Raw genomic sequence first — 66,132 nt, 5'->3', positions numbered from 1 at the left:
CTGATCCAAATTAGGACCTGTGCACAATTATCCAAGAGCAAGCAAGCTATCACATATATAGCGACAGAATGTATGGTTAACAGAATATATAGTTTGGCCCTCTCTCTTCTTTCTTTCCTCAGAGGGACATTTCGTTGAGAGGCACAAGGAGGAATTGATTGAAAAAGTAACTGAAGCAAAGATGGTTGTACAATTACAATTCCACTATACAATCAGCAACTGCTTGTGTCGTCATATTTTGCGGAAAGCCACAGACAAGCAAAAAATGGAGGCCCTCTACGAGGTAGTCCCTGGCTGGAAAAGGACCTGGAAGGACCATCTCTATAAGGTGCTGCGAGAAACCAACGAAGACCTGATCAAGGAGCTCGAGGGTAAAGTTGGTGGACTCCAAAGTGACAGCTGTATCTGGAGTACTCAATTACTTCTTCACTTGCACAATAACCCCATCAAGTGTGCTCAGTGTGGTATTGTGGTCAGCGAATTAGATGTTGGGGTTTGTAGCAGAGATGTGGGAGGAATCAGAAGAAAGTGGACGTGGGGAAAAGGGCAGAATGATTGCAGAGTGACTGTTTCCAGTTTTAATGAAGGCTTTGAATGCAACACTCAGCTGCTTAAATGCCAAAACCTCAGTGTCACAGAGAAAATAATCTAAATCGCCAGTCCCCATAGCAAAGCTAGGGCCAAGGTATTCTTGACTTGAGTTGTGTGTCTTCAAAAATATGTGAGCCAAGTGCTTATCTCTTATCCTCTGTGCTATTTGGCGGGACTCGTGTTCTGCCAGCTCTTTGCTGAGTGGTTCTCTAGCACCTAAGCTATAATGTGCTATGACATCCATACTTGGTCTAGTTTAATGGACTAGGGGAGGGTGATCAGATGTTGATTAGCCCTAGTGCTCCCATTGGTGGGTTTTCAGATGAAGTGCAGAGTTTTTAAAAAAATTATAAATGTTTAATTCAGGGAAAACAGCTGTATTTTTTCACCGTTCCATTGCAAGGAACACTGTACTCAGCCCACATGTGTTCTTTCCTTCGTGCTAGCACCACCGTTGTCATTAAACTCTCGTGCTTAATGTTACGTGACAGCCAGATCACTGATGATTGGAGAAACAGCCTCCCCCCCCCCCACCCACAGTTAATGAGAAACTAAATTGAACCCGTGGATCTGATGCTGCCGCATAATGGAAAAATCTACCTAAATTTGGCATTCAAGCTTTCTGAAGAGTGAGACATTCTCTGTTGGACTTTTAAGAGGAAGTGTCTCTCTAACTTATTTCTCTGTGATGTAGGAAGGACAAACAGCAAAGCGGGCTTGATTCCTATCCCTCTCACAGAGGAGAAATGCTACCTATATGAAAAAGAGAAGGTAAGAACTGTTGCTCTTGGGCTGAGGGGAGAGCATCTGTTTGGAATCACTTAAGGTACATTTTACACAGACGTAGATCCTGTGTGATCAAACCCAAATAAGCAGCAGGATCAAGAAGTGTGCCAGTACCTATTTCATATGTAAAGATTAATTAAGGCTTGCTTAATTCACCCTACCATTGCAAAACGGCTCACCATTGTCTTTGAGATCCCACTGTGGAAGCTCTGAGAAAGAGATCCCCTGTATTTGCCACTAAAGCTCCATAAACTGGAGGAAGCATCCAAACGCCCTTGGAGTACCCCACTTGGAATTTCCCCTGAAAAAGATGGCTCATGGTGAGATTCCAGTGAGGAAGGTTAACATGTCAGAGCTTCATTCTTGCCCACCACCCATTCTTTTCTCATCCCTCTGTTGTATCCCTCCTTGTTAATGCAGTAGCTGGAGGCCTCTTGCTTGCATATGTGCGGCTGAGCAAATGATTGTGTTTATGGTGGGCAGAGATTCCTGAATTCTACTCTGCCTCAGACCTGTAGAGATTTCAGATCACAAAACATAACTGTACAAGTTCCACCTTGATAGAGCTTCTTATACCGATACCTTTTCTAGGTGCAACCAGAACTGATTCTAGATGTGGATGGGAAGCTGAAGATGTACAGGTGAGGATTTGGAGTAACTGCCATGGAACAGGTCTTCATTCACTTTGTTTTTGCCACCAAGCATAATCCCAGTAAAGCAGAATTCCCATCTCATTCTCTTCCAATTATATTGGCTGCAGACCCTTTTCATGTTGCTTATAAAAGACTGTCAGTGATGCGTGCTTTATAAAAGGCTCTTCTGCACGAGCAGCCATGGGCTTGAGGTCTGTGTAGTTAGCAGAGTAGTTGCTTTGTGACAGCTGGCAGTGAAAAAGGGGACCACTCATCAGCCCTTGCTCAGGTAAGGAAGGGAGGCTCCTGACATTATCCTAATGATTGAAGTTGCACGAAATTCAACAGGATCAGGCAATGCAGGATGTGAATCGGATTAGATGTGAACCATGCAGAGATAGGTCCAAATACATTCAGTGCTGTTTAATTAATTATTAATTAATTAAAAAGATATGCAGATACCCAGTTCCAAAGTGATTCCTTGCTGAGAATGGTCAGGAGATACCCCGGTGGTATCGGTGAAGAAACTGAAAAGGCAGAAAGGAGGTTTTACATCAAGAAACCATCTGCTGGACAGTTCCCATTCACAATGCCTCCTTTCTGCCCATTCAGTTCCTTCACTGGGGTAGCTTGAATAAGTATCACACTTCCATCTTTTGCTTACAGGCAGGAAGCGCAACTCTCAGCATTTAGGAGTTTCTCTGCCTGCACTGTGATTTGATCATGCAGGAGTGACCTCATATCTTTTGTTTAAATGGCATAAAATCTATTCATTGTGCCAGTTTTCTTGATGTGTTCCTGCCATCGTTTGATGAGCAGATTCTATCAGTTGTTGCCACAGAACTGTTGGGCACTCAGTTTGTCAGGACTTTGCTGCCCAAATTTCATCTGCTCAGTCTCGTTTTCCAGCTTATGTTTAGCCAAGACAGCATTGGCCTGGCTGATTTGTCCATGCCCTTTCATAAGCACTGCTTCATCACAGGTTTTTTTAAAGCACACGGATAGTGACAAAGACGTTCTCACTTGGTCAGCTTAGTTGAAGGCCTTTTCCACAGAAGCTCCACTTCTCTAAAATGGGTTTTTGTTGGGGGTCCACCAGACCTCATCGTTGCAGGTTTTCAGGAAGGTCCTGAAGACCTCTTTGCTGACTCTGGCCTTGCCCTGTGGAAAGGCAATTGCTCTTTCTCCCAGCAGTAAGAAGTCTGCCAGCACCCCTTACCTCCACCTCAGCCTGAGCAAGATGATTCTGTGACCTCGAAGGACACCCTCAAGGCTCAGGGAGCAGGAGTTTAGCCTACCACATGCTGTTCCGAAGTCCAAACTGTTAAACAGTATTGATGGACCAAGCAAAAGGCTTACTTGGAACAAATCACACACAGCTCTTCGGGATGCTCAGATAGGCATTGCTCAGGTATGCAGACAAGAGACGTTGGGTAAACTGGATTTTGATTACTAGCAGTACATTTAATCTGCAGAAATCCAGTCTCTGTCCCTGCTGTATTTGTAGATAAAACACTGACATTTGAAACACTAAAGGTGGCATTTCCTCCTCCTTCTTTTCCGGTGACATGCAGGCTCTGCTGCCCCGAGGCAGGAACCTACCTTTGCTCGGAAACAGAACTCAGGTTTGAAGTGAGAGGAGCAGTGACGCTCACTTATGCGTATGGCTCCTGGGATCAGCACCTGAGCAGGGCTGAGAAGCAGAAATGGATGGTGGCTGGCCCACTGTTCGATATTCAGGCCGATCCAGCAGAAGAGGTTGCAGCTGTCCACCTGCCACATTTTATATGCCTGGAAGGTATAGCAGTGTTGAGGGGGAGAGCAGACAAAAAGGTGGGATCCTGACGCTCTCAGTCCCATCCTCTTCAGCAGTTTGGGTTTCTCTGCTCCATAGTCCGTGACTGAATGCCTCTGTTCTCTTTCCCTCTTGGAATCCGCCCTCGGGCTTTCTTCTGCTTATCTCTCCACCTTCCAACAATCCTTTCTTACGGATGCCGCTTCCCTTAACTTCTCTCTTCTCAGGCCTTGAAGTCCTTCTTTCTTAGGCCTCTATTTCTTCAGCAAGGGGTGAGGGGCTGAATTATCCCCCTCAGCCCCCCCACAGGCTGCTTGACGTCAGTGGGCATGGCCAGGCCCAGTGCTAACACTGCCTCACCCCCACTCGTTTTGCTTTTCTCTGTGCTGAAACTCTCAGGGCACTTCTTAACATGGAGCAAGGGGCTTGGAGCTCCTGCCACTATGGTTGAGCTGCCAGATTCACATGGTGCATGTCATCCCGCGCGGGCAGCATGCTGTGCGCAAACCAACTTCCCCAGTGCCGGGATCGGAGTGGCCAAGGGAGCCAAGCCTGACTAAAGTCAGAGGCAGTAGCAGGGATTTCTCTGTGCGCGTAGGGCTGGCATCCCTGTCACTTGCATCATTACTAGCATCGCCACCACCAGTCTGCTTAGCACACTAACACAGAGGATTGCAGCCACTTACTTTGTAAGTCTGAAAAGCGTAATTGCAGAATAAAAAGGGGTTAAGAACCCAGGGCCTTGATGGTTTGCATACTGTCCTCTTCTCTTACTACCTGTCAGGAGTTGGGTTTCCTCTTACTTGCTTCAAGCTTCCAAAACAACAGACTGTCTCTTTGCAAAAATGTTCTTTAATGCCAATTCATTGCTAGAAAGCTACAGCCAATGGAAGACTAGTCTCTAAGCATGAACAGAGTGAATTGTTGAACCCAAACTAGAAACTACTTCCAAAAACCCTCCTCTGTAGTAATGCCGGTCTGCACTCCTCCAGGTAGTGCAGAAGGGCTAACCTCCAAGATGTACGCAGGCCCTCTAACTGGGTAACTCTTCTATCCCAAAGCTGTGTCATGGGGCCAGGGATTGGACACAGCAAAGTCTCATCTTCCTCCCCTCCTTTGTCCCCTCACTACTCTTTCAAATGCTGCCTGTTTCCAGGGTCTGTCTGAGCACCTGGGGGCAGCAGCCTTGAGACAACCACACCTTCCTCTGCTCTCAGGATTCCCGCACTCCCATTTCCCAGCCATCACTGTTCTCATCCAAAGAGTCAGTACAGTCCTGACCTTGGAAAGCACATCAAAAATAACTTCGCAGTCTGTTCCCAACACTACTGGACCAGACCTCACATACAATGGGTTGAATCCAGGATCAGTCCATCCTGAGACAGACCTTGCATATGCAAGATCCTTTCCTCCAAAGCATAGCTCATTCTGTGTAGCATGGTCTTCTGTCTTCCTGTTTAGGACTTTCTGGGGACTGTAAGGGCTATCATGGGAAGGAGGAAGTGGAGAAGTTGGCTGTAATGGAGGTCTTCGCCTGTCTCATTTGCCTACCTTACTTTTCCCAGACCACAGGAAATTTGTTCTTTTGAGATTTACTAACATGCATTTTTTAAGCTAATTGAAAAACTGATTGCTTTTTAACAATCTTTTCACAGGAGGAAAAGTAGACATCTCTCAGATGAAGGTTGGCCACTTGGTTGAAGAGGGGCTGCTTCTTGAGACACCATCTCAAGTGAACACATTTCATGTTGTCGTGGAGAATCCAACATTCTCTCTGATAGGCGTTCTCATCTGTGCGTTATTTCGTTTCTCTGTCAACTCTCTGGTGCTGTTGTATCGGACATTCAAGCCGATTGTAACGCTACGGCTCTATCTGATTCCCAATGATAATTCTGTGAAATATGTAAGTGAAAACTCTTGAGCTGATGGGGTCACAGAAAGAGCTCGCATCTACTATGAGTGTGAGGGGTAGGGTGGGGAGATTGTGAGCTAGGCCAGGTTGCTCTTGGAGCCTGAGAACTAGAATTCATAAGTCAGCAGCGTACTTCAATATCCATTTGTCTACAGCTTTGACATACACAGGGGAATATTGGTAGCCACCTAAAAATGACAGCTACCAATATTTCCTTGTAGTTTTGATCCAAGAACACTCCCTTCACCCAAATGCCCCTCTAAAAATAAAAGTGTGAGGTGTCTTTTTGTGCCTTCCTGATTGTCATTTTTGTCCTCTTGCCCAAGGCACAACTAGCTGAAATGCAGGTCCATTCAGCAGCACAGCGTGTTACCTTCAGTGGCCTTACAGCCCTACAACTAAATCACATTGACTCCAGTGGAGCTAGCGCTGCTTGCTTGGTTTACAGGGGAGGGAAAGGAGGTGCCAGTTCCTCAGGCTTGGGAGAACAGGAGCAAGCAGCACCCTCCCTCCTTTTCCATGATTTTGGTAGAGAGGGCAGGGAGAGGCACTGTCAACATTTCTTACTTTTTGTAAAATATCCCTGCTCCTTCACTCCTACACACCTGTGCATAGGTACCTGGGGGAAAGGCTGCACAGGGCACGCGTGGGCATGCGTGGCTCCACTTGCTTGCTTTTAGGTGGATGAAATGGGGGTCCTGCTGCTTGCAGTGGGGGCTGCGAGGATAGGAGCATAAGGAGATACCAGTTTTTCTCCACTTTCATTCCTTTGCACCTGCACATAGCTAACAGGGCTAAGAACAAATAGATATTAAAATGAGGGAAGCAGAAAGGGCCATTTCTCCCACAAACATCTCCTTTCCAACGGCTCCCGACGTGTTCTCAAAGACTGGCAAATGTTGTCAGGTTAGCAGCACCCACTGATAGCAGTGCGTTTGTGTATGTATGCCATGTGGGAAAACTTCAGATACCCGGCAACAAGTCTTGCCATGTGTGCCTGGGTAAAGAATGTGAGATGTGGGCAGAGCAACACCATGATGAGCCACTGCTTCAGAATGCCCTGGGACCACTGGAATGGGGGGTGCTGCTTTGAAGCACAGGGTGAAGGGAGAATTCCTGGATCAAAGCCTTCTGCCGGTGTCTCTCTGCTCGAGGTGGTCCAAGCTTCCTGATTTCACGGTTAGATGCAGAAAGAAGCAAAACAGTGTGGCTCATGTAGGATTTTCCCCTACATCCACCATGGTCAGAAATGCCCCTTTCGTTGCAAACAGGCTGTTGAAGCTATGGAGAAGGGCTATGGTTCCTCACCAATATGGAAGCCTGCTAAGACGAAACCGTTGTACTATGGCTACAGCTATGTTGTATCTGGCAGTATGCACAAGGAACACAAGGAATCCCTGAAGATTATCCCAGAGGTTAGTGGCAGCATGATCTGAAATAGGCAAGCTGTTACAGTGGGTGGTTTTGGTAAGCCTGCCGTCTCTTTCCTCACAGATGTGCAGATCTTACCAAAGGCTGATGCAGAGTTTGTGGGATTTGTGTATATGTGTGTGGTGATTGGTTGGCTGGTCGACCCGACTGTAGGTTGACAACATAACCTGGATTGTGCATATCTGTGATGGGATTCAATGAAGTTGCTCCTAAGTAACTAAATAATTTACTAACTAATTCCCAGAGGGTTGCTGTGTTAGTCTTTTGCAGTTTGCACAGCAAAGCTCCTTGGGCCACATTTAAGGCAAATATATTTAATAAGGTGTACACTTGTATGGAGTGAAGTATAACCTATGGGTCAACACCCAAGGCTGGTCCAATTTTTATGGTATTTAAATTTAAATTAAATTAATTTTTTTATTTTTATTTTTATTTCCACACCTGGTTTTACAAGGATGGGAACAGAATTAACTGCTTTGTGCTTGCATAAGTTATTTTCTTTAGGCTGCAGAGCTCATTAAACTCATGAAAATGCCCCAGTGCGCTAAGGACAGCCTGTGGATGGATGGACAGTTACCTTAAATCGTTTCCTTGTGCAGCATTGGCTGAGGTTCCTTCTCTGTAACATGGCATTCTGCCTCTTTGCCAGGAACTGGAGTTTTCCTATATGAGCCACACACAGGTGCAATCATTTACAGAAATTTACATCCGAGAAAAGAACTGTGTGGAACTCTTCCTGGAAAATAAGGAAAATCATGACCCTGTCTGGAAAACCTGGCTGGAACCAGGTAGGCATTTGTGGGACAGTGTATTTCTGAGGAGAAGAAGCACCAATGTAGGTAGAGGAGAAAAGAGTTCATTTCAGTTCATTTTCCTTCTGTTTCCATTCTAGAAGAAATAGAGTTTCAAGAAGAGCAGCCTGTCACTTCCTCCTGGAAAGAAGGGAAAGGTACTGTAAAGGAATTACTGCAACTTTTGAACAAAGAGTGAGGATACAAGTATTCCATTTGAATACTTAGAAAATTTCAATACCTGTGCCTATATCAGTCAAAATTAACCAAAAATTAACCACTGGAGTTGTGGGTGCTTTAAAAAGGCTCAACAGAATTAGAAATTCTACTAACAATGACCCGTTGGAGGTTTCCCAAAGGATCTTTTAATTATGGGAACAGTTGCTGCCTCATTTTCAGTAGGACTGCCAATCTGTGCAGTCCATCAACTGTTTCCACACAATTAAATCCACAATATACAGTGTTGCCTTTCATGGTTAGGATATCATACCAAGCTATTTTTGTGGTTCTTATGTGCCATCAAGTTGTCTCCAGCTTATGGCAGCCCTCTGAATGAATGCACTTTAAGTCCTGGCTGAGAGTCCTGCTCATCAGCTCTGGTGAGCTCATGGCTGTGGCTACCTTTCCGGAGTTGATCCATCTCATATTTGGTGGTCCTCTTCTTTGGACCTTCTCCAGCAAATCTAAACTTGCCATGATGTGCCTGTAGTACAACAACTTTAGTTTTGTCATTTTTGCATCCAGGGAAAGTTCTGGCTTGACTGGTTCTGAAAACCCACTTATTTGCCTTGTCGATCCAGACTATTCACAAACTCCTCCAGCACCATGTCTGGAACCCATCCATCCTCTTCCTGTCAGCTTTCCTCACTGTTGAGCTCTCACATTCCTACACAATGATGGGAAATGCAATGGTGTGGATGATTTGGCCTTGGTCTCCAGTGAAACATCCTTACATTTGATTATCTGTTCTAGTTCTTTCATTGCTGCTTTTCCAAGTCTCGGTCTTCGGTTTGCTTTGTAATTTCTTGCCTGCAGTTTTCATTTGAATTGATGATTGAACCAAGATATGCTAAATCTTTCACAATTTTAATTTCTACATTGTTGAAATTAAAGTTCTGTAATTCTTCTGTGAATATGATTTTTGTTTTTTAATGTTCAGGTAGAGTCTGGCTTTTGCACTTTCTTCTTTCATTTGATCAGGAATTGTTTCAATTCATTGCTGCTTTCTGCCAATAATATGGTATTATCTTAAATTATTGATGACTCTATCTTCTATTTTCACTCTTTCTTCCCTTATTCTACTCCAGCTTTCATATCCATATGATATGTTCTGTAGACAGATTGACCAGATAGGGAGATAAAATAGACCTTTGTCTGACACTTGTGCCTATAGGAAACCATTCTGTTCATTAATACAACAGTCAGGTATGTGATGTCCCTACACCCAGTTGTTCTGTTATTGAAGGGCTTTACTGATGGAAATATCCAAGAAATCCAGAAATAAAATCTTTTTTTTCCTTCTGCAGTGTCATTTAAGCTGGAAAAGAATACGACAGAGAATGATCGTATAGGGTTCACCTTGAAGAAGCTAGTTCATGGGCTGCAGGGCTCTCCCAGGCTGATCTCAAGCCATGTCTTCTCCCTCCCTTCTCTAGCTCCAGAAAAGACCATCAGTGATCACCTGAAGCGCACACTGCAGAATTTGAAAGAAAAAGACTTCAAGCAATTCAAGTGGAAACTCAATGAGTTTCCAGTTAAGGAGGAGTTTCCAGTTAAGGAGGAGTTCGAGAATATCCCCACTTGCGACTTGGAGAATGCTGATGCAGTAGAGGTCAGCAACCTGCTGATCAAATACTATACAAAGGATTACGCTGTGCAGGTGACCATTGGGGTGCTGAAAGCCATCAGCTGCAATCAACAGGCAGACGATCTCCTCTGTGCTACTAATGAAATCAGTAAGAACTGAGAAATGCCAGCCTTCAGAGTGGGAAGTCGGGAGATTTGCTGGTTGAGAGAGATAATCTCATTGCAGGGGTGGGACTGGATGGAAGAGAGCCTTCACTGGAGTCAGGTATATTAGAAATCTTCCTCACTATGTGAGGGTATCTTGGCAAAAATGACTATGGATCTTAAAATAATAATCTCATTATCCTAATATTTAATCCCTCCATTATACATATCAATTATTCTTATAATTCCATCAAAAGTTTTGTTTCTTTTTGGTTCTGTTTTGTTTACTCCCCCTACTTCTTAACTTTAGAAATAAAATGTACAGGAAAACAAGGAAGACCCAGAAATCTCAACAACATTGGGGGTCGAAGCACTTAGAAATCTAGGTTCATAATGCAAGATTCTAAAACAGGTCATGGTTTGCAATTCAGGAGAAGCCATGACTTCAGCACCTGACTAAAACAGAGATGTCTCAAAATCTTACTCCCCATCTTCAGGAGCTCTGGGCTGACTTGGGTTTAAGGCCAAGAACAGTTGCAGCCAGGCGGGTCTCTTCTCTTGGTGTAGTTTCTTTTACAAGATTGCAACATGACAGAGGTCCCAGCTAAACTAAGGGTAGACTTCATGGAATAACCAGGCTAGGAACTTCCTGGGCACATTCCCAGAGGCAGGGAGCCATTTAACTGACTTGGATTCAGGATACAAAACAGAAAGATGTCAGTTATTGCTGCAAGCATCACAGATGGAAATATTTGGTTAAAGGAGCCAGAAACAGCAGAAACATCTTTCTCCTGTCAGCTTTCATGTAAAGTCCCCCTGGCAGAACTTGCTTTGGGAAACCGTCCTAAAATCAGACAAGGTTAGAAAGACATGTGCAGTGGCAGAGACTAGAACAGACAACAGAATCTGTTGACCTGGGGAGGAGGCAGGTAAAGCAAAACTGAAGTCAAATTGACAAAATACCAGTTAATTCCCCTCCTAAAATATATTAGGACTTCCTTCAGAAATGGAGACAAAAGTCTTGCTGGCAGCCATGGCGGGGAGCATTTGCCCCCCTCTGCATCGAAGCATGAGGTGAAGATGCTTTACTGTGCCCCCAACTTCCCCAGTGCAGCTGGAGCACCAGTAGAACTGTTCTTCTGTATTCATTTTCTCAATTTCCAGCTGCAAAGCTTCAGAGAACAGGAAAGACACCTGGGCTGTCGCTGACAAGAGGAAGCTCTCATTCAGAAGAGGCGAAGGAGGACCTGTGGATCAAAACATCACCAAGAACTGCCCACAAAAGGTAACTTCTGGGCTTAAATAATGAGCACAGCTTCTTTGGGTCTCCTCCCTTACACCCAAATGCTGTGCTATGCTTTTTGTTACTGAGTTATTGGGTTCTTCTAAAATATGTTGTTTTGGGTGGTCTTGGGTGGTCTTTAGATACCTAAGAAGGGAAGCTGTAGCAATTTGGAAAAAATCAGTACTGGTTAAATAGTATGCTCAAAAGAATATTTGGATCCTACATTTTAAATAGCAACCAGAGGAAAAAATACACATGTATTCTGAGATGCCACGCATAGAGGACAGCATATAAAAGTTTTAAATAAATAAATGCATGGAGTGCCATTTTAGTACTGAACAGAAGCTGTTCCCCTCCATGGCTCTTTTTTGTGAGCTGAAAAAGTGGGAGAGTTCTTGGCAAGTGTGTGGTACACACAGATTCATATCACCTGCCCTACAGATGGGCCAGGCTGCAATACATATCTGCACTTTTAGCTGCCACTATTTCTCCATGTCTTCCGGGCTCTTGAATGACAAGAATTCCAAAGCTGATGGTTTATTTTAACCAGAAGGGGGGTATCAACCAGCTGAATCCTTCATCATGTGAAACGCTTTGCCTCTCTCTGATTTAGTGTGTAATGTGAAAGACAACCTCGAGCACAGGCACCAAATCTGTGGGCTACCCCCAGTTAGCAGTTTCTAATGAATAAGCTTTATTAAGGATAAGGGAGAAACCAGATAATTAGCATAAAATAAATTTAAAAATTATACATGCCAATTTCAAATGGCAAAATGATTACACAAAGTGAGTGACAAAATTCAAAAGGCATAAACCTATCAATTTTCAGTCCCTTATGGTGGATTGATCATTGCCTAGGGATTTTATTTTACAGAATTTATGTATTTAACTAGCTCCTGAATTACCTGGTAACATATCCCATGGTTTCAGCATAAGGCACAGCTGGGCAAAAGAGATGGGAGCCATAGGAAATGATAGCTTGTCTTCCCAAAAGAGCAAGTATAAAACAGAGGTAGGATCTGAGCCCCAACACTCTCAGCAGCCCCATCTTTGCCAGCTCTCTGTCCCCCAGAAATCCACAGTCTTTACATTTTGCAAGGAAACAACCTGTATCTTTCCTGGATAAGCAATGTGGTCTCTTGCTCAGGGTACAATCAGAACCGGGGTGCAAAATGGGCCTCCACGTTCATGAACTGACCTTTGAGAGCCATTGACAGGCAAAAGAGGGCAATACCAGGCTAGACAGATCAAGAGTTAGGTGCAGAATAAAGACGCTTCCAGTATCCTACCAAGCGATTAATTCCTCCTCCTCTGGGGTCTTAAATTATTCTCTTGCAGATTCTTGGATTCAGTGATAATGATCCGCAAGGGGAGGAAACGTATAACAGAAATCCTTAAGAAGGACCAAGAACTATTTTTAGATGAATTATTAACCCAATCCGTTATCACAAAGGAAGAACATGAAATGCTGGACAAAATGGAAGCAGATTCCAAGGAGAAAAGTCGCCAGTTGCTGATTCGGATACAGGAAAAGGAAGCCTATGTCCAATTCCTGGACTGTATGGAAATGGTTTATCCAGGTTCAGTTTGTTCTGTGCGGTCTTTACTTAATGGTGAGTCTTCGTGTCCTTCCTGAACTTCAAGTACAGGTGAGACAATTTCAAAGCAGCTGTTGACATAAGGAACTGGTGCTCTCATTTTACAGCTCAAGATGGAAATTCAGTAGAGACTGTTGGCCAGTTGGAGGAGCAGTCAGACTCCAGTCCAGGTAAATGTGGGGTTTAGCAACAAAGAATTACACCATTAATAGGAAAGATCAAAGAAAGAATGACAACCCCTATGGTTACTATAGGTTTCTATTTTAAAACTTCTACAAGTAAAAGCTCTCAATATTCATTAAAGTGCAAAGCATGCCTCCATCCAAATTTCCTGTGCTTAGTAAATAAGTGGAACTGAACTTACAGCTGATCGTGCATCGTGATGATGTGGCCAGTCGTTAACAATCCCGGGTTTTGCTCATGGAAATATTGCTAGATCACTGTCTAAGAATGCATGACCACTAAGGTTTCCGGGTCGGTCTGGAGAGGATTCAGGCTCAGAAAATGAAAGGAAATGACCGCATTCACACGATGCCAGCAAATTGCATTTCTGCCACCAAACTCTCCTGAATGTGTTGACCAAGCCTTCATAGCCACTCCTTTGACTGAACCTCTCCCATTCCGTGCTTCCATGCTGAGCACTTGATCTTTCTTTTGTGTGAAAGGCCCCTCATTCTGTTAAGACTTGGCCTGAGTTGGCTACCTCCTAATAATACAATGCAGCAGTTTACAAAATGTAAAACTTGTTTAACCAAAGAAGCAGAGGCATTCATAAGATACTAAAGGCTTTTCACCACTGGAAAAATATGAATAACCTTCTCCGTTTGACATATTTTGAACCATTTAAAATTTCAGAGCTTTTCATATTTAGCTGCATGTATAATACACTGTAGTAATCTAACCCGGGCACAAATGAGACATGGATAACTGTGACAAAATTGTGTTTTTCCAGGAGAGACTACAGATGGTGTACCACCTGCCGTTGATAGATGCTCTGCATTATAGATGGCACATGGATCTAAAAGCTTCCTCGAGCTAGGACCCCAGGCATCTAAGGGCATATCCAGAAGAGGCTGAATACTGTTTCCGTGGCCACCTGCATTCCACTGATAGGATCATCACTTTGCCTTGACTGAGCTTCATTAGATGGTCCAAATCCAGCCTTTGCCGACTGTGGGCACCTGTTAAGGGTGTTCACTCTCAGATTACATGAGGAGGAGAAACAGAGCTGGCTGTTAGCAGCATGCTAGTGGCCCCCTCCTCCAAGCCTCTGGATAAGCTCACACAGCCATTTTAGAGCAACATGTGACTGAAACGCCACTTTTGTAAGGGTACAAGAAATTGTGGTTATTTTGAAAACATATGTCTGTAAAATTTCATGCAAATGCTTGTATATGCGTGGAGACTCCAGGTTCTGTTGTGGAGTGGGAGGGTCTATACAGAAGGAGAAGGGTCAGCATCTTTAGCCTGGAGTGTGCCAAACTTGCCAAACAAGCTGCTCAGGGAAGCACAGACAAGTTCAAACCTGTACAATTGTCTGAGAGGTCGTGCAATGATTTCAAGTCTTATAAGACTGTGTTCCTTTAAATGTTGGTAAGTTTCGGAAGGGCGAGAGGGGGTAAAAGAGGGGGCAGGGGATTATGTGCACAATGGATCCAGAGGGTTTTACCTCTGGCCCCATGTGTAAGATTTTTGATCAGCCCAATATGCATGTATTAGGCCTAAATGTTTGCCAGGTAAACTGCCTAGATGACTGAGTATGTGGAGTCACCTGGAAAGGCAACTCACCTGCAGCCACATGGGTGAACAACCTTCCAACCCTCTGCCCTGCCCTGCCCTGCTCTGCGGCCTTTGCACATAGATGTTCCTTGTGTTCTGGGCCCCCGCATAACCAAGAGAGCAGGGAAGGTTACACACGCAGCCTTTCCCTTGCAAACATCCATGCCTAATAAGTGGATACACGAGTGGAGCTAGTACCTTATATAAGCCCTTGATTCTTTCTCTCCAAAGGAGCCGAAGTTCTAAAGCAGAGGTGGGCCGCAGGTGCTGGCCAGAGCCACGCATTTGCGCACACACCTGGATCTGCATTGCTGGGGTAGGGGAGGGTTTAATCTTCAAAGGATAAGCTCCCACTGCTGTATGTTCAGAATGTTCTTATGTACATTTTTGAGTCCAAAAATATGTTTAGCTTATTTTCTCATCAAGCAAAAAAAATGCTTATTTTCACTTTCTGTCTCACCAAGCAAACTTTTTAAGCACACATTGGTACATTTGAAAGCAACTCATGTTTAAAGAATATAACTTTTATTGAAATAAATGATTTTAACAATATACATATAAAAATTCCAGAATCCTATGACTTGTTCCGAACATATTTTTGACACAAGCTTTACAGGCTCTGCTCTGCACCTGCGTGTCAGGAAGATTTCATAACTGAGAGTGTTTTGGTGGGGAAGCCTCCCCAACTCTCATCCGGTGTCCACTAGATGTAAGAAGAGTTCCCTCTCTCTCAGACCTTCAGGCAGCTGCTCTGGCACGGTGGCACTACGGAGGCATGCCTGGCTGGCCTTGTCCAATCGCTTGCAGGAGCCCTTTGCCCTCACGAAAGAGCAGCTCTTTGTGGGGAAGAGGCTCCTCTGTGAAAGGGTGGACTCCATCCAGAAGCCGCCCTTCTACCAGCCATCAAGACCACGTACGTGGTTTGGAGCCGGCCAAGCCTCATTCCAGGTTTGACTCCAGTGGATCCACAGGCCTAACAAAACTGCCATTGCATTTGAGGGGCAGAGATGGCTCTAATAAATAATTACTAGGGCAGGAAGCGCTTGGATGCTGACAGAAAACAGTGGTGGCTGCTTCAGTGGGTTGGCCCCTTTTTTCATTCCTCGTTTCATCTGATGGATCTCTCTCTCTCCCTCCTCCCCCCACCCACATGCAAAACAGTAACTACAGCTGCCTTGGTTCTATCCATGGTGGAGAAGGGTTACAGGGTCGACTTCAATGCCCTCTGATCTCTGTACTGTGAGGAGTAGTGCTCCATCCCCAGTTTTAATTGGAGATTAAAGTAGATCAAAATCAGTACTTCTGAAGGAAGCAACAGAGTGGCTCCCTTAAGTCCACCACGGTTTCTTTTTTAGATATTTCATGATACCAAAGTGGGATGGAGGGCTGTAAAAAATCCTGGACCTTGAGAGACCTCAACTCCATTGTACCAAAGAAGTTTCTTACAAAAAATCCTTCCCTTTCTTCAAAAGGGAGATTGGTTTGTCTCTGTAGACTTATAAGATTGTGAGGAGACAGAGGGGCTCACCCCTTTTCCTGGGGCCTTCCACAGGGCCGGGCCGAAGACAACAGGGCAAGGCTGGGAATCCATGTGGGGAGAGCAATTTGCAAGGAAGCAGTGGCCAGGGGAGACGAGCGAGCACACAGGTGTACGGGATTGCAGACCGGGGCAGGAACAGCTGGGCTGGGTGGAGTGGTGCGTGAGGAGGGAACATAAAGAGGAGGCAGAGGAAGGAGAGGGGGGAGGGGGGAGAGACAGCGAGAGAGCAAAGAACATGGAAACACGTGTGTTTGAGGAAGAGCTGGTGCGGCTGCCACTGGCAGGCCAGGGCAAACCGCGAGCAGAGACTGGGGAGCACTACTGCCCCGACGGTGCAACTCATCGCCATAGTGACGGGGGGAAGGAGCTGGAGCAGGCAAGGGCAAGGCGCTGCGGGAAACATGTTTTGCAGCTTGTTGGTTCGTCTGTTATTCAGGCCCTCACTGGATATGCCCACGGCCCCAGCCACAACTCATGACAGCAGCCTGGCATCATGGCATCCTGGCACTTCCCTGGAGAGGCAAAACCTGCATTCACCAACCTGTGCAGCAGCTTTCTTTGGGGCTGGCTGGGTAGTTTCACCTTTGCTGACTCAGATTCTGAGTTTCTCTGGGGAGGGGAAAGACTGGCCATTCACCTTTGAGGAGCCCACCTCACTATTCACTGGCCGTGTGCCTTGCTCTTTTTTTATATAATAAATTTTATTCAAAACTTAACCCTAAAACAAAGAAAAACTAAAAACAACATCAATCATCAGAAACATCAGATCTGCTGAGTCAGCCCCCACATTTTTTCCATTTATGATAACTTTAAAAACAGATTTAAATCTATGCAAAGTCCCGTTTCTCTAGCCAATAATAAAAAGAGTCCCAAGTTTGATAGAAATCAGTATCTTCTTTCTCCTTCAATGACAAAGTCAATCTATCTGTTTCTTTGTCCCTTCCACTGAAGACTATAGGGGCATGTATGATTTCAGACCTAGGATTATGAAATCCTCTTACTGGGTATGTAGCTGGTGTGGTTTGGGAGATACGTGCATGTGGAATCTAGCTTTTAGGCCTTCAGGCTGCATCTAAAATCAGGGCAGGAAGCAGACACACAGTCTGTCCTATCGTGGGTGTGTCTTCTGTTACACGTTATGCCAGCCCCAGCAACTAAGGTATGATATTTGTTCATCTGAGGATGAGAACACACCACCAAGCCAAGGAGGGCAGGGGTTCAGATAAGCAAAGGGTAATAGACACCTGTTTCTGGTGGCTTGGTATCCTTTATTCAGACGTTTTGCATCTGAGCCCCATCTGGAGTTGTGTTGCTACCACCCACTTCAGCCCCTTATCCAAAAAAGGAAGGATTTGCAACTGGCCAAAATTTGGGAATGTTCTTTGGGGCTTAACAAGGACTTATATATGATCACCTCACAATTTGAAACCCCCATCCCACAAAGAAGCCTTGATCCAGAAATATCCATTCAAGATATACAAGTGAAGGTGCACAAGACAGCCATTAATGAGCAGAACAGTTGATAATACAACGGGGGGGGGGTCATTCTGCTGCTGCTGTTTTGATGCAAGATTTGTATGCAAAGACATCTGTGGGGCAGAGATGCTTGAGAAATTAGGGGTTCTCCAAAAGTTACTGTTTTCAGACGATACTGGGAGGCTAAAATGCAGAGCTTCTGAGTTGCTTTTAGCAGGTAACCACACTGTTTGAACTCTGACAGCCACTCCCAGTAGCTCAAAGAAAACAGGCAGAGGATGCAGGGAGAAAAAGAAGCAGAAGTCAAGATTGATCTGTAGGTTAGGGGGGACAGGAAAATGAGGACAACAGATAATGAAGGTGCAGTGAGTCCCCTGGCACTGCACAGACAACAAGATGCAGAAAAAGCAGAAAGAAGCCGCTATGAAATGAGTGAGGTACTTGTTGTGATGCAGGGAGGAAAGCGAGCACATGGTATGATGGATGCAAAGAGGATGAAGGAAAAAAGGAAGAATGGGACAAGAAAACACACCTGTTAATGGAACAAAACTGTGTTTACGCATCAAGGGAGCAACGTGGTCCCCCTGAGTTACTTAAAAACACACTGGCCACTCATCTGAGTTATGCACCTAAGCAAAGTCTAGAAGATGGTGTGTGGTGGGGAGGCTGCTGCGTTCGGGTTGCTGGGGCACTCAATTTCATGTAGATTAGAGATGAAGGATTAGGGTCTCTAGGTGGCATCTAGGTTCTTGCAACAGCAGCAATGATGATCCTCTCCCTTCTCTTTTATCTTCTGCCCCGAACACGTTACTATTCACTACAGTCTAATGGGGAGCTTTACACATCCGGAGACACCTTCAAAATTCTTTGATACAGGTAAGTGAAAATTTTTGTTGGGCACATGTCTTCACATGTAAGTGGTCACTGCCCGCCAAGGAAGGCAACAAAAACGATCCAGGGTTTGGAAACAGTGTCCTGTGAGGATAGACTGGGGGAACTGGGCATGTTCTGCCTTGAGAAGAGAAGCCTGAGGGGGGACATGATACCCTTCTGTAAGTACCTGAAAGGCTTTCACAAGGAGGAAGGTCAAGATCTCTTCTTGCTGATGCCAGAGTGTACGGCATGGAATAATCAATTCAAGCTGCACCAACCCGGATTCAGGCTGGACATCAGGAAAAGCTTCCTGTCAGAACAATATGGCAGTGGAACCAGCTGCCTGGAGAGGTGGTGGGCTCTCCCACACCAGAGGCTTTCAAAAAGAAACTGGACAGCCATCTGAGTGGGATGGTATGGATTGGTGTCCTGCAACGGCAAGGAGTTGGACTCAATGGCCTTCATGGCCCCTTCCAACTCTACTATTCTATAAAGTAAAGCATAAGCAGGGAGAAAATGGTCTTGGGCAGGATCTTTGGGAATATGACCACTTTGGTGGGAATTAGGGTAAATAAGCTAAAAGTCTTTTTAAAAGTAAGAGAGAGAGTGTGTGTGTGTGTGTGTGTGTGTGTGTGTGTGTAGAAACTGGTCAACTCCTGTGGACCCTGCTGTAGAGAGAGTGTCCATCTCGCAGTACAAGCTGCTCAGATAGATTCTGAGGATGAGGCAGAGGGACAAGGGGTGAGGCAGAGTGATCTGCCGCAGGGTTACCTGGTTAAGTTTCTTAGGAAAAGCATGAGGAACTCCTTGCCTTGGAAAGGAAGGTAGGTTTTCCAAGAGGGGAGGGGAGTAGTTGTATCAGGCACTCTTTGATCCAGTCGGTCAGTCAGTGGTGGGAGAAACAGGGTCACGATTATAGGCTGTCTGGCTATAATCTGCAGGTGGAATCAGAAGCTTTACTGGGAAGTTTGGGGTCAATCCTTTACATAGGCAGGTGCTTCTCTCTCAGCTTTAACAGAAGGTTTAAATAACTGTTCTGTGGTGAGTTAAGTTTCCTTAAGAGAATTGCACTTCAAAGGGCCCAACAGAAGGAAAAGAGGGAATGGGCAGCTTGTGACACCCAAATGAGTGTTGCTCCTCAGAGCTGCCAAAGTTTGCAAGAGGAATAGCAAGGCTTTCTGCCCCATAATGTTTCCTTATGGGGTTTTCTGATTTCACAATTGGATTGACCAAGGATCTTTTTTTTCACTTTGTAGACTTTATCCCATGTCAGCCTGGACCAGAAAAAAACCCTTTACTTTTAAACAGGCCATTAAAGATGAGGAGGAGAGCTACCACTCGCTGCTTGGGCGGAAGCCCCCTCAAACAAAGGAGCCCTTGTGTGTCGGCTCTCGCTATGCTGTATTCAGCTCAGCAAGCGTCAAGATACACCCAGAGGTCAGTAGTTGTTCCAACAAATGTTTTTTGTAAGGCTTTTCTCAAACGTTTTTCGCAGTGCTCCAGAGTAATGACGCAGAGATGAGGATGAGGGTGCATAGTTTTGGTAAGTGACCTATTGCACAACCCTATGACCAGGGTGGGGCAATTTCATCATGTCCAGACCATTCACTCGAAGGCACAGATTCTTGGATCTCGGCTTTAATTGCTTTTAGAGTAGTATTCTCCCATCTGCCCCCCTCCAGTCAAATGGATTTCCAACTGCAGCTAAGCTTTATGTGCTTACGTGGCAGCATGATTCACTCTGTAAGTTGACATAAACGACTTTTAAACAAATGAAGAAGGAAGGTGGGATGAGAGGCTCCCACAAGAATGGATGCGGCTACTGCCTTATATAGAAGTTACTGGGTTACAGAAAAACAGTTACAGTCTCTTTATCCATCTAGACTTGCCTGTTTGTTCTGAGAGATGGCAATTCTCTAGGACAGTGACGGTGAACCATTTAGAGACCGAGTGCCAAAACTGCAACCCAAAACCCACTTATTTATTGCAAAGTGCCAACACTAGAATAAAATGTGAAAAACTGAGGTTTTGGTTTAGAAAAAACAACTCACAGCCAGTCCAAGCAACTCTCCCTCCCTCCCTCCCTCCCTCCCTCCCTCCCTCTCTCTCTCTCTCCTTGGCAGTGCACTGACCAACCATGCGAAAGCTCAGACAAGTTGCGGAACATGATGTCATCGCCTGGCGCTACTACTCATATGGCCCCTATGTGCGCTATTATCTGATGCTTGGCTACTGGGGCGATGCTGGGGCGACTTGGCTCATGTGCTGACAGAGAGGGTTCTGTGTGCCCGCTGTGGCATTCATGCCAAAGGTTTGCCACCACTGCCCTAACCCTACCCTGGTGCACTCCTCTAAAACTAATATAGGGGTAAAATTCCATTGAAAGGGACGGTTTGGAAAAAGCCTTCCTTGAGTAGCTGTTTCTGCACAGCTCAACATTTCTACCCATTCTAAACACATTCCAACCATCGAAATCATATCAGGAGATCTTGTTTTTCTAACCCTAACCCTACCCTGGTGCACACCCCTAACCCTAATATAGGCCTATAGTTTGATTTAAAAGAGGACGATTTTTAAAAAGCCTTCCTTGAGTAGTTTCTTCTACACTGCTCATCATTTCTCCCCCTTCTGAACTCATTCCAACCAACAAAATCATACAGGACACGTTTTTCTACCCCTAACCCTACCCTGGTGGACACCCCTAACCCTAATACAGGGCTAAAGTTCCATTGAAAAGAGGGCAATTTTGAAAAAGCCTTCTTTGAATAGCTTTTTCTGTACATCTCAACATTTCTGCCTATTCTAAACACATTGCAACCATTGAAATCATGCCAGGACACCTCGTTTTTCTAACCCTAACCCTACCCTGGTGCAAACCCCTAACCCTAATATAGAGGTACAATACCTTTGAAAGGGGTAATTTTGAAAATGCCTTCCTTGAGTAGCTTTTTCTGCACAGCTCAACATTTCTGCCCATTCCAAACACATTCCACCCATCAAAATTGTGCCCGGACACCTCTTTTTTCTAACCCCAACCCTACCCTGCTGCACACCCCTAACCCTAACATAGGAGTAAAATACCATGGAATGGGACGATTTTGAAAAAGCCTTTGTTAAGTAGCTTTTTCTGCACAGCTCAACATTTCTGCCCATTCCAAACACATTCCACCCATCAAAATCATACCAGGACACCACGTTTTTGTAACCCTAACCTAGTGATGGTGAACCTTTTAGAGACTGAGTGCCCAAATTGCAATCCAAAACAGACTTATTTAGCACAAAGCGCTAACACTACAGTAAAACCTGAAAACTGAGGTTTTAGTTTAGAAAAAACAACTCACAGACAGGCCAAGCAAAAAATAAATATATTTGGCAGTGCACTGACCGGCCATGCGGAAGCTCGGACGACTCGCAGCTAATGAGTCGTGGCTCGTGACTTCATCGCCTGGCGCTGCTAATCCTTTCCGAGCACATACATGGCTCCTATGTGGGCTGTTATCCAATACTTGGCTGCTGGAGCGATGCTGGCGCGTCTTGGCTCGCCTGGCAACAGAGAGGCCTCTGTGTGCCCCTGGTGGCACATGTGCCATAGATTCACCATCACTGCTCTAGGATCTCCAGCAGGGAATTTTTCACTTCACCCTCTACTGTATCTATTGGCTATTGCAGGGACTGAACTGGGAATCTCCTGCATGCAAGTCTGTGCTCTCCCATTGAGCTGTTGCCCTTCTCATAGGACAGGGAGGCATGTTCTCAATGGAAGCAAAATGCAGGTCACTCGTTTGGCAGCCTCACATGTGAATGGGACGGACATATTGTATGTGGTCAGTGCCCAGTGAACTACCTGGGAGTTGAGCTTTCCCGAAACAAAGGCTGGATAGAGTTTTTGTCATTGTGACACACACGACTCTTCATATTACATGCATACAACTCTTGTCGAGTGTCATCAGCAAAAAGACAAGCCCAGCCACTGAGGACCTTACAGTCCAGTAAAGCAAATCTCAAAAGCAAGGAAGAAGCTGGTAGAGCATGGGAGGAATATGGACTATGTGGCTGTTACATATGCTTAACTTTCCCTTCTTTTAAAGAGGGCATAAGAAGTAAAAGAGAAAGCCAAAGATCCAAGGGGAGACTGAGGATTATTTGGGAGTGAATAGGGTATTTCTTTAAAAGTCTTTGATACATAGGGAGCAGAATTAATTATGCAAAATAAATACATTTAGACACATTTGCTTAATTTATATAAATTACATAATTTAGCTATTGTTGGTGCAGAACCTGGTCAAATCTTTTTCTCAAGTATATCACACATGCTATTTATCACATGTTCTAACAGATTTGAAAACTTTCCCCAGAACATTAAGGACAGCCTTTATGTTAAGGGTTACTCGTGATGTGTTTCAGTGCTCCATAGCTTATCCTAGCATCCTACATTTTTTTTAGCATTTCAGTCCTCTCTCTCATTTCCTGTTGCGGTGTCTGTCCATCTCTCCAGAAAAGCATTTCATTGAACTTCGCCGTGAAGAGCTGATCCAGCGGACCACCAGTGTTCATCAGATCCTGGATAAATTATATGACTCTGACATCCTCGACGGAGAGCAATACCAAAGGATCTCCCCAAAGGAAATCAGCCAGGAAAAAATGCGAGAGCTCTATCGGGTTCTACCAAGCTGGAACCGTTTTTGTAAGGATCAGCTTTATGAGGCACTGAAGAGGAAAAGCAAGTTCCTCACTGAAGATATTGAAGGGAGATAAGGCAGCAAAGAAGACAGAGCAAGAGATTTCTGGGGAGCACTCGGCTGTAATCTGCCCCACACACATACACAACACTTCACTTCGTTTCAAAACTATCGCTTTAGAGAGACAGTTCCTAAATCAGCACCAGGGGTCACTTCAATCAGAGTCTGTTTTTTCCTTGCTATCTCTTTGCCTCCCCTACTTCATCCATTTCTTCCGTATGCAAGATTGTGAGTGTGCTGCCATTTTGACTGAAGTAAGACACCCTTCCATCAATTAGACTTTGTGGTTGACTGTGTATCACAGGAAAATGCTTCTAACAGAGGCATGGTGTTTTTTATAGTGAAAAGGAACAGAACTTTCTGGAAAGGGAAATCTAAAGTGGAGAAGCGGAAGGGGTACTTAATTCTATTCCCTCCACTATTGATTTGAAAGCTTCTTCTAAGGCAGTGGTAAGCAACTTGGTATCCTTTGGATGCTTCAGACCATAATTCCCATGAGTCCCAGTCAACCAATTATCAGAGATTAAGGAAACTGTAGCCTGGAACATCTGGAAGACACCAAACTGCCTATTTCTGCTCTAATGCCCCCTTTTCAAAGTCCATATATTGGGGCGGCCAGCCTTATGCAACAGGACAGGCTCATACAGCAAATGTCAGATGTTTGAGAGCTGCATTATTCACTTTTGCAGAAGTAAGATTCTATGGGGCGATCTGTTTACCTAATGATCTATTAATGAACATTGCAAACACAATGTCACAAAACGAATCTCTTATTGACAACTATAAAACAGATAAAATGCGCAATTGTAACAACAAAATGCTAAAACATGTGCACTCAGGTCCTTGACAACAGCACTAATAGAGAAGTTGCTGACAGAATTGCAAAGTTCAAGTGTCCTTTTGAATTCAAATTCAAACAAGAAAATCCAAGAGATCTTAACTGGCTTGAGTATAACATAGAAGAATCAGCTCTACGTGCAGAATCTCCAAAACCCTGGAATAAAATACCAATTCAGTTGCACATGCATGAATTTACTAAGTGGATTCACCCCGCTAATACAAACATATAGGAATTATACCTAGACCAAGTCGGCAAGAGCCTTAGCAGTGACAACACCCCGCCCAGCCTCTTCGGTTTTCCCGCTCTTTTCGATTCCAATCTCTCGCTCTGAGCGCGCTCTTCCTTAATCCCACCCCTTGGGGCTGAACCAATATTTCTTAGGGGTTGCCCAGACAGATCCGCTTTCCATCAGTCACTAGTACTCTGTAGTCAAGCGGCGGAGACTGCCTTTTCAAAATGACCTGTGCTGACTTTCTTATAACGGGGCGCAGCGCACTAAACCGAGAGACACGCGCCGGGGGAAAACTGCAGAGCGCGCTCGGGGTGCCCAGAGTCGTCCGATCGGTCCTGCCATGTTCGCGTTCAAGCATCTCCACGACCACACGTTTCCCTCGCTCACTGGGCGTGCACGGGACCTCGCTTTCGCTTTCAGTTCCCTCGAACAAGGAGGCGGTGGCTCCCCTCTCGCCCGCTCCTCCCAGGCCCCACGGGAGTCCTAGCGCAAAGCGGAAACGGAGCTGCGAGGCTGCGGCTCTAGGCGAAGCCACCGGCGTTGCCCCTCCGCCAGGGCCCTTTGGGGCAGGCACGCTCCGCCCCGCCTCCGGCAAGCCCCGGTGCCACCTCCCGCCCTGGGCTTGCTCCTGCCTTGCGCTTCGGCGCATTTTTCCTGGGTGGCGCCCAGGCGCTGAAGAGGCGCGATGGAGAAGACGGTCCGCGACTGCCTCGTGGCCGCCTTGGAGGACCTGGCGGACGACGAGCTGAAGAAGTTCAAGGGCAAGCTCCACGAGCTGCCGGTCAGGGAGGGCTACGACAACATCCCCCGAGGGAGGCTGCAGAAGGCGGACGCCTTGGACCTGAGCGACCTCCTGGTGAGCTACTACACGGAGGGCTACGCCGTGGAGGTGGCGGCCGCGGCGCTGGGAGCCGTCAACTGCAAGCCCCAGGCGGAGAGGCTGCGCAGAGGCACCGGGAACGGTAAGGAGGAGAGCGGACTGGCTGCACACTTGCCCCGCTCCCAGCTCCGCGGCGGTGGGGCGATCGTCTTTTCTGCTGGTTGGGAAGAGCTGCGGCTGCGTTCGGCCTCCCCGGAAAAAGCACATCTCCCTTAAACGTCAGAAGTCTCTTTGCTCCACCGGCGCGCGAGGGACTGAAAGCAACCGATCTTGCTTTGCTGCTCCAGTCGCCCAATTCCAAGCTGAGAAGCCTACGCTGTCCCTCTCGATCAGGGCGGATCCCGCTGAACGCTTCCCGCTTCGGCTGGGCCGTCGATGAAGCGACTTAAAATGCACAGATAGCACCGTGGGGCGCGCGTGTGCCCGTGTGTGCACCCCTCAGTCTCCTCCAGGCATTCTCAGCCTCCCTTGTCCCGGGAACAAAAGCTGCTTGCTAAACTTCCTCTTTCAGTTCTTTGAACTGTTTAGAAGCCCTTACAGGAAATGGGAAGAGACATCATAAAATTAGAAAAGCAAACTTTTTCCCCTTCTTGTTTAGCATCACATTGTCTTTTCACTCTCCATTAAGTGTTGCGTTTTCTTTCCTTGACTCTCTTTATATTTTCTAAAACTTTTTAAAACTGCTTACCTGATGCTTAAAGATATGAATGTCTTATCTAGTCTTGCATCACTGGAGTTAATGAAATATAGGCCCTCTAGTGCTACAGCCACCTGTGTAAATTTGTCTAATTCTTCCTGCCTAATTTATCCCATCAAGATTAGGGTGGGTGCAAGAAGCCTTCCTCTCTGAGAATTTCTGCTTTTGTTTTTCTGTCACTGCCTTCCACAGGCTTCCCTGCCTCCCATATTCAGGATTCATACCTATCCATCAGCAGCAACATGCAATCTTCAAAGAGCTTCTGATGGGATGCTGGGACATCGCCCCTTCTGCTGCCCTCCTTTCCCTGAAAAGATCTGCCTGTTTCACACATCACCAAACTCCTCCTCCCTTTCCATTCCAGGTGACCACAGAGCTCTTCCGGGACCAGCACTTTCCACCAGGTCTGTTTTAGGAAGAGATGGTGAGTTCCTCCCCACTCATGGTCCCAGATAGGGTCTGCCCCTTCCCATGTCTGGGAGCCGGCCTAAGCAGCCTGCACCAGGGGTCATATTTGCCATGTGCACAGTGGCAAACGTATCTCTGTTTCATGCCACTTTAACTGTACTGGCCCCCCAGAAAGAATCTGGGAACCTGCAGGCTGATGGTGTCCCAGAGGCCTGGTCAGCTGCACTCAAGCCTATATAACAGGAGTGGTGAATTTGCCCTGGGTGTCTGCTGAGTTTTATAAATGCACACATTCTGCGTTGGAGGAAATGTGTTTCTTCCTGTCCCACTTTGCAAAAGGCCACGGTGCAAAGCGCTGGCTGATGGACCCCAGTGATTTCCCAAGGTCACTTCTGCTTTCTTCTGCTTCCCAAGGCACTGTGCAATCTCCACAAAGTGAATCATTTAATTAATTTTCAAAATCTAAAAACTATGCAGACATTTCCAGGAATGATTAGTCCAGCTTTGTTTAGGAAAAAGCAAAACAGAGGGGACCCTCTGCATAGTGAATGTGGATGAAAGTCAGGCTTGTCCGCACAGAAATGGTGCTGCGGCCGTTGAATTGATGCATGCTTGCACCATTCTTCCAACTGCCTGGTGAGGTCTCTGGTGCGGGCGGGTCGCTCAATTTCATCTCTTTGTTTGACAGCGATGCAGGAGGCGGTCCCAGCAGAGCAGCATTTCATTGAGCGGCACCGAGAGGCGCTGATCCAAAGGACTGGCACAGTGGAGGGCGTTCTGGATCAGCTCTATGGAACCGTCATGGATGAGGAGCAGTATGCCAGGATCTGCTCAAAGGGGACCAACCAGGAAAAAATGCGGGAGCTCTACAAGCTGGTGCCAAGCTGGAACCGCTATTGCAAGGATCAGCTGTACAAGGCCCTGAAGAGCAAAAACAAGTTCCTCATTGCTGACCTTGAAGGCCAGTGAGGCCCTCAAGGCACAGCAGCTTCCCAGGGCACCGAAATCCAACTCTCCGCACCGGAGCAGCAGAACCTCTGTCAGCCTGAGGGCCAAATGCCATTCCAGAGAAGTTCACCAGGGCCACAATTAAGTGGTGGTGGGCCAAAGACACAAGGGATGTGCAAAATGCCAGCATCTTTTAGCTTAAAGCCCTTACTGCTAGTAAATAAACCGTCAGTCTTCTAAAATGGCATGTCTTATCTTGCATGGAGTTCTAGCATGGAGCTGATTGCCCCAAGAGAAGAGAAAAGTTAAGTTCTTGCCTTCACAAAATAGTTTGCATTAAAAAAAAAATGAAAAAGGAAGGCCATGACACAGCTACCCTTATACGCCACTGAACGTTCTTTAAAAGTGAAGTGTGATTTCCTCGAAGCTGTTCTGCATGACTCTCTCTAGAAGAGTCAGCTTTGCCCCGGGGTTTCACATTACCTATGTTGACATATTACCCATGTTGTTCAAGACAGAAGCAGCCTTTGAACGCAGACTTTCCACAGACAGACCGATTCACTATGGATTTCAGGGCACTGGCTCTTTATGAGTGATGGGGAAAGCAAGCATTCTGGATATGCTCAGGAAAGTTCTTTTGTTCCCATGTCCTAATGCTGAGCCCTAGCTTCAGAAGCCCTTCAGAATCCATAATGATCTTTACTGTGCCCTTAAGGTGGTGGTGCAAAATGAGCGTGAATGCCCCTGCAGGTGCCATGTTTGCCATGCTGAGCTACAAAACTCAGTGGGCAGGTCAGACCCACCCAAGATGTTAAAAGGGAGGGAGAGTGGATGCAGGTTCATATGATCCTATGAGGTACGTCCAGTCTGCTAAATATGATAAGGCACAGAATGGAAGCTGCGTCCATTCTTACCAAGCTGAATTCTTGCCACCACCAATATTTCTCTGTGGCAAAGCTGAGATAAACAGGATGCATGTGGTCCAAGCAAGCCCTGCCAGCTACAACTCACAGCCACTACTAAAGCTGATCAGCTGTTCTTAAGCCCACAAAAGACTTGTGTGCCAGAAATGCCACTGGAAGCGAGCCATGCAGCTGATTCCTACATAAACCATCCTTTCCCCTGCCCTGGGGTTCCTGTCTTGCAGGTTTATCTACAACTGATGATATTTCAACTTTTTTTTACCCTGGCAGGTTTATCTACAAGGGAAGATGCCTTCTTCCTCATCTGAACTGCATTTAACGGAGGGGCGCCAGAAGCAGCTGCCCTGATGGGCAGAGGGGTTAGACATCCTCCTGGATGAAAAGACAGATCAAAAAATTTCTCCCAGAGGAAGCAATTATGACAGAACTGTAGCAGCTTTTCAGATGGCCTGGCTTCTGAGTCTACAACGTTTCAATCCCAATAGTTTCTGAAGCAATGCTCTGGAAGGGAGATGAGGCCAGAAAGAAAGCAGGGCAGAACTGCTCCACGTGGGGCTGGACTCCAACCCCGCGCCCTTCTCCCTCTGCCGTGGCGCTTTCCCTTCTGCCCTCTTTGCGCCCGCAAAGCACACGGGCTGGAGGAATCTTGAGGCAAAGCAGCATTTGCTGCTGCCACAGAAGGGATCCAGGATCCCGTTTGCAACTTTAACTGCTTATCCACCCAATGGAACTGAGGCTCATAGGCTGTGCTGCATCAAGCACACCCTTTCAGTTGTCTGCTTACAATGGCACAAGGTCTTTTTGCAGAAGTTCCATCCAGACTGGGGCTGCCATGTGGACAGAGGGAAGGTCTGTTCACTCCTTCCAGCCTGTGCCGTGTTTCCTACCAAAAGGCACTAGGCAGCAGATGCTGGGACTGGGGGGAGAGGCAGAGCGAGGGCTGTGACAGAGGGCAGGTCCCATGCCCTGCCCTGTGCTGTTTCCAGAAGGTGCAGTGGCAGGCAGGAGGATGCCGAAGGAAGAGCCGTCTGCCAGTCTGGTGGATTTTTGTGTGTGGTGTTAGATCTGGGTTTAGTCAGAGCAGACCCACTGAAAGGAATGGGGCTCACCTCGCTCCCATTGCTTTCAGTGGGACTACTCTAGCGACGGATCCAACCCATGCAATGGGAGGGGAAGGACGTTTGGACAGCAAGGTCTCTGGAGCAGGTCCTGTGTCCCAATTGATGCTCTTTCTGGCAACCCCATGCACGCTCTGGGTGTTGCCAGCCACAAAGAGACACCGCGTCCCTCCTGTTCTCGCACCTTCACTGTATTGGTATTTGTGGTCTCCTTTTTCCAGAACCTCATCTCACCTGCATCTCTGATTCAGAAAGCTCTTTATCAGTCTCTCTGACCTGATTCACATGACCAGCACAGCCCCCGGGACCAGGTTGCCAGTTCATGCCCTACCAAGTCTTGTACTGTCTGAACCTAGCAGTTTGGTCAGGCAGTTATCAAACCAGCCAACAACCCTACAGCTGGTTGTGGGTTCTGGATGGTTTGCTAATCACCTGGTAAGCCACCCTTCTTGAGTTCAGACATTGCAAAGACCAGCACCTCTTGGAGATAATTGGGGGCTTGAATTGGCATGTGGCTGGCACATGTAGACGTGATCAGCAAGCCCTGTGGCTCATTCACCACCCTCCTGCTGCACCAGGCCTCTTTCCCTGGCTGGGTTCAGAAAACACAACAACCCAAACTCAAGGGTTGAGCCTGGGCTAAGTTTGGATTGTTGCTGAATCTTGTATTGTTGATGCAAATAACCATGAATAACCCACGAAGGCCTATAGTTGTGAATGGTGGGTTGTTTGTGGTTAGCAAACCACATGGTTTTGCTCACATGGCTGGCTTCAGGAATAGCCCACATTTCCCCAGCAATGCAGTCAAGGGTTTGGGTGACCCTGCTGTCTGCAGCCAGTCTTTCTCTGCGCAGCCGCGTTGCAAGGACAGGCTGCCGGAGGATGCCGGCAGCAGCGCGCCTAGCCAGCCGTAGTCCTGGAGGGCACGAGGCTGTGGAAGGACCCTAAGTTCCACTGCCTTTTATGGGAAGAAAGGAAGCCGTGGCAGGGGCAGAAGAAAAGACGCGAGCGGGTTGAGGACAGCTCCGCGCCACGAGCTCCGCCTTCCCCAGCAGCGCGCTGCGAAGTTCAGGCGCGGCTGCGCGGCTGCCTTGGCGCCCTTTCCTGGAAGCGGTTCTTAGCTGAAGTGGAGGGAGATGGCGAACTTGTCGGTCCGCGACTGCCTCGTGGCCGCCTTGGAGGACCTGGCGAACGACGAGCTGAAGAGGTTCAAGGCCAAGCTCAGCGAGCTCCCGGTCAGGGAGGGCTACGACAACCTCCCCCGAGGGAGGCTGCAGAAGGCGGACGACTTGGACCTGAGCGACCTCCTGGTGAGCCACTACACGGAGGGCTACGCCGTGGAGGTGGCGGCCGCGGCGCTGGGAGCCATCAACTGCCAGCCCCAGGCGGAGAGGCTGCGCAGAGTCATCCGCAGGGACGCGTAAGGGGCAAGGTAAGAGGCGCCCGGCCTGCCCGCGAGGAGAGCCAGCGCCCCAGGCCGTGCGCAAGGCGGGAGGAGCTCTCCGGCTTGGCGGTCCTGGCAGCGCTCCATCAAGACGCCAGGGGAGGGATGGGGAGGAGCGCGCCGCACCCTGGGCTGGGGCCTCTAGTTGCGGAGGGATGCCTTGGAAGAACTGACAGGGAAGGGAACAGCGCCCGCCCCCGCACTGCTTTAATCTAATTGGAAAGGGTTTTAAAACCAATCCATGTATTATATCCTGTGAATCAACAGGTGTCTTCCCCAAAACTTTTTTTCTGTTCTGTTTAATTTCCTTTCTTGTCAGAAACCCTATTTATTAAATGTGTTCTTCTGCTTCTTCTTCCATTTCGTTTACTTTACCTGAAAAACTGCAATGCAAAAACAAGAAAGGAAACTGCTTTCTAAATTTCAGCTGTATAATATTGAGCAGGATCGATGACAGGAGAAATCAGAATACTAATTGTTTTGCATATTGTGAATTATTTAAAAAGTGCACCAACATTTCTGTGGGATTTGCATTTCTTATTCCTTCCAACTGGCCATAAAGATGTCACCTCCTCTGTTTCCCTTTTCCTTCTTCTGCATAAATTGGCTCCCTCCTAGCTGTTCAATCTTGTCTCATCTCTGCATCTTCCTTAAAGTTCCTCCTTTTGCCCTTAGAGACATTGCAGATGTGTCCAAGTCTCTTTCATGCCCGGTGTTTGCATGAGTGAGAAGTTTCTAACATGTCAGGGCCCCAACTTGCATTATATTGTCTGAGTGCTTCAGCCAAATATTCCAGAAATAGCTGACCTTCCTAGATCTAAAAACCGAACAAAACAAATGGGCAGAACTGAACAAAGACCACCCACGAGTGACTTCCCCACCAGTTCTGTCTGCGAGCAATTCCTCCCGCTTGTGCACCAGAGTTTTAGCACCCCTGAGGGCCCCCTGGAATCAGCACAAATGCTTGTTTCTGGAATGGGGCTTGCCTAAGGGAGCGCTAACAACAGGCTCTGTTCCAGAAACTCATGTTTCCCACCCACTGGGCGGCTTGCCCTCAGAAGTGCCAAATCCCTGTTGCAGAAGTGATGGGTGCCACTTGCAGAATGGGGGACTGACTGTTTGTGGATGGGTTTCTTTGAGGATGGGCAGTCTTGGAGACGACCCAAAATTCCTTACTAGCCAACATTGTTTCTTATTACATTTTTGTTGCTACGTTGCATTTATAGGCCTTACAGTCCCCTTCCAACTCTACTGTTCTATGATATCCTACCTCTTTTCTTTTTGCAAGGAACCCAGGGCAGCTTACACAGGCCTCTATGCCATCTATGCTCACAACAACCCTGTGAGGTAGGTTAGGCTACAAATGAACTGGCCCAAAGTCACCCAGTGAGCTTCATGGCCAAGTTGGGACTACGACTTGGATCATCCAGTCCAGCACGCTCACCACCACACCCTTGAGACAAATGTTCAACCTTGTATTTCTTCTCAGAGAAGTCATACACATTTCTCCCAACCTGGACACCTCTCCAGTTAATTTCAAAACTTTATTCGATTACTAGATTGACCATGAATTTCCAAGACTGCTCTGCTCTCTTTACCAATCCACTGCTTGAAATGTGTGCCTTTTGTTTGCTGGGCTGAGGCAGCTGTGCTTGTTTCAGGAGTGCAGTGTCGTTTTATAGGCCACCTCAGTGAGTTACAGCAGCTGCAAGACTAAAGCAAAACACAGACTGCTGTGAATAAACTATTCCAAAAAATACAGATGTAGAGTTGGATCCAAACTTACTCAGAGCAGATCTGCTGAAATCCATGGGAGTTAAATTAATCCCGATTTACTTAGCTGTTTCTCTCATTCACCCATTCTCAAAAAAATACCAGAGGCAACACAAAGTCATGCCCTTAGCTTTGCTATTGTTTCTTCCTCCCTGACCCTTTCTTCCCCCATCGTCCTGCATGACTGTGTTGCCTCTGACTTGTACACTTGAGATAATATGTGCACAGGTCACATGGAACCTTCTAGGATCTAGAACATGGTTGGGCAAGCTGTGGCCTCCAGAAGTTTTGCCAAAGAACCCCCTGCAATTGCAGCCAGCACAGACTTATAGAACAAAACATCTGAAAGGTCACAAGTGATCCACCCAGACCCAGAGGGTGTCCTACAAGATTCTGGGCTATTGCCCCTTTCTCTTGCTTGCAACACGACTTCATACATGTGCCGACTCTTGCTCTGATTCTCTTGCAGGTGCTTGTAACTCCCCGTGCCATCCGTCAGTGGCATCTCCAGAAGAACCTTCCCTGTATGCCCAGATACTGCCAGTTTCCAAAAACATCTGGGGGCCCAGATGCCACACTTCAGTCATGACAGCCTGGCAAAATCCTGATTCACTGATGCCATATGTGCCAGGTTTATCCCAAAGGATTTAAATGGAATTTTACCAGTGCAATGTTGAAAATGTTCTCAGGGAAATCCCTGCCATCACATAACAAAACTACAGTTTCCAGGACTCCAGAAAAATAGAAGGTTGTGGACCAAGTTTCAGTTCTTTTGCACCCGACCACATGGCGTGGATGTCTGTCCGGCTTTCTCTCACACTCTGTGTTTTTAAAAAATCTCAGGTGCTTGCCATCTTGTTTATAAATGAATTTGCACATTTGGTTAAGTTCTTATATTTGAAAAAAAATGAACCAGGCAAAGTTCTTGCTTAATCCTAATCATTCCACATATCATCAAGGGGTGCTGGAATATCAGATCCAGTAGACTGTCACAGCAGACCTAAAATGGCAACCTTCTAAATGAAGAACACCAAAACTTCTCAAGGGGACAAAAGTATAAAATGGGGAAACTCTGCTACTTGGTGGGGCTCCTGTAAGAATAAAGGAACTGAAACCATGTTCATGTTTATAAATCTTGAATATGAGGCAATGAAGATGACAAATAATACAATTCTGGGACACACAGAATTCCCCCGTATGCCGTTTTTCTTCTAATAACCCTATAATGTTACCTTCCAAGCAATCAGTGTTTAAGTTCAAATTCATTTGCCCTCTGGGGCAAAATACACAAGACGCATTGTGCTGTTGTGCTATTATCTGCATTCCAGGTTTACACCCAGTGTCCAAGTTGTACATTAACTCATCAATATTCAAAACCTGTATTTTTTAAAGAGATGGATTTCTAGTCCTCATAGTTGCAGAGGAGTGTAAGAAAATGGACACATCACACCTAGCCCTCAATAAAAATTAATTATCTCTTCTCACCTGGAATCCTGGGAGTGTTTTTCAGGAGTCGGGGCTCAAAGAAGCCAGGAGGTGATGAAATTTGCCTTTTAAAGGGCATTTTTACAACAGGATGTTTAATGGGCACATGATAAAGTTAGGGAGTTTTAAAGCTTGGATTGTAGTCAAAGAATCTGGCTGAGATTTCCTCACAAATTGTACAGATATCAATGCCCGAAGTGAATAATGCTGCCAAAATAGCCAGGATGAACTGTTTGATCCAGCTAGTCTCTTCTTACGTTTTCAGATATGAGCTAGGTACACTTACATCCCCAAACAAGCACAGGACTTCAAGGGTTCTGTGGAAGAAATGCAGAATCAAACCGTCTTACACATATATGTATTCTGTGGACCAAGCAAACTCTACCAACCAGGAACTAGCAGGAGCCCTTGGGTATTGCTTAAGGTCAAAACCTGAAGGAGGCCAGAGATGTCTTGTTAGAAAGGAAAGGACAAAAACATGGGAAACGGGTGCCATTTCCTTTCTGCTGGTGTGATACCAGTTCCACAGCCACACCCTGATTTCTGTGTCTGCAAGTCAAAGCACAGCATCTATGGGGAAACTTAAGACACACCCTGAGGAAAAATCCCACAGGGAATGAAACGGTGGTCAACAGAAATGCCAGCTGGAGGGGCTCCAGCCCATATTTTGGCTCGGGACCAGATTATATTGGGGGGCATGAAACCACCCCGTGGAGGGGTAGGTATGGGTGCTTCCTTCTCCCACTCAAATGTTTCTCTGTTCATGGGGCTTGCTCATTTGACTACAACAAGGGAAGGACTCTGGGCAGAAATAGGAGTTCTTGCAGTAAGAAAGGTGGGGGAGCCCTCTGCAGCCCGGGGAGGCAAGAAAGAGGCGAGGCACAGATGGGAGTCAACGAAGGCCACAGGGTTTCCTATATATGATCTGTTACAGGATGTCAGCCTGGGAACTGAACCTACTTCAGCAGCTAGCCTGATGGGCGCCTTGGAGAGGGTGGTTGTGGTCCCCCCCCACTTGACCATACCTGCATGGGGGGCAAGAGAGGTCTGCCTCTATTGCACACATTGGCCCAGAGGCATTGAATCCCTTGAGAAGTGCTCCCTGCCACTCAGGTGTCTCTCTGTGCTCTTACCTGGTTTCCCCAGTTCTGGGGAAATGTGACCTGTTAATCTTCTATCAGGGTTAACCTCCCATAGAAACTTCAAGGTAGAGCAGCCCAAAAAAACCACCCCAGGCCAGAAATAACTACTCAGACCCACAGAAGAGCACCACAGCCCCACTACTGCAGGGAGAGAGGGAAGAGTCGAAAAAGGGCAGAGGGCAGTGCTGAGAGACCACACCCCACCTGCCGCCCATGGCATTCCTGAATGCAACTTTTCAGTGAGAGACCAAAAGAGCTACTATTCGGCCAGTGCAAAGAAACGAGAATAATGAAAGAGTGAAAACAAGAGACCTCTTCCAGAAGATCCAAGAAATCAAAGGAAAATTCAAACTGAGATTAGGAATGCTGAAAGACCAGCAAGGGAACATGCTATCCCACCAGGAGAAAATAAAGAAAAGGTAAAAATAATATAAGGAAGAACTATACTAGTTGTTTCATAAAAAGACAATCCTTCAAAGAGAAATCCTGTGAGGATGAACCTGCCATGTTCACAGTTTCTTTTAGAATGGGGAAAGCCTCGTTTTCTCCAGGATGGTCCCATTATTCATTGCAGGAGCCCTGTGTAAATTTGCTAGTCCACCTGTACCATAGACCCACCTTGCGTTGTGCCATGAAACCTACAAGAATACACTGAAAGGCAAAGAGGGGGACCCCGGAGGAAAAAACCCTTCTTTGAAGGATGATCTAATCCGCCCAAAAGAAATCAGAAGTAAAGTGTTGGCTATCCACCTCCTTTAGGGCACAACAGCGAATGACAAGCTTTACAAATTGCACTGTACTGGTCCTAATTCCGCAATGAGGAATTCTGTATCTCTGATTGCAAAAACAACATTTTAAACCAGTTAGATTTCTGTAACTCCTAATTGTTTATCTGTTACCCAAGCCTTCGATGGGTCATAATGTTTTTCTGGATGCCTATGATACCTTGATGTTTCTGTATTATTCCCCATTGCCGGCCCCTTCTCACCCATTCAGAATCTCATCACTGCCTTGAAACTGTGTAGAGAACTCACAACTTATAAAAAACTGTGCCCTGGAAACATGTAGCTGGTGGGTGTACCTCTACCCAGCAGTGCTTTTGTTAAGGCTGTCTCTGCAGAGGGGTTTTTTGGATGTTCTTCCCAATAAAATTGCTGAGGTTCATAACACAGATGTCTCCCTGGGATCCAAGCACACATTTTTGCAGGCTGCTAAACTGGGATTTCCTGACAACACCCATACATAGTGATAAGAAATACAATTGTTGTTGCTGTTAATCGCAAAGTCGTGTCTACCCATCGCGGCCCCATGGACAACATTCCTCCAGGCCTTCCTGTCCTTCTCTATCCCCCAGGGTCCACCCAAGCTCACACCCACTGCTTCAGTGACGCTATCTAGCCACCTCATCCTCTGCCATCCCCTTCTTCTTCTGTTTTGGCTCTGGCCTCTTGGCAGAGCAGCAGAGGCACAGGCTGGGAGCGAGTGCTGAGTGGCCAGGGGACTGGAGAAGGCAAGGGAGGAGCTGGGCAGGGGAGCAGGGGGCCAGGAGCAGCGGAGGGGAAGGGCTTCGCCCCTTGTCTGTGTCCCTTGGGCTGCGGCCCGGGCTGTCCGGAGACTCCCTTCCCTGAGACACAGAGGCTTGATTTTTTGTTTGTTTGCCTGTGCTGTGCTGTGCTTTGTTTTTCTTCCAATTTAAATTTAAGCTTATTTTATCCTTGTGTGTGTGTGTGCGTGTGTGTGTGTGAAAGTGGGTTTTTGTCTGGGAGAACTGGGCAAGTGAGAGGAACTGCAGGACAGACAAGGCAGGGGACCAAGGTAAGGCCTCGGAAGGGATACCGATGGCAGGCCAGAAGATGGCCTTGGCGGGAGTCACGGGTGTTGCTGTCCGCTGCAAGAGCCGTGACATGTTCGCCCTTCTCCCCCAGGAGAGGCAGGGATACACTTGCCCTCGGTGCAAGATGGTGACCCTGCTAGAAGAGGAGGTGAGGTGCCTGAGGGCCTAGAGGGCTCTCCAGGCCCCCCCCGGAGCAGCCCCCCTCTGGACAGAGGGTTGAGGGAGAGGCCACGGGAGGAGCAGCTGCGGAGACATGGAGGCATGTCACCCACAGGAGGAGGAGGCCAGCACGGCCTCCTCCTTCTCCTGGTACCAATCTGGAGCTGGGAAACAGGTTCTCGCCACTTGGGGAGCCTGGGGCTGATGAGGCCTCGGGGGACCAGCAGGACCCCCAGCCTGGGACGTCAGGCGGCAAGAGGGCTGCTGCAGGAGAGGCGTGGGCCAGGGCATGGCCGCCCACCAGCACCAGGAAGGCACGGCAGCGGGTGATTGTTGCTGGGGACTCCCTGCTGAGGGGCACTGAGGCGGCAGTGTGCCGCCCCAACCTGGAGACAAGGGAGGTTTGCTGCCTGCCGGGCACACGCATCCGGCATGTGATGCACAGAGTGGAGCGTCTTGTTGGCTCCGGGGGTCCGGGCTCTGGGGGTCACCAGCCACTCCTGGTGATCCATGTGGGCACAAACGATGTGGCCAGGCAGGGTGTGGTTGGGACCACCAGGGACTTTGAGGCCTTGGGGAAGAAACTCAGGGAGCTGAAGGCCCAAGTGGCCTTCTCGTCAATCTTACCTGCCCGGGGATTTGGGCCAGGAAGGGACAGGAGGGCCTCCGAGGTGAACAACTGGCTTAGGGTGTGGTGCCAGAAGGAATGCTTCGGGTTCCTCGACCATGGCACTCATTTTCTTACCAATGGACTTCTGGCAAGGGACGGGTTACACCTCATGAGGATGGGGAAAAGATCCTTTGGAGATGCTGTGGCGAGCTTCATCCGGAAGACTTTTAACTGAGCCGGGGGGGGGGGTTCAGGCCCCCCAGTAACGTGTCTGCACTGGACAAGTGTGGGAGGAGGATCAGGGCTCTGGGAGCAGGGTTTTAGAGATACTGCAGGGATGACAGGACTCCTACAGAGAGGGGCCAGGTATCAGGGAGGATGGGAGGAAGGAGGAGGCTGGGAACTCCAAGGAAAGGAAGCGGTGGGAAGGAGTTGAGGTGCATGTACACCAATGCTAGGAGCATGGGTAATAAGCAGGAAGAGCTTGAAGCTCTCCTGGGAATAAGAGGGTATGATCCGGTGGGAATCACAGAAACTTGGTGGGATGAAAGGCAAGTCTGGAATGTGAACATAGAAGGGTATCACCTTTTTAGAAAGGACAGGAAGGGAAAGAGAGGTGGGGGCATGGCTTTATACGTCAGGGAAGGGATAGGATGCAGTGAGATAGAATGCAGCACAGATGGGGATTTGGTAGAGGCAGTCTGGGTGAAACTTAGGGGTTTTGACAGGGAAAGAGACCTGACAGTGGGGGTATGTTATCACCCTCCAGGTCAACTTGAGACCCTGGATGATGTCCTGACAGGCCAGATTCTAAGGATATCTCAGGGGAGAGACACAGTAATTATGGGAGATTTCAGTCTCCCAGATGTTACTTGGGAGACTCACTCGGCGGTGACAGCCAGGTCATGTCGCTTCCTAGAAGCTATTGAGGGTGCGTTTTTCACACAGAGGGTCTGAGAGGCAACGAGGGGGGGAAACATCCTTGACTTGGTCTTGACCAATAGGGAGGAGCTGATAGATGAAGTACAGATTAGGGGAGCTCTGGATGTGAGTGATCAGTCCATCCTTTGCTTTGAGATCAGGGGACTGGGGACGTGCAGCAGGTCGAGCACTAGAAGCTGGGACTTCAAGAGGGCCAACTTTGGCCAACTGAAGGCCAGACTGGGGAAAGTCTCCTGGGATAGGTTACTGGAAGGTAAGCGAGTTGAGGAGGGGTGGATAGCACTCAAAAGGGAGGTTTTGGAGGCGCAAGCCTTGACGATACCTCTAGTCAGTAAGGTGGGGAGGGGGAGGAGAGTGCCGCCATGGATGCGAAAGGTGGTGGTTAGATGGATTAGACGAAAGAGAAACCTCCGTAGGAAATGGGTACTGGGGCAAATAGACAAAAGGGTATACCAGGAGGAGGAGGCCCATTGCAGAAGGATTCTTCACAAGGCCAAGGCTGATTACGAGCTGAGACTTGCCAAGAATATCGAGAGCAACAAAAAGGGCTTCTTTCAGCATGTAAATAGGAAGAGGAAGGGGAGACAAGTGGTGGGGCCACTAAATAAGGAGGAAGGAGATCCACTGACTGATACGAGGGAACAGGCACAGATGCTAAATGACTATTTCGCCTCTGTGTTCTCCCCAAAGCAGGATGGGGGAGATCCGCATAGGAGATTAGATGAAGCTGGGGACTTAGGGGCACAGATTAGAGTCACCCCCCTTGAAGTCGAGGGGCTTCTCAGGGCATTGGACATTACAAAGGCACCAGGCCCTGATGGGTTACACCCGAGAGTACTTAGAGAGTTGGCAGGGGTTCTCTCCCACCCACTGGCCTCCATTTTTGAGACCTCATGGAGAACAGGTGACGTTCCAGAGGGCTGGAGGGTGGCATCAGTGGTCCCAATTTTCAAAAAGGGTAGTAGAAAGGACATAGGGGATTATAGACCGGTTAGCCTTACATCCATTGTAGGAAAAACAATGGAAAGGCTCATAATAGAGAGAGATCTATTGATGCTAAATAGGGAAGGGAGGCTGACAGCCACACAACACAGCTTCCGCAAAAAAAAGGTCCTACCAGACAAACCTTGTGAAATTCTATGACAAGGTTTCAAGATGGCTAGATGGAGGGGATGCAGTGGATTTGGTATACCTGGATTTCAGCAAGGCCTTTGACAACGTGCCCCATGATACCCTGGTGGAGAAACTGAGGAATTTTGGGATACACCAAAGCACTGTCCGGTGGATTAGGGCATGGTTGACAGACCGAAAGCAGAGGGTAACCATTAGTGGGGAATCATTGGGATGGCAGCCAGTGACAAGTGGGGTCCCCCAGAGCTCTGTCCTGGGGCCGATCCTGTTTAATCTTTTCATTAACGACATGGAAGAAGGGGTGAACAGTCTGCTGATCAAATTCGCAGACGACACTAAAACTGGAGCAGTTGGCCACAAGTGAGGAGCAGGTACTCCAGATCCAAAAGGATCTGGTCAGACTGTGGAAGTGGACAGGAGACAACAGGATGGCGTTCAATGTGGATAAGTGCAAGGTCTTGCACTTGGGGCATAGGAATTATTATTATTATTATTATTATTATTATTATTATTATTATTATCATTACATTTCTATGCCGCCCCTTGCCGAAGCCTCGGGGCGGCTTACAACACAATAAAATACATTGAAATACAATAGAACATAATAAATTACCATTAAATACAAAAATACAAAAAATACACTGAGATACAAATATAATGATATAAAATTAAAATTAACAGTATAAAATAAGTAAACAAAGAATATAGGAGGAGAAAAGAGAAGGAAGAAGAAGTTGCCCTGGCCAGATCATATATTTTAAGAATTAAAATGATGTTTAAATAAAAAGGTCTTTACCTGGTGCCGAAAAACCAGTAATGACGGTGCCAGGCGGACCTCTTTGGGGAGTGAATTCCATAGGTTGGGCGCCACCGCAGAGAAAGCCCTCCTCCGAGTACTTACTCTCCTAATTTCTTTCATGGAGGGTTCCCGGAGAAGGGACTCTCCCGCAGATCTCAAGGGGCGGTCGGGCATATACGGACGTAAGCGCTCGTTCAGGTAGCCAGGACCCAAGCCATTTAGGGCTTTATAGGTCATAACCAACACCTTGAATTGGGTCTGGGCTTCAATGGGAAGCCAGTGAAGCTGACAGAGGACTGGAGTCATGTGAGCATAACACCCCGTCCCCGTCAGCAACCTGGCAGCTCTATTTTGCACCAATTGAAGTGTTCGGACCGTCTTCAGGGGAAGCCCCACGTAAAGCGCGTTACAGAAGTCTAGGTGGGAAGTCACCAGCGCGTGTGTCACCGTCGCCAGGCAGTCATACTCCAGGTAGGGGCGCAGCTGATTAATCAGCCGAAGCTGAAGGAAGGCGCTCCTCACCACCGCTGTCACCTGAGCTTCCAAAGAAAGCTCTGGGTCGAGGAGTACTCCTAAGCTGCGGACCTTGTCCCTAAGAGGGAGTGTTGCACCATTCAGGACCAGGTCAAATCCACCCTCTCTGAAGCCCGATCCGCCAACCAACAGGACCTCCGTCTTGTCTGGATTGAGTTTCAGTTTATTGGCCCTCATCCATTCCATTACCTCGGCCAAGCACCGGTTCAGCACAGCCACTGCCTCACCTGGATTAGTGGAAAACGAGAGGTAGAGCTGGGTATCATCAGCGTATTGATGATTCCACAGCCCACACCTCCTGATGACCTCTCCCAGCAGTTTCATATAGATGTTAAATAGCAAAGGGGATAGAATGGAGCCCTGTGGTACTCCATGGCATAGCTGCCATGGCACAGAGACATAGTCCCCCAGCACTACCTTCTGGAATCGACTGTTGAGATAGGAGCGGAACCAGTGCAAAGCAGTGCCTCCAACCCCCAATCCTGCTAGCCTATCCAGAAGGATACCATGGTCGATGGTATCGAAAGCCGCTGAGAGGTCCAGAAGAACCAACAGGGATGCACTCCCCCTGTCCTTCTCCCTGTACAGGTCATCGTACAGGGTGACCAAGGCAGATTCAGTACCGTACCCGGGTCTGAAGCCGGACTGAAAAGGATCCAGATAATCAGTTTCATCCAAGAGTGCTTGGAGTTGTCCCGCCACCACTCGCTCCAACACCCTGCCCAGAAACGGGATGTTGGCCACAGGTCTATAATTAGTGGCCATCTCTGGATCCAGTGACGCTTTCTTCAGGACCGGTCGTATTACCGCCTCCTTTAAAGGGGCAGGCACTCGACCCTCCCTCAGAGAAGCGTTAACCACTTCCAAGATCCAGGTCCCAATCCCGTGCTTGGAGTTATTTATTAACCAAGACGGGCAAGGATCCAATAGGCAAGTGGTGGGATGTACTCGTCCAAGCACCTTGTCCACATCATTGGGCCGCAATAATAGAAATTCCTCCAATAATTTTGGACCAGATGGTAGCACTGGCGTCTTCCCAGAGACCTCTGATTCATTAGTGGAGTCCATCTCATGACGAATCTGAGCGATTTTCTCCCTGAAATGCCTAGCAAAGTCATCACAGCGGGCCTTTGAGGGTGGCATCGGATCTTCCTTAGGACCCGGGCGAACCAGGCCTTGTACCACTCGAAAAAGCTCCGCCGGACGGCATTGTGAGGAGGCAATGGAAGTGGAAAAAAACTTCCTAAGGCCCATTTGACTTCACATTCCAGGATGTCTGGCTCAAGGTCAGTGACCACCCCATTGTGGTTATCAGGGACGTTGAGCTCTTTCTTGTATAGTTCCTCTGTGTAATCTTGCCACCTCTTCTTAATCTCTTCTGCCTCCGTTAGATTCCTGCCATTTTGGTCCTTTATCATGCCCATCTTTGCATGAAATGTTCCCTTCATATCTCCAATTTTCTTGAAAAGATCTCTGGTCCTCCCTATTCTATTGTTTTCTTCTATTGCACTGTTCATTTAAGAAGGCATTCTTATCTCTTCTAGCTATTCTCTGGAATTCTGCATTCAATTGGGTGTATCTTTCTCTTTCTCCCTTGCCTTTTGCTTCTCTTCTTTCCTCAGCTATTTGTAAAGCGTCTTCAGACAGCCATTTTGCTTTCTTGCATTTCTTTTTCTTTGGGATGGTTTTAGTTGCTACTTCTTGTACAATGTTGCGAACCTCCATCCATAGTTCTTTAGGCACTCTTTCTATCAGATCTAGTTCCTTAAATCTATTTGTCACCCCTACTGTATATTCATCAGGGATATGATTTAGGTCATACCTGAGCGGCCTAGTGCTTTTCCCTACTTTCTTCAATTTAAGCCTAAATTTTGCAACGGGAAGCTCATGATCTGAGCCACAGTCAGCTCCTGGTCTAGTTTTTAGTGACTGTATAGAGCTCCTCCATGTTTGGCTGCAGAGCACATAGTCAATCTGATTTCTGTGTTGACCGTCTGGTGATGTCCATGTGTAGAGTCGTCTCTTGAGTTGTTGGAAAAGAGTGTTTGCTATGACTATCGTATTCGCTTGACAAAATTCTACCAGCCTGTGCCCTACTTCATTTTGTACTCCAAGGCCAAACTTGCCTGTTATTCTGGTTATCTTTTGGCTTCCTACTTTAGCATTCCTATCCCCCATGATGATGAGGACATAATTTTTGGGTGTTAATTCTAGAAGGTGTTATAGGCCTTCATAGAACCGGTCAACTTCAGCCTCTTCAGCACCAGTGGTTGGGGCATAGGCTTGGACTACTGTGATGTTGAATGGTTTGCCTCGGATTCGAACTGAGATCATTCTGTCATTTTGGAGATTGTATCCCAGTACTGCTTTTCCTACTCTTTTATTGACTATGAAGGCTACGGCATTTCTTCTGAGGGATTCTTGCCTGCAATAGTATACCTGATGGTCATCTGAATTAAATTCACCCATTCCTGTCCATTTTAGTTCACTGATTCCTAAGATGTCGATGTTCAGTCTTGTCATCTCTTGTTTGACCACATCCAGCTTGCCTTGATTCATGGATCTTACATTCCAGGTTCCTATGGAGTATAGATCATTGCAGCATCAGACTTTCCTTTCACCACCAGATACATCAGCCACTGAGTGTCCTTTTGGCTTTGACCCAGTCACTTCATTCTTTCTGGCGCTACTAGTACTAGCCATCAGCTCTTCCCCAGTAGCATATTGGACACCTTCCGACCTGAGCGGCTCATCTTCCGGCGTCATATCTTTTTGCCTTTTGGTACTGTCCATGGGGTTTTCATGGCAAAGATACTGGAGTGGGTTGCCATTTCCTTCTCCAGTGGATCACATTTTGTCAGAGCTCTCTGCTATGACCTGTCTGTCTTGGGTGGGCCTGCACGGCATAGCTCATAGCTTCATTGAGCTACCTAAGCCCCTTCACCATGACAAGGCAGTGATCCATGAAGGAGGAAATGCAAATATAATAAAATATATTACATGCAAGCTTCCTTTATTAATGTCATTCCTCATATCAGTTGCTGAGGAATTACACTTTGACTTTCGGTTTTGTGTTCCTTCCTCTTAACATAAGAAGAAGAGCAGAAAGGTTTTGCGAGAAGGAGCTGAAACATTTACACTGGAGAGAAGGTACATTCTTTTCCTCTAGCTAAGATACAGAATAGAGACATTCTATATTTATGGGGAATTTGACTTGTTAAACATGCATAATTGGTTGTGTTGTCAACTGTTCGTAATTTTTATGGACTGTTCATAAAACGCCTTTGCTTCTGCAGCCAGAGGAAACGTCCTTGCCTGACAGAAGGTCCCCCTCTGTGCAGCAGTTAAAGGGAAGTGAAAGGGGTGATTCAGGGTGAAGCCGTCATTGCACTTTTCCACCTTGACTTCTGCCGGTCCGGCAGTCCAGCTTGCCTTGCCAGCCTGCCTTTGCAGTGGGGCTGCCTCTTTTCCATGTGGGCCAAGGATGCCCTCAGTGCCACCAGAAATTCCTGGAAATTCCTGCCCCGGTCCAAGCATCTCTGCGAGTCCTGCAGCCCCGTTGATGCTTAGAAACGGCCCCCAGGGACTGAGGAGGGCGGGAAATAAAAATTAAGAAAATAGAAAGTGAAGACACTAGCCACTGAATGTGCTTGGTGCGTGCACAATGTTGATCCCGGGACGGGGCTCGCACGCTATGAGAAGCAAGCTACGCAGTGGGGCAGGCCCATGGTATGCAGCAGGCCCTCTCTTCCCTTCTCCCCCGCCCCGCCCTCCCCAGGGTATCCCATAGACCCCTGTGGGGGAAACAAGCCTTTGCCCCTTCTATGCTCCAGCAAGCCCGTGAATGCGCACCCACACGTCTCTGCAAGCACACAGGGCCCCGATTCAGACTGGAACCCGATGCTCTGGGTTAAAACGGTTCCTCTGGTGCCCATTCTGACCCTGCTTGGAGATCCTCCCCTCCTCCAGTGGAGCCTCTTCCTCACCCTCCACACGGTGTGTGGGTGTGTCTATGTGCAATTTCGTGGAACAGGGAGGTTTCGATAATAAAATGTGCGGGGGCAGGATTTAACCCTTATCAGGGCCGTGCATGCTCACACAAAAATACATTCAGTTTGGCTGTTGTTGGAGTTGCTCTCGTAAAAGCTCGAACTGTTATGCATTAAAATAATGAAGAGCCTCACCTCTCCTCTCCCCCTCCCCATCTGCAGGGCTTTTCCTTCCTTGATCCTTCTCTGGGCAAAAGCAAAACAGCCCCAGGCTATGCTAATGATCAACCCGATTGCCCAGCTAACTCATGCTTTGTATGAAGAAATTTTGTATCTCTGATTGTAAAATTCAAAACATTAAATCCTGCTAGAATTCTGTACCTCCTGATTGTTTTATTTGTTACCTGCAACTCAAGCCTTCGAAATGCCATGATTTTTTCCTGATGTCTATAATGATTTCTGTATTATGATTTTTTCGCTTCCCCACTGTCCTCGCCTTCTAATCCTTCAGCTCCTTCTAGCAAAGTTCTCCCAGCTTTCCTGTTATAAATATAGGAAAGGTGGTAAAAGCTGGCCTGGCATCTGCGGCACCACACAAAGCAAAATGAGGACTTTGGGTACAGGGTCTTTGGCTGGACTGCCACCTGCAGCGCCCAGCAAAACATGCCGCCGTCCCCGGAGCGCAGCCACAGCTACCGGGGAGCTGGGACAGCCTGCTTGGCGGGCCTCCTCCTGGGAAGATCGGGTGGCGTGCGCCACCTCCTTGCAGCCAGCATCGTGGGCAGCCGTGCTGCAGAGGGGGAGATGGGGGGCACAGCCAGGGCTGTGCCGAGAATGCCTCAGTGAAGGTGCTGCAAGCGAGGGCTAGAGATGAGCTGGGGCAGGGCCTCGCTGTGCCGCCACCACACACTCGGGGGCAGAGTTAGAGCCACATCTGTTGGCCAGAAAAAATCCCAGGCCGAACCTGGACATGTGGCAGCGCCAAAGGTTCAGGAAGCCTGGTGGCAGCGGCAACACTCACAAGCAATGAACTGATTCCTTTGGTGTACACCTCTCCCCACTCTCATACACAATTGTTTATTTATTGTTGCTTCCTCCCATTGCCTAATTTTGGATCTTCTGCAAAATTACACTTCTCTCTCCACAGTGTGCGTGCAGTAAGGGACTGTTTGAAACATCACTGAAAACCTTGAGCTTTGAGTTCTTCTTTCCTTCCCATTTTACAGGAACTGTGACACTTGCACACCCACAGCAGCTCAGAAAGCCAGCAAGAAGAACAGAAAACTTTTCAAAATTGCTTCTTGCCCTGCACAGTATGGAATTGCTGGGGGCACAGAAGGAGGAAGGTCAGATGGCTCAAAAGAAGGCTAAGACCACTGTAGACTCCTCCTCTCTCTTTGATAATAGCGACACTGATAAGACTGAAGAAAAGCTCCGTGTAAGTGAGACTCTCCACAATCCTCCAGGGAACATCTTCAATGAGTACATAGAAACATAGAAACAGAGCCAGTCAGAAGGGGCCTCCTGGGCCATCTAGTCTGGCCTCCGGCTCCAGCCAGCTCCGCTCACGACATGCCCACCATGTGGACATCCAGCCTATCCTTGAACACCCGCACCGATGGGGCCTCAACGACCTCTGGTGGAAGCCCATTCCACACCCTCGGGGTCCTGACTGTCAGGAAGTGCTTCCTGGCATCCAAACGGTACCTTGGCTCCCTGAGCTTTGCTCCGTTGGAGCGCGTTCTGCCTTCCTCTGCAGGGGAGAGCAGGTCTCTACCCATCTCCATGTGACACCCCCTCACATACCTGTATGTCGCCAACATATCCCCTCTGAGTCTCCTCTTCTCCAGGCTGAAGAGACCCAGTTCCCTCAGTCTCACCTCATACGGCATCCCCTGCAAACTGGCCAGCAACCTTGTGGCCCTGCGCTGCACTGACTCTAACCTGGCTATATCCTTTCTGTAATGAGGGGCCCAAAACTGAGCACAATACTCCAGTTGCAGGCGCACCAGAGTCGTATAGAGTGGTAGTAATACCTCTCTCGATCTAGAAGCCACACTTCTGGCTATGCGACCAAGGGTGATGTTCACCCTCTTGACCACCGCATCACACTGCTGACTCATGTTTAACCTGCAGTCAACCAGTACCCTGAGGTCCCTTTCACAAGTGCTGCTCTCCAGCCACTTGTCACCTAACCTGTACTTATGACACCTATTCCTATGGCCCAAGTGCAAGACCTTGCACTTATCCACATTGAACACCATCCTGTTGTCTCCCATCCACTTCCATAGTCTGTCCAGATCCTTTTGGATCTGGAGTACCTGCTCCTCAGTTGTGGCCACTGCTCCAGTTTTAGTGTCGTCTGTGAATTTGATCAGCAGACTGTTCACTCCTTCTTCCATGTCATTTATGAAAAGATTAAACAGGATCAGCCCCAGGACAGAGCTCTGGGGGACCCTGCTTGTCACTGGCTGCCATCCCAATGATTCCCCACTAATGGTTACCCTCTGCTTTCGGTCAGTCAGCTATGCCCTAATCCACCAGACAGTACTTTGGTGTATCCCAAACTCCTCAGTTTCTCCACCAGGGTATCATGGGGCATGTTGTCTAAGGTCTTGCTAAAATCTAGGTAAACCACATCCACTGCATCCCCTCCATCTAGCCATCTTGAAACCTTGTCATAGAATTCCACAAGGTTTGTCTGGCAGGACCTGTTTTTGCGGAAGCTGTGTTGTGTGGCTGTCAGCCTCCCTTCCCTATCTAGCATCACTAGATCTCTCTCTATTATGAGCCTTTCCATTGTTTTTCCTACAATGGACGTAAGACTAACCAGTCTATAATTCCCCATGTCCTTTCTACTACCCTTTTTGAAAATTGGGACCACTGATGCCACCCTCCAGCCCTCTGGAACGTCACCTGTTCTCCATGAGGTCTCAAAAATGGAGGCCAGCGGGTGTGAGAGAACCCCTGCCAACTCTCTAAGTACTCTCGGGTGTAACCCGTCAGGGCCTGGTGCCTTTGTAATGACCAATGCCCTGAGAAGCCCCTCAACCTCTAGGGGAGGTAACTCTAATCTGTGCCCCTAAGTCCCCGGCCTCATCTAATCTCCTATGCAGATCTCCCCCGTTCTGCTTTGGGGAGAACACAGAGGCAACATAGTCATTTAGATCTGTGCCTGTTCCCTCATATCAGTCACTGGATCTCCTTCCTCCTTATTTAGTGGCCCCACCACTTGTCTCCCCTTCCTCTTCCTATTTACATGCTGAAAGAAGCCCTTTTTGTTGCTCTCAATATTCTTGGCAAGTCTCAGCCTTACCCTTGCGAAGAATCCTTCTGCGACAGGCCTCCTCCTCCCGTTATACCCTTTCGTCAATTTGCCCCAGTACCCATTTCCTACAGAGGTTCCTCTTTCGTCTAATCCCTCTAACCACCTCCTTTCGCATCCATGGCGGCACTCTCCTCCACCTCCCCACCTTACTGACTAGAGGTATCGTCAAGGCTTGTGCCTCCAAAACCTCCCTTTTCAGTGCCATCCACCCCTCCTCAACTCGCTTACCTTCCAGTAACTTATCCCAGGAGACTTTCCCCAGTCTGGCCTTCAGTTGGCCAAAGTTGGCCCTCTTGAAGTCCCAGCTTCTAGTGCTCGACCTGCTGCACGTCCTCAGTCCCCTGATCTCAAAGCAAAGGATGGAGTGATCATCCGCATCCATCTATACTTCATCTATCAGCTCCTCTCTATTGGTCAAAACCAAGTCAAGGATGTCTCCCCCCACCCCCCTCGTTGCCTCTCGGACCCCGTGTGAAAAACCCTCCCTCTATAGCGTCTAGGAAGTGACGTGACCTGGCTGTCACCTCTGAGTGAGTCTCCCAACTAATATCCGGGAGATTGAAATCTCCCATAATTACTGTGTCTCTCCCCCGAGATACCCTTAGAATCTGGCCTGTCAGGACATCATCCAGGGTCTCAAGTTGACCTAGAGGGCGATAACTTACCCTCACTGTCAGGTCTCTTTCCCTGTCAAAACCCCTAAGTTTCTCCCAGACTGCCTCTGCCGAATCCTCATCTGTGCAGTACAATTAAGTCAAGAAGGCAATGAAGATCAAGAAGGGGCAGCATGAGTTCCATTTCAGGCGGGGCTTCAGAAAGATTCCCACAGGACAACAGCAACTGAGCCAGGATCCCTGAAAAGGGGTGTCATCAATCTATGATACTGCTTTTCCTTTGCAGAAGATGTGTGCTGGCCTACAGTCCATTGATAATGAAAACCCGGTACGCAAGCTCCCCCGTAAAGGTAACGCTTCTCTATGAATCTACATAATCTTTCAATACTGCCTCTTTTTCTTTTCTGTTTTGCTGCCAAAAGGCCACCAAGGCTATGCACAACCTAAGAAACAGGAAAACAAAGCTACTAAAATGACAATGAAAATGAACATGCCAAAAATATTCTTAAAGGCTTAAAGGGCAAGGAGATGTGTCTCTTCCCGCTGCTTTTCTCAGTGCTAAGAGTGGGGACCAGCCATAAGGGAACGGGATTGGTCAGGTTGCATACCTGTAACTGTTATTCTTCAAGTGCTCATCTGTGCATTCACACATCGGTGCTGCACCTGTGCGGTGCCACATGTGGGAAGATTCCTCTAGCAAAGCCTAGAATTTTTGGTGGGAGCCCCACCCCACTTCCCCATTATTTAAATAGGCAGTCCAACTGGAGACCAATGTTTACCCTTTGTCTAGGTCCCTATCTGTCATTCTGTAGATAGTAGGTAAAAAGAGAGAGAAAATATCCACCGGCACTGATGCAGGGCAGCAGGTGGGTTCTGTGAAGGCACAGATGACCACTTGAAGAATGACAGTTACGGATATGCAACCTGACTTTCTTCGTCATGATCTCCATGTATCACACATGCCATTGAAGGAGGTGGGAGGCGTCATCACAGGAGAACAGATGACAACACAGCATGACCACAGGAGCAGTCCTGTCTGGCTTTCACATCAAACCGATGGTGATGGACAAACATGGATGGCATTGACCACGTAGCTGCTCTGCATGTGTCCAGTGGCAGTCCTGTGTGAAGGGCCACTGATGTCGATACCGCCCTGGTGGAATGAGCTCTACGGTGGTTTGGCAAGCCCAAGTCTAGACTAAACTAGCTGTACACTAATTTGTCTCTACAATCCAGTGCACGAAGCATTGGGGACCAACTGGCTCACCTTTGGAGTGGTCCACATACTTCATGAACAGTCGTTTTGTTTTGGGAACCAACTCAGTGCGGGACTAATAGAAAGCTAGTGTGAGATGAACGCTGAGCATATGCAGACTCCTTTCAATGTCCATAGATGGTGACAGGTAAAATGCTGGGAGCACCATTCCTTGATTTACGTGAAAGGAGGAAGAGACTTTAAGGAGAAAGGATGGGTTGGTATGAAGAACTGCTTTTTCTTTGTGGAAAGTCAAGTATGGAGGAGTTATCCTTAGTGTGCAGAGTTTACTTGCTCTACGAGCTAAGGTGATGGCCACCAGGAAGAAGAACTTCCAAGAGACAAGGTGAAGGACCATGGTCATGAATGGTTTGGATGGTGGTTTTGTCAGCACATGGAACACTATGGATAAACTTCAACTGGGGACGATTGATCGGACAGGAGGATTCAGGTTCTTGAAGCCTTTCACGAAGTGTCGTGAAAGGGGATGAGAGAAAGCTGAGTAGCCCTCACTGGGACCTCAGAAGGCGGAAACTGTGGACAGGTACACCTTGATAGGAGTTGATTTAAGTCCTTTTTGGTGTAGGGAACATAGAAACACCAGAATATATTGTATGGCCACTGTAGCTGAGTTGTGGTCCTTTGTGTAACCCCTGAACTTTACTCATTTGGTTGAATAAGAGCATCTGGTAGTAGGATGCAATGCTGCGTATAGAATGTCTTGGATCCATGGGTCCAAGGTGGCGGTTGTGGCTGTCTAGTAATCTGGTGTATTATTGAGGAATTACCAGTGGAAATGTGTGCTGGGGTTACACTTTTGGTCAGAATGTTAGACATGGAGCTTTGGATCGGAGTAGAAGCTTGTAGCTGGAGCGGGTTTTTGGAATGCAGCCATGCTGTTAGAAGTCTTTGCATGTCAGAGTGTACTACTATTCCCCCCTGTGCCTGGGACAGTAAGTTTGGAATCGAGGGTAGGTGTAGGAAGTTGTGTTTGGACAGATGAAGCAGGGATGGAAGCCAAAGATCCCCGGGCCACCATGGCGTTATCAGGATGGCTTGCATGTGATTGCTCCTCATTTTCACTATCTTCCTCATGATGAGGGGGAGTGGAGGAAAGGCAGGGAAGAAAGCTCCCATCCATGGCACGAGGAATGTGTCGCCCGTAGAGTTCTTGCCAGTTCCCTCTCTGGAACAGGGATTACTGCATGCGGCATTCTCTTTCATGGCAAAGGGGTCTGTGGGTGGGATGCCCCATGCAGCAGTGATGTTGTTCAGGATTTCTCTGTTGCGCTCCCGTTTGTGAACTTGGGACGGCGTGTGGCCGAGTATGTCTGCAGTCACATTGTGCATCCCTGCCATACGGATGGCCACCAGGGTGATGTCATGGTGGGTGCACCAGTCCCGTATTTGCAGGGCCGGTCACATCAGTGTGATGGATCTTGTCCCACCCTGTTTGTTGATACAGAATACTGGGATGGCATTGCCCGAAAATATCTGTACATGTCTGCCAAGCAACATGTTCTGTAGAGCAAGGAGTCCCTCGCAGACAGCCAGGAGCTCCATGAGGTTTACAAGGAGCCTCTTTTTGGATCTGGTATTGGCCAGAATGGCCACCGCAACTGCTGGGGGATGCATCAGTGGTCAGTAATGTTGTCAGTTCTGCGGGTAGGAATGGAAGTTCCTCCGACAGATTCAACTCATGCATCCACCAGGCTAGGCTTGCCTTCACGTGGAGGGGCAGTGCCAGTGTTTTCTGGGGCAAGTCTCACTTGGGCCAGAATGCTCTAATTAATCGGATCCTGAGGCACTGCAAACAGCAGCTGAAAGCTAACTGAAGAAATGGCAGAAGACGGCCTATTTCTATAATGGGGAAGCGGGGTGGGGCTCCTGCCAAAGAGGAGGCTTAGCTAGAAGAATCTTCCCGAATGCGGCACTGCACAGGCATAGCACCCATATGTGTGACGCACCAAGACCATGACGAAGAGCCCAGAATCTAGGCAGGTAATGGAGAGAAGAAACTTTGTTCACTCCTCAGGTTCTCCTTCGGGGATCCAGATGGAAGTAAGTGCTCACTATGGTGCATTGCCATGACTGTGGAGCAGATCCATTCACATTCCACGGAAATCCTCTCCATCCAACAGGACTGTTTTTACGCAATGCTTATCCACCCAGCCAGCCCACATGTCTTTCCCTGCTCTCCTCCAACTTTTATGATTTCATTGTACTATTGAAACATGTAAGCGAATCTTGAACTGGAAAGGTTAACTCACATTTAATCTATAGATCATATCAGCTTGTCAAGTTGCTCTTGTTTAGCCGTCCGGAAAAATGTACCCTCAAGTCTGGAAGAAGTAAGTCAGATAACAGCAAAGCTCCGTATTATTGATGAAAACCCCTATGAAGAGACCACACGTAAACCAGCACTGAGGAGTAGAGGTATGCCCACCAACTACAAGTTCCCTGAGCATATATAGAGTGTTTTATAGGTTTTGAGTCATGTATAGAGGAACAGAGTTGATGAGGGAAGAATAGCTACATTGCAAAAGATAAAGCATCCATAAACAGAATATGAGTTAACTGCAGAGGAGATATGACATAATGTTACCGTAAGTGTCAGTGGGTCAACAAGGCAAACAGTATGGCACATGCATCACAACGGATCCTAGGTGTGGGTTTTGACACGCAAGAGCAGGTAATTTCATAAGAACAGGGAAATCTAGTCAGGGCTGCTGCCCCAAGCAGGATACAATATTTCAATGAAGCCCTAGTCAGAAGTTTAACAGGCTGCATGCTCAGGAATACCAGAGAGGCTTTGCAACAATTGTAGCAGCTGCCTCAGGCAGGCAGAGAGCCTCAGTGCCTTGAAGGAACAGATGAATAATGCGCTGCCACTTCCCAGGGAAAAGGAGCTTGGATGAAAGTTCTGGTGCTTTCTGGGCAAGGGGAGCAGGGACTCTGTGAGTTTGATATTTGTATCACAGAGGCACATATAAGCAACCTCGCATTATAGAGATTTATTTGGATTTTCCCAACACTCTGAAGAACATGTTTATTTCCTTTCTATTCATTCTTTATTTCATTTCATTAATCCTAAATTCTTTCTTTTGCCGCTATTATCCTGCTTCCTGTCACTTTAAAAGATGCTGTTCTTCTCAAAACCAATGTGGTCTAACTACTCCCATCCAGATGAAGGGGGCTTCTGCAGTCAAGGACAACCCGAGAGAATAGTGGACGCTTCCACATTAGGCATTTATTATGAAATGACCAATTTCCTTCACACCTAGTGATGCTGGTCAGGGCACTGAATGAGTTCACCAAATGTGACAATCAACCCTGCATCATTACCAGCATTTGTGGGGTTTTTACCATGATCCATCTGACAGATAATCAAGTAATTTCTACATTATCGTGATTCCCATCTTCCCTACTCATTCCTCCGGCTGTTGGCAGGTATCCCATCAGCCACCACACCTGAAATTCAGTCCCAAGCTCCATCACTCCCTGCCTATGTTGCCTGACTCTTCCTCAGTGGTCCACACAGGCAGGATGGATGGATGGAACGGCCACCACTCTTTCCAGTGGAAAGCGCCACCATGACCCTGGGTTCAGATATCACAAGCAGTGGTCGTACAGAGATATCACAGAACAAGCCGCTGTTTCTTATCATGGTTTCTAAAGCCAAACTGGCGAAAAATCACAACTGCATTCAAATAACACAATAGACAAACAACGATAAACAATCACCATGACTTGTTGTGGTGACTGACTGGGCTCACATGTTGTGCAAAGCCATGGTGATTTTTTTTTTTTTTTTTAGCATTGTTGGTCTATCATATCACTGGAACCCAGTTGTGGTGTTTGGCACAATAGATTTGGTTTCCCAAAACCATTGAGAGATTCAACAGTTTTCTAGCTTCATTGTGGCATCTTGTGATGTCCAGATTGGAGATCTCTATTTTATCACTGGAGGTGTGGAAAGAGCAGCAATGGAAAGACAGCTCCAAGCATCCAGTTTCTAGCCTGTGCATCTCCACTCACTCTATTCCTTTTGGCGCAGCACTGTTTACTTTTGGAAACAAGGAGAACATGGGTAAATGTAAGCAGGAGAAGGCATGGAATCATGGCAAAAGTGTTTATTTGAATTAAAAATGGTTTGGGGACTGGAGTGGCTTGGAAGTACTGCAGAGATGGTGCTTACAGGAAGGGAACGGGGGAACTACCTGCCTGAAAACCTCAGCAGGCCAGTCAGGAAGAGGCAGCTGAGGTTCAAAGGGAACATGCAGTACTGAAAGGATTTTCCTCATGGGAGCTGCTGGAATGTGTGGTGGGACAGGGACGATGGCATGGGAAGCATGGAAACTGCATTGCCGTGGGCACCACGAGACCCGTAGGTTCCAGCAAAGATCCACATGCCATGGAAGCAGTGAGGGTCTTCTTGCTGTGTTATGCAAGCCCGTCATTGTCTCTCGCTCCAGCCACGGGCTGCCTTGCGGTATGACCAAACACTGAGATCTTCACTGTTTTTACCAACATAAACAAATGTTATTTATTTATTTATTTATTTAGAATTTTTGCATGCCATCCCATTTGCATGAGCCTCGGGACGGCTTCCATACAATAAATAAACAAACCATATAAATAGTGCACATAAAATCCAGATTCACACTGGCTGTAAAATTAAAACCTATAGATAATATTAAAAGTTGTTAAAATATTGTTTAAATAAAAAGGTCTTGGCCTGGCACCGAAAAACAAATAACAATGGCGCCAGGTGGACCTCTCTGGGGAGCGCATTCCAATTTAACAAATGTCCTTTCCTCTAAAAACAAAAGAAAAGAAAAATTCTGGTTCCTTTCATCCAGTAGATGTTTCCAATTTATCCATTTATTTATTTATGAACATGAACTTGTGAAACTGCTGTGTGAACTGTGAAGGTGCTACAGCTCCTGCTGTAGAACAGGGAGCAGAGAAAGAAATGAGTGGCCACTCAGAGGGCCCTGAAGCCTGCTGGGATCCTGTCATCTGTAAACTGTGCCCCTTGAAGGTAAGGACTGGATTTGTTCTATCTGCATTTCCAACACATAGGAATGGGCTTAGACAGATGGCTTTCATGTGGAACTGCCGTGAAGTTCTAGTCTTCTAGGGAAAATCATTGCCATTTTCAATTATTTTGGGTGTGTAGATAGAAAAGCTCCCAGCAGGCCTCAGCCAGTGATGTGCCTTTGTTTATACTCATGATTTTTCTGTAGCTATTCTACTCTGGTTGCTGCACTTTGGGAGTAAGTTGTACTCATGGAGATGGAGTATTACTTATTTGTACTACGTTCATTGTACTCTACTGTGATCATGCTTATTTAAAATATATTTGCTGGTATTTAATGTGCCACAAGAATACTAGTGTGCTTTCCTGCAACAGACAATTATGAGCTCTGTGAGACATTTTCTTCCGTTTCCTAATTTCTGTCTCTGGCCAGTCTCACTGACTGATCCCTGCTTTCATACTCTTCTTCCTGTGCATGTTTAAACAGAAAAAGACCTGCAATGCCCAGCATGCTCTGGCTAGCTGCAAGTTGTAGGACTTGGCCTCTCAGCTGAAGAGAATTTTACAAGAATTTGTCAAAACGATCTGCTCTTTCCCAATACTCCAATCAGTGGAGGTTTGGGGAATATTTTTTGAAACATTGATTAATGCGCATTGGCCATGCAGTGGAGTTCTTCAGATTTCTTTACTTTATTCCCTTGAGCAAAGGGGAGGGGGGCAAAGGGGCAGGATGAAGTTTCCTATGGACACTGGTGCTCATTCGTACAGATGTGTGGACATGGACACAAAATGTCACTTTTGCCCAGCTTCCCTTCCCTAATCATTATGGGATGATTATTGAATGTGTGTACATTACAGTAGCTTACTAATACGCCATACTTCAAAGTCAGTACAAATCACGCTGTTTTGGCATAAATTAATCCAGAAATAATTTGCAATGTGTAACTGGGGTATGGGCTCAGGCAGTCATCAGGCAGGGAATAGGGGTGTTACAGTGACGAAAATGTCACTGGTTTGGGGTGGGGTGGGAGGTAGCCCATCTAACAACTGTTGCTTTGTTAGTTTTTTCCAGTTTGTATCAGGCCTGAGATTATTTCAGATCATCAGAGCAGCTGCAAAATCTACAGGTGAGCAATTTCTGGGGACTCCAAGACTTGCTTGGGGTCCCCAGAACACAGGGACCCTGGTGGAGTGTGGGGGGAGGGCTAAACCAGAGCACAATCTGTGAAAGCTGGAAATTGAAACGTCTGAGATGGAGAAGGGTGCCTGTTTCTTCTCATTAATAAATAGGCTTGAAAACAGGAATTTTCTTTGCTTGCTTTCCCTCCTTAGGTTTGATTACAGTTTCCCCAAAGTCCATGCCTCTTGTCGGTCTCTGCCATTTTTTAAAATTTTTGCTCAGTTCCTTGTGATACCAACCATCCATCTAAGTTGCCGTCACCTTTCTACTATTTTCCTGGGTACCTGATTGAAGGAGCAATTCTATACAAGTTTAGATGGAAAAATGGCCTATAGCCCCTACCTGTACACCACTTTTCTGCCTATACTTATGTGGGATTATGTTCTAAATAATTGCTAGATTTATTGACATTCTACATGTCCAAGCCATGTGCTGCCATGCACTGTCTTGAGCAGCGTATATACACGTGAGCAGTTTTGTTCTTCAATCGCCATGCTTTTACAAGTTATTTGATTGCTTTTAGTCGAATTGTCTCATGTCAAAGCTTCCCAAAAACTCTGCTTTTCACGTTGTTGCCTGCCACTCATAAGGCTGCTCTTGGGGGAAGGAGAAGGTCCTCCAACCCTGCTAACATGAGTATTTAAAACTGGCCCTTCCACGAGTGAAAACCTTCTACTCACTTTGGATTGGCACACTGCTGAATGTCCAGAGTGATCTCTGGCTTCTCTAAACACTTTCCCTCCTCAATTAGTAGCTATGCAGCAAAGTTCCTCTCGGTGGAAATCTTGTTCCTTCACTTACCTCTCCTCTGAAGCTGGGGTGGGAGCTCCTGTCTGGGTTCTGGGCAGCTTTTGTTGATCTCTCACCGGCCTGAGGCACATGGCGTTACTGCAGGTCCACCGCTCACACAGCTGCATCACTTGCAGATCAACCTGGTTGATAAATACAGGAAACTCCATCGACTGTTCAACCTCCTTTCCTATTTTTGCATTCAGGTTTCACTCCACTGGCCTTTACTTCTTTCAATGCCATTATACTAATCTCATATTTGAGATGAGGGCAGCTGGAACCCTAACATACCACTTTGATTCATGGGCTAAGCACCTGGATGGACAGAACGCAGGGCAGCTGCTGGTTGCTGGACCTTTGCTCAACATCCACACGGATCCAGAAGAGGCTGTGACAGCAGTTCACTTTCCTCACTTCCTTTGTCTTGCAGGTACAGTAGGGGAAAAGCTTCACAGCAATATGGGCATTACCAGAAATCCTTAACATAAATAACCACTGCAGCATAAGATGCAGAAGAGCCTTCAGCCCTGTGTGAGGGGGGAAGCACTAGGTATGGGAACAGGCATTACTGTATGAGGGCCCCTTATAGTACCTTGAGGAACAGAGCTTTATAAAAACAAGTGAAGTGAAATCACATGGATATCTTCCTGGTAGATCATGAAGCAAAAAAGAGAAGAAAAAAAGTTAGAAAGAATGAAGCCATGTTTTAGTTGCTGTGGAGCTTCACCTCTTCTCCTGTGCGGTTTTACATAATGGGAGAGATTGTCTGGAGATTGTCTGAATCTCATCACTGCCTTGAAACTGTATGCGTGACTCACAACTTATAAAAAAATTCTGCCTGTGCTCTGGAAACTTGTTGTTGGCAGGCGTGCATCTACCCAGCAGTGCTGTTATAAAGGTTTGTCTCTGCAGAGGCGTTTCCAGCCATCAAAGGCCATTAAAAAGTGATACTACTATGCAGACATCTAGAGCCTGTGACAGTCATTCCTTTACTTGACACCATGTGAGGGCACGGCCACAAATGTTTTGTGACCCAGCTGCAGCCTTCCGATTGGTTGAACTTCATCCCTAGGGTCCCTTCAGACCCACTGCCTTTGGATGCTTGAACCATGCAACTTCCATGTTCCTTTTGCAGGTAAAAGCAGCTCCCGAGTCCACATCGCACATTTTACAAAGGAGGGAATGTGTCTAGAAAAGCCAGACAAAGTAAACCCATTCCATGCTATGTGGAGGAACCCCAGATTCTCTCCCTGTGGAGTTGTCTGCAGGAAGCCATGGTTTAAGCGAAAAATCAAAGTTCATGCTGTGGCACTGCTCTTTCAAAAGCTTCATGTTCCATCTATGACACTCCACCTGTATCTCCTTCCGAATGACCCTTCTCTAAAACAGGTAAATAGCAACCTCCAACTCTGTCAGATGTTCCACATAACCTCAGGTCAGAACTCCCAAAACCCATGGACACATTGAGAATTTTGAGAGAGTATCATGGGAGTTCTCACAAAATGGCTTCCGGAGGTTTCCATTCACAAAATGGCTGCCTTGGTGAATCGCAAAACACTCATTTGCCAGAAGGCTAACAAAAAAGTGGCTTTCCCAAGAATGAAAGGACAAGGTGGGAGTAGGCCTGAACTCCAAAACACAAAACTGCACTTCTGAACTCGTTTTTTCTGCCCTGAAAGCTATCACACATAAGACAAACCATTGAGGGGCAGAGACATGTAACTTTGCAAATAACTGAATAAAAGCAGAAGTAGGGATATGAGGCCTGAATGCCAAATCATCTATTTGCTCCCACAAAGCTTGACAAGATGCCAGTTTTCATAGAGGAAAATTTAGTGTTGCTCAGAAAAACAGCACAATAAACTGAAGCAAAAGACACACAAATGCACAAAAGCCCTATTAAGACATCCACCAGACTGAAACCAAACCAACACACACACCTGTAGCAAAATGTACACTTTCACTCTGCCGCTGCTCCAGAATGTTCCACTACCCCATCTTAACTTTTTCAGTTCTCTGGGCATTTGGACAAGTTTAAGAAAATGCTTGGCCATGGTCCCATGTTTATTTTTAAAGAATGCCTCTGGAAACCATGTGGGTCTCAGAAGTTGAGATGGTGCTGAAAACAGCTGCATCACATTATAACAAACTAGCTTCTCAGTGTAAAATGTGTTTATTTTTAAACAATCTTTAATAAAAAAATAAATTCAGAAAAGGAAGAGAGCTTGGTGAAGGGCAAAATGTTCATGGGCCCTGTGTTAGGAATCCCACAGTTAGTTTATACAAGCCTAAATTACACATGCAATTTTCCATCAGGCTATGCCTTGCAGCTCCACATTTCCTGCTTTTGGACAGCTTGCACTAATCATTTGCATTCAAGAGTTCTACGGCCTGCCTGCCTGCCTGCCTTCCTTCCTTCGATTTATATCCTGCCTTTTTTCTTACAATGAACTCAAAGTGCCTTACTGAATCCTGTGAGGTAGTTGGGCTGAGAGTCTGTGACTGGCCCAAAGTCACCCAGTTGGCTCCATGGCTGAGTGGGGACTAGAACCCAGATTGCCTTAGTCCTGGTCCTGTGATCTTAACCACTACACCAAACTGGATCTCACCTTTGCATACTTGTCTAGATGTAATAATCACAACAACCCTATAAGGCTACCATGGAGAATGTGTGGCTCTCTGGGTGTCCTTGGACTGCAGCGCCCCAGCATGTCCAATGGGAGAGGTGATGTGGATTCCGGTCCCATGGCCATATGTTCCCCATCGCTGCTCAAATGTAATCAGTATGATTATCCCCATATTGCAAATGGTGGAGGCAGTTGAGAATGAGTGCCTAGTGTAGGTTCACGGCAGAAGTGAGATCTGAAACTGGAGCATCCCAGTTGATAGCTCGGTCTCTCCGCTACTATCCAGTGCTATCTCTAATTGTTCAAACATGAACCCACCGGTGCACAAAGACCAATTGCTCCTACTTCAGTTCCCACCAGCGCTGGCATTTAAAAGTGACCCTTCAAGGATCAAAAGACGTTATTTCTTTGGCTGAGCAGGCTGACAGCAAGAGGCCAAATGCCCCATCTGGTTCTCTAGACAACTGTGTTGACATTTACCTTTCCTGCAATAGGCATTGATTCTGCACTTGTCATTCCCCACTCATTATTTTTATGGGCTCTGTAAGTGATGTCATGACTCTCCAGTTTTGCCTCTCGGTGTAACTAACATTTTTGGAGACTGTTTAGAAGTATTTAATTGTACGAGCAAAAGGAAGCATAATTTCCTGCAATGGATCTGCACTGTTCTGCTACGCTACAGTGTCACGTAAAGGTTGTGTTGTTGAAAAGCAGGGAAGGAAATGCTCATTTTTGTGCTGTTCAAAACCCCTCAGTTTTATGACAAAAAACACAAGCAGATTCTGCATATTAGCAGCTTCATGTAAAAAAAAGCTGCTAATTTCTCTCTATGTACACGTTACAATTCTAAGAAATTTTCACCAATGTCAGTGCATCTTCCTTCTGAGTACATATACTTTTTGGAGATCAACCTCTGCTCAGCTCAGTTAGGAATGAGCTTGCTGTGTTCTTCTAGGGTGCTTCCCTTGGGTGAGGGGAAGGGCACACTTGCTCCCTGTGCATCTTGTCTGGAGTTCTTTTGGCAAGGTTGCCATTTTTGTGGAGAGGTCTCTGAATAGAATCACGTTTCTTTCCAGGAAATGAGTGTTTTGTTTATGCCTTGCGTGTGGATTAGCATTTGGGTCGCAAACCCAGCCTATAAAAGACACTTCATGGTGGTTTTCTCCCGTGTCAAATGTGCCCATGAGTTCAGTTAGTTTTCTCTACACAAAGATGCCTAGGAAGTGGTAGGACCACAAGGAATATGAACCTGGGTGATCTTATCATCAAACATTTGGCAATCTTTTCATAGTGGGCTCTGAGGGTTCCAGCATGGGATTCAATGTGGTGGATGAAACATGAAGGCAACCCCTGAACCATCTGGAAAACTTCAGCTGGATGTGGTGGAGGCAGCAAAGTAACCTTTCTGTGCCACCTTCATGAACATGTATTAGGGATGATTATGCACCCTGATACATGCTTAGTCACCCTCACAATGACTCTTTGGCCACATGTGCTAGGAGTTGCCATGTGCATTGCTACCCGGGCATGTTTTCTGAGTGGGAGATCTGTTGAGTGTCACCAGGTTTCTGCCACGTATCAGTTTGCATTCGTTGCTCAGACCCAACCTTTATCTTAGTAGATGCTTGGGCAAGTAACTTGTCTTTGGTGAATAGCCAGGAGGTAGCGACCACTCAACTTTCAAAATGTGCCCATGGGTCTATTGCCAATTTTCTCTACATAAAAAAAGAAAGTGGCAGCTGCAAGGAAACAACATGGACCTCCATTCTAAAGGTTCAGCAACCTCCTGGAATGGCATCTAGGTCTTCAGGTGTTTGGTGTTGCTCACTGTGACCATCTCAGAAGAAGTGACCATTCTTGTCTTTCCCAGGCTGTACAAGACCATGAAGCAACATTCCCTTCGCAGAGAGTGATGAAACCTGCTGGGACTTTCGAGCCTCTGACTCTTGGCTCTTACTTCTTTGTGGAAAATCTAGATAACATTGCAGTTTGTCCCACGGTGAGACACCAAGATGATGCTAAGGGTTGCCGGGAAGAAGCCAAGGCTGTGAGACATGAGCTTAGGAGGCACTAAATTAAGATTCTTTCAGACTTTTGTTCGCCCCCTTGAAATGGTAAACTTGGGGAAAAGTTGGAGGTGATGAAACACCAACCTTCCAAGCTTTTTCTCATTCCCACAGGAATTACCACTTAGATACCTGCATGCAGAAATGGAACAACAGTACCTTGAATTGTATGCTGAGCACATGCAAAACGTCCTGAACCTTATCCTGACAGAAAAGAAGAAGAAGAAGAAAGTCTGGATGACCCATGTGAGACCAGGTTAGCTTTGATGAAGGGAAAACCCCTTGATTGAACCAAACCTGGGTGGCAGAATTGATAATGACACCCCACCTACACCTTCTCCCTGACTTCCTCTTTCCTATTCCTTTTCAGAAGACCTGAATTCTACTAGTTTGCATCCAGAACAAGGTCAGCAAGTATCTATGAGAAGCACTCCCATAACCAGCTCTGTTTCAGACAGATACCTCTGCACTATTGGTTGGTGCCAACCAGTATCTATTTGGGCATAAAAACCAAATAGTCAGTGGAAGTCAGACTGGATTGGTGAAAATATGAGTGTGTGTTTCTGGTTTTGAGAATCTGGAATCTTCTGATAAGACCACCAAAGATTAGCTATGCGTGGAAACCTGTGTCACAGATATTTTCTTCTAAGGCAAGGAAGGACGAGTGTCTCTCCCAGGGAGGAAGATGCTTAGTGGTTCCCTATTCCTATGTCCTGATTCTTGAATAATATAACATATCAGTGCCAACTGGGTTCAGCATTCCCAGTCACCTTCAAAACTGAATTTCCCACAGGGCAGCACCCTGATCCAATGTCACAGGATCAGCTAAGGTGGACACCGCCATGTTCTTCACCCTGACCTCAGCAAAGGAAGGACGGGGCACAGTGATTTCAAAGCAACTGGCAGAGTCCAATTGCAGGGCAAGTGATGTATAATGCCACAAAGTCCTTCAGATAAATATGAATGATGCAGCAGTGGGATTGTCTGGAATTTTTTCCTTGACAAATGGGAACATCCTTGAGAGAACTGTAAACTTTTAGGAGTTTCCAAAATTTATCCCATGGCACCCTGGGCCACAGCAGCACCTATATTTGCAATGTGATTCATATTCCTAAGACTAGAGAACAACCAATTTCCTTATTTATTTTACAAATGTTTGGCTACTATTCATAGCCCTACTAATGGAAAAGGGAGAGAAGTATTCCATTTGAAATGTATTGGATTATTGACTAAGTGCTCATTGAAGTAATGAGTCTACTTGGCTTCACCAGAGACAGCAGCAGTCAAGGATTTCTAAGCCAAGTCAAGGTCCCAAAAGCTTTGCAGCACTGCCAGTGTAGTGGCTAAGAGGATGGCGACAACTGGAGAGTTACCACGTGGAAGGCAACTCAGATGCTGCACTCAGCCCCCTGTGCTTTCGTAGATTTCTCTCCCATTGACCTACCTGCTGCCAGTTATTTGTGACCTCTCTGTAGTAATATGTTCATGGTTTATCACATGGATGTGTTGAATGTTCATGGTTTGCCACATGCCATGCTGGGGAAAAGCTGACACTGTTTGGGGTTTATCTTGTCTTTTCCCTTTTGTGACCTCATAATGCATATTCTCTTTCTTTCTCTTGCAGGTGCAAGGAGCTCTGTACAGATGGGTGAACCGTCTACTGCTGCTCTCCCTGGAAGAAGCAGTGAGTCCCTCTTCATATCCCCAGCTCTTCAATTCCCACAAACATCTGGGAAACAGGAATTGTTGGAAACATCTTAAGTGTCTGCCCTTTACTCATTGCCTTTTCCCCAGCATTTGCTATTTTGCAGCATTATCTATAATGATTTTCTAAAAATGCATTTTTATTTTCTTTTGTCTGACAATGTCTGCCAATCCTGCCAGGGATGCATTTCATTGACCGTCACCGGGAACAGCTGATCTTGAAAACCACCAATGTGGAAGCAGTCCTGGATATGCTGTATGGCTTCATCTTGGATGATGAGCAGTACCAAAAGATCTCCTCAAGTGGAACCAATCCTGAAAAAATGAGGGAACTCTACAAGCTTGTGCCAAGCTGGAATGATTCTTGCAAGGATCAGCTTTACAAGGCTCTGAAGGCCAAGAACAGGTTCCTTATAGATGACCTTGAAGGAAGGTGAAGCCATAAGGAAGACAGAGAGTTGCCATGGACAAGCCAACTCTGCCAACAACTCTGTTGTTCTTTGCTTTGGCCTAGCACACATTTGACTCAAAGCACAGGGCCTAGAAAGCAGCATTTGTATCTGCTCACATTCTTCCATTGCCTTACATGCTGTGTCCACCAGTACAACCGCAGTGCTAAGTGAAAGGCTCAAACATGGCTTAGGATCTGTTTTCAACAAGAAGGCAGAGTTATGGAATACGTGAGTAATAACAAAGCAAAATGCCCCTCACCATGCTTGCTGTCTATAATGGTCTGCAACTTCAGAATTTCCAGGGCAGCTGTAATAGCTCCCAGGTAGGATTCAGCAACAGCATCTCTCTTAAAAAAAACCCTCCAGGATCATCAGTCTTGAAGATGTTTATAGAGATGGTATGGAACATTTTGAACCTGAGAGATAAATCTGGTATTGCCAGTGGGTCTGAGGGTCTCACTTGTATCATGAGGTGGGGGAAAGCACCCAACACTTGAGTTAGTGGGAGATGTGCACATGAACACAACTTCCTTGAGAGGTGCAACCCTCTATGTTTGCTCCAAGAATTATTACAATTAAAATTATCACGGGTATAGAAAGTCGAGTCTTGCTGAATAAGAATCAGCATGGCTTCTGCAAATGTAAATTCTGTCTCATGAAACTTTTGGAAATCTTTGGGAGTTTAGACAAGCATGTGGATAGGAGTGATTTGATAAACACTGTTTACTTGGACTTTCAAAAGACTTTTGACAAAGTCCCTCACTAAAAACTTCTGAGTGTCAGCATCCAGGGTACTGGGGGCTGACTGGCAGACTGAAGAACCAGGACCCGGGGAACTGGGTACAGCAGACAGGTCAGACCACAAGCACAGTCAGAGTCAGGGGTCGCAACACTAGACACAGTCCATTCAAAAAGAAAGCACAGTCAGACAAGCCAGGTGTCAGGAAACCAGGAAGACGAGCCAAAGGGAGCAGATACCTTGAGGGCTGGAGCAAGGCACAAGACTCCACAAACCAGGAGCACTTCAGCAAGTCAAGAAGACCTCCACTACTGAGGCAGCTTCTGGGCAAAAGAGCCAGTTCTTATACAGCTCTTCTCCCAGGGCTCCCAGGTGGAGCTCATGATAGCCCTGGCAGCTGCAGTAGACCGGAGTAGTGATCTTGTAACTATCAGGGCCACTGCGCTCATACTTGACCAGCAGAGGGAGCCCTGAAGCTGCCTCAGGTCCTGACACTGAGCAAGCTTTGCACTCATAGGATAAGATTTGTTTTATAGATAGGCAACAGGCTGAAAAAGAGAAATTGGAAAATAGAAATAAATAGGTAGTTTTCACTATGGAGAGATTTAAACAGCAAAGCCTTCTAAATACACATTCTTTTTTTTTAAAGTTTTCAACTATCCATGAACTTGAGCTAGAGATAAGATAAGCAAGTTTGTTGATGACACAAAAATCTTCAGAGTGATTAAAAGAAAAAGAATATATTCCTCCTCTGGTCTCTTGTCTTTCATTAAAAGCTAATGTCTCTTAATTTTACCCACCCACAAGTACAAAATTAGTAGGCATAAAATAATGTACAAACATTCTTATTAGCTTATTGCCATATGATCAAGAGCTTGACAGTCTAGGTCAGGGGTCGGCAACCTTTAAAACTCAAAGAGCCATTTGGACCTGTTTCCCACAGAAAACACCGGGAGCCACAAAACCGTTTTGACATCTAAAATGAAGATAACACTGCATATATTGTTTTTACCTTTATGCTATATAATATATATATATATATATATATATATATATATATATATGAAATCAATGCATTTATGAAATCAATGCATTTACGCATTTATGAAATCAATGAACTGCTATAGAGAAAACAAATTTTTATTTCTGCATGCAACAAAAACAGTTTGAACTCTGAAAAAAAAGACACTGGGTTGAAGGTTACTGTCAAATAAAATATTCAATGTCTATTTGAGTCCTCCTCGTATTTATGAAATAAAAAGCCAAACTT

The 66,132-nt window shown here is 46.7% G+C and overlaps 4 protein-coding genes across 7 annotated transcripts in view; all 4 read left to right on the top strand.

Annotated features, from left to right (window-relative positions):
* The window catches only part of LOC123032195, a 42,095-nt gene extending 26,968 nt beyond the window's left edge, over window positions 1-15,127 (top strand). For 2 of the 4 annotated variants that reach the window (XM_044447912.1, XM_044447911.1), the window contains 13 exons: window positions 123-371; window positions 1,286-1,362; window positions 1,969-2,018; window positions 3,584-3,807; window positions 5,460-5,707; window positions 6,988-7,131; window positions 7,797-7,935; window positions 8,040-8,096; window positions 9,594-9,893; window positions 11,053-11,173; window positions 12,512-12,786; window positions 12,879-12,941; window positions 13,724-15,127. In XM_044447912.1, coding sequence (XP_044303847.1) covers window positions 123-371; window positions 1,286-1,362; window positions 1,969-2,018; window positions 3,584-3,807; window positions 5,460-5,707; window positions 6,988-7,131; window positions 7,797-7,935; window positions 8,040-8,096; window positions 9,594-9,893; window positions 11,053-11,173; window positions 12,512-12,786; window positions 12,879-12,941; window positions 13,724-13,776 — 2,000 coding nt within the window. In that variant the 3' untranslated portion in view covers window positions 13,777-15,127. Of the gene's footprint in view, window positions 1-122; window positions 372-1,285; window positions 1,363-1,968; window positions 2,019-3,583; window positions 3,808-5,459; window positions 5,708-6,987; window positions 7,132-7,796; window positions 7,936-8,039; window positions 8,097-9,593; window positions 10,010-11,052; window positions 11,174-12,511; window positions 12,787-12,878; window positions 12,942-13,723 lie in introns of those variants that run through there. The other 2 variants (XR_006416450.1, XR_006416449.1) reach the window with 2 other exon arrangements.
* Window positions 15,128-24,734: 9,607 nt separating this feature from the next.
* On the top strand, window positions 24,735-27,426 carry PYCARD (PYD and CARD domain containing). The gene is made up of 3 exons (XM_044447810.1): window positions 24,735-25,213; window positions 26,193-26,252; window positions 26,925-27,426. Exons 1-3 carry the CDS (start codon window positions 24,937-24,939, stop codon window positions 27,203-27,205), a joined length of 618 nt encoding a protein of 205 aa, XP_044303745.1. The 5' UTR covers window positions 24,735-24,936; the 3' UTR covers window positions 27,206-27,426.
* Window positions 27,427-29,197: 1,771 nt separating this feature from the next.
* Window positions 29,198-33,926, top strand: PYDC1 (pyrin domain containing 1). The gene is made up of 2 exons (XM_044447811.1): window positions 29,198-30,657; window positions 32,912-33,926. The coding sequence occupies exon 1, from the start codon at window positions 30,362-30,364 to the stop codon at window positions 30,647-30,649; it is 288 nt and encodes a 95-aa protein (XP_044303746.1). The 5' UTR covers window positions 29,198-30,361; the 3' UTR covers window positions 30,650-30,657; window positions 32,912-33,926.
* A 10,235-nt stretch (window positions 33,927-44,161) lies between these two features.
* Window positions 44,162-65,799, top strand: LOC123032133 (NACHT, LRR and PYD domains-containing protein 1b allele 2-like). Its single transcript, XM_044447809.1, has 13 exons — window positions 44,162-44,228; window positions 46,294-46,505; window positions 49,296-49,359; window positions 52,548-52,700; window positions 55,199-55,308; window positions 56,368-56,432; window positions 57,481-57,704; window positions 58,410-58,663; window positions 61,772-61,900; window positions 62,082-62,223; window positions 62,338-62,373; window positions 63,592-63,651; window positions 63,852-65,799. Exons 2-13 carry the CDS (start codon window positions 46,383-46,385, stop codon window positions 64,106-64,108), a joined length of 1,617 nt encoding a protein of 538 aa, XP_044303744.1. The 5' UTR covers window positions 44,162-44,228; window positions 46,294-46,382; the 3' UTR covers window positions 64,109-65,799.
* Window positions 65,800-66,132: the final 333 nt, after the last annotated feature.

The sequence above is a fragment of the Varanus komodoensis genome, unplaced genomic scaffold, assembly GCF_004798865.1.
Source record: "Varanus komodoensis strain SLA01 unplaced genomic scaffold, ASM479886v1 scaffold53, whole genome shotgun sequence".
Taxonomy (NCBI): Eukaryota; Metazoa; Chordata; class Lepidosauria; order Squamata; family Varanidae; genus Varanus; species Varanus komodoensis.
Note: the sequence above shows the minus strand (reverse complement) of the source record. Positions and strands in the feature narration are given on the sequence as shown.

What these genes read in the sequence shown, in the direction of transcription:
- PYDC1 (XM_044447811.1), top strand. Translation starts at nt 30,362, where the DNA reads ATGGCGAACTTGTCGGTCCGCGACTGCCTCGTGGCCGCCTTGGAGGAC.
- LOC123032133 (XM_044447809.1), top strand. Translation starts at nt 46,383, where the DNA reads ATGGAATTGCTGGGGGCACAGAAGGAGGAAGGTCAGATGGCTCAAAAG. An exon ending in AGACTGAAGAAAAGCTCCGT is followed by an intron (nt 46,506 to 49,295) that starts GTAAGTGAGACT and finishes TTTCCTTTGCAG; the next exon opens with AAGATGTGTGCTGGCCTACA. An exon ending in TAGTTTGCATCCAGAACAAG is followed by an intron (nt 62,374 to 63,591) that starts GTCAGCAAGTAT and finishes TTTCTCTTGCAG; the next exon opens with GTGCAAGGAGCTCTGTACAG.
- PYCARD (XM_044447810.1), top strand. Translation starts at nt 24,937, where the DNA reads ATGGAGAAGACGGTCCGCGACTGCCTCGTGGCCGCCTTGGAGGACCTG. An exon ending in GCGCAGAGGCACCGGGAACG is followed by an intron (nt 25,214 to 26,192) that starts GTAAGGAGGAGA and finishes TTTCCATTCCAG; the next exon opens with GTGACCACAGAGCTCTTCCG. An exon ending in GTCTGTTTTAGGAAGAGATG is followed by an intron (nt 26,253 to 26,924) that starts GTGAGTTCCTCC and finishes TTTGTTTGACAG; the next exon opens with CGATGCAGGAGGCGGTCCCA.